A 72089-nucleotide genomic window follows, 5' to 3' on the forward strand; every position below is an offset into this window, starting at 1 on the left:
CACAGTGTTCAAATATGTTTTACAGTAAGTGGTCACACACATTTTACTGTTTGCTTACACACAGTCACTGTAGCTACAATAACATTAACAGGCCTACTCTGCTTATGTATAATACTAGCCAAATGTGGACATATGTGCAATTAGCTACTAAGATCACTTTAACATTTGATAACTTACCTTAAATTATGGAAGCTACCTTTGTAGCATCAACTTTGCACATCCTAGCCAGGAGCCTGGAGCAGTCAGGTTGGGTGTGCAAAGTCCACGGGTTCACTTCTCTGTACACTTCTTCAAAAAACCACGATGGTGACGACTAAAATGCAAGACTCAAGGTTTCAAAATGGTAGTCCTCAAACCAATGGTGACTGGATTGATCAGCACTCACAGTTCTGATTTACCTGCTGCAACCAGAAAACTGAATCATCTCATCCTCACTTTTCAATTAGAAATACCAGGAGAGTGTTTTAGGACTTACAGGGCTGATCAGAGTCTGTGTGGTATGAGCATTGGTGCAGCAACTCAGATGCCTCCTACATCTTTACTGTCTCCATGATGACCATGAACTAAGACCCTCCTCTGTAGGAGTCAGTAGCATTTTCTACAAGGATCAATCGGGGGGAAGTCTGTGCAGACATGGTGAGAGCATTTGACAAAACTGTAAGAAAAGAAATAGTCCTGAAGCCTCTCAGTGTGCTAAATCAATACTTGATGCCTTATTTCAACAAGTCTTTACAGACCAAGCAGGCCTTTCTTGAGCTTACTACCTACTGTGAAATAGAAATGCCAGTTTTCCTCATGTGATCACATGAAGTGAAACTCATTGCCCTGTACTGCCCTGAGCTGAGGGCAAAATTTGGAGGCCTGGTCCAAGACATATAAGGCAAGAGGAGCCTGCTCGACTGAACACACAGAATCCGATGGGGGTGGGGGCGTAGATAAACCACACATTTGGAAATAGTGGCAAGTTGGATGCTAAAGATGTGAACAGTTCAACAGTCATTAACAGTGTGATGAAGAGGTTCTTCATACTTGCACATCACTGCTACTGCTGAAAATGCTTCATTTTTATATCAGTGTAACCTGACAATTTCACAGTTTCACACATAACATTAAAAAGTTACACAGCACCAACATGCAACTTGTGTCTCTGATAGTAATAATCTTACCATATTGGTCTTTTAAAAATAAGAGAGGAACATAGATATTCCGTGCTAACTTACAGAATGCGATTCAACAAATTGTTACACTTCTTTTTTCAGCTGCTTCACAGTTCATATACACAGCACTGTAGGAACAGGCGCATGCAACAGACTGTAAACTTTACAACTTTACTACTTGGCCGCTCTGATACTCTCAGCTCCAGAGTCAGGTGAGTTCTGCCTACTGAAAGCTACATGCTGTTGCAGAAACACAAACAGCTAAAGCTGAAACTACTGGTGTTATGGTGAGTTCAAACACACTGCCAGCAGCCCGAAAGGAGAGACACAAAGTTGAGTAAAGCTGTAGTACTCCGTTATCATGTTACTGACAGATTATTTTTCCTAGATGATACCTCCATGTTTAAAAAAGAACTAGTTGGGATGCCCCCATAGCCGAATGGTCCACAGGGGCCTTTGTGCCTTGAGCGAGCTGGTCCCCGGTTTGACTCCTGATCTGGCTGGACCTTTACTGCATGTCTCTTCTGTACTCTTTCTCCCCCTTTCCTTTCTCTCTTTCACTGTCCTGTCAGAAAAGGCTAGGCCCAAAAAAAATATTTTTAAAAAAAGTACTGGTCAGCATTTCATGACTGTTCCTAGATCCTACTTTTACTATAACTGTCCTTTAGCACCAATATACCAAGACAAATTCCTTGTATGTGCAAACTTACTTGGCAATAAACTCTGATTCTGATGAATCCAGTTTGGGGCTTCCAAACCCTAACCCCTCCAAGTACCATTCATTCATTCATTCATTGTTATCTGTAAGGGTTCCGGAGGGGCTGGAGCCAATCCCAGCTGACAGTGGGCATGAAGCAGGGTCCACCCTGGACAGATCATCAGTCCATCACAGTAGTACCATTCAAATGAGAGAAAAAATGAATTGATCTGTCCAGTGTTACAAGCAAATAGTGTCTAAGATCCTGTCATAAAATCACTCTAACCTACTGCATGTCCTATTACCCCGTCAGTAAGCTGTTATAACATGGAGGAAATCAGCAAGCGGTGATGAACAGATAGTCATGACCCTAAATCACCAGAGGCCATAGATGGAAGAATTATCAAATTATATAAAGATGTTTGTCAGCCTTGTGAAATAGAAACTGATTTGTAACAACAATAAATCTGATGTCACCCACCTGATTTTAACTGGATGAAGTGAGGCTGGTAGAGTCACAGCAAATGAGTGGAGCTATGTCAGTTCTACAACTTAAGGCCAATTCATGGTTTCCCCATTCACACAGCCATGTGTGTCCATGTGATGTGATTTTAACTAGCTATTTCCTCCTGCCACCACTCTGAATGCTAAGCTAGGCTAACCTTGTATATTGTATAAAAACAATGTAAATAAGTATATTTCTCAAAATGTTGAACTATTCTTTGAAATATATCTAAAGAGATGTACAGTAAACACCCTCGCTGTCACATCAAATGCTGCCTGGAAATAAGTGAAAATAAGTTTCTTAAAGGAATTAGAGTTGACATTTTAGGTGAAGTCTAAGACATTTCTTCTGTAAAGGCCTGTATGAAAATATCACAGATCATGAGTTGGGTGTGAAACTCCATCACTGATGGCAGTCATCAGTGATGTCTGAGTCACGATCCTGATGCTAGCTGGGCCATGACACAAGCCCACGGAATAAGCTGAGATGACATGAGAGCCACACAGTGATCTGAAGATATAACTCCTATACTCTGAACAAAGAACAGTGATGTGAGGGGTCAAAGTGATGAGAGATGACAAGAAAGAAACAAAATTAGTAACAGCCCTCATTAATATGCACTGTTAAATTCTACTTCCCTGCTGGTCCTGATTGTTCAGAGGAGAAGGACATGTCTGAAATACTGTCAGTTTAGAATTTTTCTGCCCTGAGAGAAGACTAACAGTGACAATGTGCCCTCTGTCCCTGACACACATGTGGGCCGCCATATGGAAATACATGCATTCCAGCCCAGCTTCTTATTGTCTTTCTGCTCACCCACCCATATCTCATCTGTGCAATTCATGGAGAAAATCGTGGAGACATTATTCAGTTATTTGCAGAATGCAGCATGTGATCTGCTGCTGAAAAAGGCCTGTGTTGAAGCCATGACTGACTGGTTATTAAATAACGGTCATCTGGTCATCATTTATCCATGGATTAACATTATGTGGTTGAACTTTTGTTTCAAGCTGGAATTTGACAAACTGCATAAGACACAGACAGGTCGTACTGCAGGTGCTGCTGGAGTTTTGTTCTCTCTGTGCACCTGCTTCTTCTCCACAAGGACAGGCCCAGAACATGTGGAGAGCCTTTCTCAAGGACACAACCCACGGTGGGCTGTGTGAAACTGGAATGTGGTTTGAAAAGTTACATGTGACTGTGACGGAAATACAATAAAATAAATATCCTGGGGGTGGGGGTGAGGGGCTGACTGTCATCACCTAAAACTCACTCGTTTATCACAGGAGGAATCTCACAGCTCTGGACTACAGGACTGGTGGAAGAAGAGTAGCAGAATAAAAAAAAACACAACACACTTTGAGTCATGACAGAGAAGACAAAAACATAATGTTCACTCTGACTTACTTCAGCGTCTGAATGAGGAGGAATCCCAACAAGGCAAAAAGCAACTCCATTCATTGGTTTGTGAGCGTGTGTTCGAGTCAGCAGACAGAGGAAAGGTTTAGCGCCGCTCTACTCTCAGCATCGTGGACACTTTTCTCTGTCGGTGGTGGCGGATTCAGAGCAGAGCGGAGACCGGACGACCCTCTCCCCTCCCTCTCTCTACAGTCCCGCTACGAGCTGCGCCCATATTTACACGACACTACCGGAAATATGGCTGGACAGACTTCAAAATAAAGGCGTCCGTCAGTCTGCCTTTAGATTAGAAGAATTTAAGCTCGTAGCATATCTAAACGGACATTTTCTGACCACTTGAATCAATACAGTAGTTGTTGTCAATTAATATATCACTATCATACCTTTACATATCTATACAAGTTATTATCTGTAATTACAGACATTTCTGACCTACAAAGCGTATTCGATTGTGATTAAAGCTTTTATTTCGAAACTTAGGAGCGGCACGGATGTTTCTGTTCTCGCGTGCTTGACTCGCGAGCGACGCGAAAGTACGCGCATAAACACAACAGATGGAGACGGTAAGTGTTCACGAGGAGAGAAGGACAGAGTTCAGTAGGTGTATGACAGGACTCATTTCCACTGTCTGTCACACACGCCTCGACAACAAACACACAACATTTCTCAGAGGTAAATCACGTGTGTCTGTACCTCTGATTGTTTAACATCGATGGATCAGCTTTGCTTTCGTGGATATTTACAGGTTTATTCTGTGGGCTGCTGTGACCTCTGCAGGTGCAGATGACAGGTCAGGCCGCTGAGTAAGATGTAGGTCTACAGTACAGCTCAACAACACCTCACTTGTCTCTGCAGTGCTGAAGTTGAAGGCAACTGAACTTCTTCTAGGTTCCTTGGAGACATTTCACCTCTTGTCTGACAGGCTTCTTCAGTTCTGAAATGAAGCACTTAAAGACTATCTGACCTGGATGACACAAGACACACAGACACCAGCTGCACACAGACACCTGCATATTTACAAAACCTGTCAACGTGGACGGATTAATCCTTCAGGGGAGCAAAAATAAACTGCTACCTACCGTTTCCTTCCTCTCCAAGTGTTGTTCACTGTTCTGCTGACCACAGTGTACTGTGTGGCAGTGGATGTAACACACATTCATGAAGGAACATGCAACGTTTTGCACAAGACTGTGATGAATGCAAGTGTCAGCACTGGAATTTGACTCTAGGACACTTTTCATGATAAGGCCTCGACATCAGGTATTAGGTCACCTCAGATGGCACTGTGCTTTAGTGGTGCATGTTACTAGATACATTTATTGTTATATAAACACAATGCAGTCAGCACACATTAAGACTGGAGCATGCAGGACCCCTGAACTCTGCATTGCCTGGTTACTGAAGTTCTCGTGCCTCAGAGGCATCAGAGGACAGGCAGGGAACTCTTCTATCAATCTAATGTACCTCATGCTAATTTATTATTGGCCAAAAAATGGAAAAATGGAGGATGTCCTCCCTAACCAATCAACAAGCACAATACAGTACTGACATGACTTAGTCCGGTGATCACTTCCAAATGTCATTTTTTTAGTTCTCTGCCACTGTATTTGGCCTAACATAATCCTGCAAGGTTGGATGGTGGGTCCAGGTGGGTCCATATAGATCGAGGGGGATCATACTGGTCTCTAGGGGCATGGCTGAGGACAGTGACATCACAAAATGACAGAAGTCATGATGGCATGTTTTAAAGTTTCTGAATACAGGCTGTGCATTTCTGCCTTCTGCCTTTTGATATTGTCAGCACTCAGACCTACTTTATAATCAGACAAGACATGGAAATCTCATTCTCTACAACAGGGAACATGTGACTGTATGACAACTGAGCAAATTCCTCCTTCTCATGAAGGCCAAGACTTGAAAACCTCTAGAAGAAACCAAGTGAGTGGATCCTGAGTAACTTTTTTGTCACAATACAACCAGACCATACTAGTGATTTTACATGTTTTCAACCACCTACCAGAAATCAAACACTGATACAGACCATCTCTGAAAATGAACCATATGTGTTGATATGTTGCACTATTTAGAGCATGTGGTGAAACAGGTGGATTACTACCTGTTAGGACCGAACTGGACCTTTCACTAAACTAAAGCTACACTACGCTATTGACAAGGTTATGATGAACTGTAACACTCTTGACCTGCTGGTGTCACTTCATTCACTCACTCATTCCTTGCCGCTCTGTGCCAGATATCACAAACACTCTGGTCTTTTCAGACACCTGCTGCTCCCACCTGCAGGAAGAGCCAAGGCTCACTGGACAGGAACCAGGATGGTGCTGGTGCGCTGAACCCTCAAGAGACTGGCTCTTCAATTGGCCACTGACTCACAGTCACCACTCATTTTGGGTTATTCCTGGTAGTGCAGACATAACCCACATGTTGACAGGACCACAGGGGTCATTCAAGGCTGGAGGCCACACTGCCATGCTGTCACCTCCTCCAGACTTCAGAGTCATTAGAATTCAACGACCTGTTGAATACCTGGACATTAAGGAGGTGTTGAACAGAGCCTGAGGCGCCTCTTTTTCACCTCGCTGCCCTTACCACTGCACCACTTATCACCTCCATGGCACCTTCTGCCTGAGGAGTGCTGTACACACCTTCCGGCCCATGGAGGCCAACCTTTGCCACCATCTGATGGTCATAAAGTCATCCCCACAGAGTGCTTCTCCAGGCCAGCTAGTCTCTGACTGGTCTCTGACCAGGATCCCCAGTTCACTTCTTCCTTCAGTCAGTCTCTTCTCCAGGTCCACCCCCAGACCAAAGTCCAGACAGAATGACTATCCAGGAGCTGGAAATGGTCTCTCATCCCAGAACCTGTGCTTGTGGTCCGATCATCTTGTGTGGGTAGAGTACACACAGGGCACTCTTCTATGTTCCTCCACACCTCTGTTTCCATTCCTGTCTGCCCATGGCCACCAACCTATGCTCTCTCCTGACCAGCAGAGAGAGGTCAACATGCCCTCCATCCAAGTGAGATAAGCTCTGCACACAGGAGCCAATATTCTGTTAGAATTATGTAATATATTAGAGACATTTTCTGTAGGCTACAAACACTGTAATAGACTGCCCAGACAGAAAGGAAACTCTGAATGAAGAGACACAAACTGTTTGTCTCTAATTTGATAAATGAGGAGACATTCTTCCACAGATGGATGGATAAAGTATTTAATTTAATCAACAGCTGTATCTTACCCCCTTTCTCTTTTCACACACAAACTGTGGGAGTAGAGGTCCTCAATAGCTCTGACAGTTTGTCAATAATCCATATGGTCAGTCTACACTGACTGGTATGTATCTGTTTACTGTTGTGTCAGTCTCAGTTCTGAACTGAACTGAATACTGTTACACACCTACACTCCACTGAACCTGTCTGATCGGACATCTGTTCAGGTGAGTGTAGATGTGAACAACCGCTGCATGACTGCTAGTCTAATGGAGTTAATATATAGCATGTGTGATTCCACTTGCCACACCTCACACTGGTTATTTTATTAATTACAGTTTTATTTTATCATCATTAAACGCAGCACCCCTGCTGACTAGGGTCGTGCACCCTGGGGAGATAGCAACAGTTTTGCTGCGGTGTCTCCCTGGTGAGTGCACACATTGTTAGCTCTGTAATAATTTTGTTTTCATTTTTAATTTCATATCTAAGTGGTTGTTTTATGTTATTATATTTTTGTAATGCTTTATCGGTCAAGCATATTCTTTTGTGAGTGACAATGTTTTAACTTAATTGTTCGTAGCGTGATTAGCATGTTTTTTATTTTAGCTTCACAGTGTGAGAGCATGTTTGGTGCTTCTGATGAGACTGACTGTGAACTTTCCTGCCAGGAATAAATGGCCAGTGGCAACAGTGGTTTGGTCTCTGTTTGGTCATAATTAACACAACGCATGAACACTACCACTACACTAGCTCCCTCACTTCTGCTGCACACATCACACAGGACAGCTTACACTACTATCATTCTCACAGTTCATAGAAAAGGATGATATCATTACTAGCAGAGCTCCAGTAGCTGATCAGCCACAGTCACTGAAGACATTTTGTGGGACTGTGGGCCACAGCCATCTCCTAGAAATCATATTCATCTGTTACAACTAATTTGTACCAGAAAACTGCTTGCAAGGATTCTGTTTGGTAATAACATAGTTCTAAATCTTGGTTCAAGACAGGACATGTTTGCATAATTAACATTTCGCTGACACCACTATTTTCCATTGTCTTTCCTTAATTTAAGTCCTATGCTCTGTATGGCCTCCATCCACCACTACAACATTTGTGTGGCACAACAACACAGCACATTTCCTGCCACAGCCTGATAGTATTTAATATTTTAGACATATTTAATATCAGATATTTAATATTTGACAATACTCAGTACTCACTAGTATTCACTACTTCTCTGCTCTATGCTGTGTGTAACAGTGCAGTGTGTAACACAGATCCTGATGTTGATCACATGAAGTAACACAGAACACTGACTCATGATATTACTCAAACCTGTTGCATGGGCCATACTCAGTCCTTTATGATCGCACCTCCTACATGTACATACCATACTATATGTAGATAATACACTGATCAACCACAACATTAAAACCACTGACGGGTGAAGTGAATAACATTAATCATCTCCTTATAATACAATGTTCTGCTGGAAAACTTTGGGGCTTGACATTCATCTGGATGTTACTTTGGTACATGCTACCCAATTTAAGACACAACCCCCAATGGGGCCTCTCCCAGCAGGGCAGTGCTCCCACCACACCACAAAAACTGCTTAGAAATGGCTCAAAGAACACGACAGAGCCCAAGGTGTTGACCTGGCCTCATAAATCCTCCATAATCCAAATCTGATTTAACATCTGTGGGACACACTGGAACAAGCTAGATGTTGGAGGCCCCACCTGCAACCCACAGCACCAAAAGGATCCACTGCCAATATCCCAGTGCAGGACATCACAGGACACCCTTAGGGGTCCTGTTTCCACACCCTGATGGGTCAGAGCTGTTTTATTGGCACAAGGGGGACCTATGCAGTATTATGCAAGTGGTTTTAATGTTGTGGTTGATCGGTGTATATCCAGTAATACTAAAGTAGTAAAGTAAAGATCATTTTCTTACTCTAATCTAGCCATTTCCCATGTGAAAACAACATGAAACGTGTCTGTGGTAATTATGAATCTACAGAGAATAATGAGCTGAATCTGCAGCTCTCCTCAGCTTTACACCTCTGTCCTCCACCTGCTGAGCAGCAAACAGCAGACACACCCACAGCCAGAGAGCAGCTGGTGAACACAGTAGAGACTTTAGCTGCTGAAGAGACAGAGACTTCCCTCAGGAGGAGAAGACCAAACACAGAGCTGAGAGAGAGGGAGTACTGCACTTCCTCGGGAATGAGGAATGATCAGGTTGTTCTGTAACTGATGGATATGGAAATGATCAACTTGTTTCAATTTAATTTCATGAGATGGGATACCTCTCCTTCATCAACATGGGGCAGGTCCTGTTCTGGTTTACACACCTACATTTGAACGATTCAGAGCATTTCGGCCAAAAATAAATTGGCTCTGAGCCTGAAAAGTCGGCTCTCACCTGGAAGCAAAAAATATCAGGTTTCCAGGTGTGAACTGTGACATCATGAGTGGGCATGTCCTGCTCTCCAGGTTGGACAGAGAGGATGGAGAAGTCATGGTCTGCTGACAGATATCTGTAATAACAGGTGATCAATGATCCACCATTGGTGACACATCACTGATCATACTAGGTTCTGATCTGAACTGGAGGAGACCTGGACTGGGACTCTGAATAGAACCAAGGATCCAAGAACTGAGTGGAACCAGCTCAAGAAACAGAGCTCATTTGTGGATCAATGTTGTCACTGCATGTTTCAGCTCCTCCCGAGTGGCAAGTTATTAATTAAGATTATGTTACCTACACATATCAGAAATAAACTGATCATATTTTAGATGACAAACAAAGATATATTGTTTGTGGATATTTTGCAGATTTAATTTGAGTGACATAATATTACTTTTGAAATCCATTTGCTGTTGTAGATTTGTAGTATATAAGGGTTATTGTTAGAGTACATACAGGTATTCCTGCAGAGTCCAGTTTTGTGACATGTATCAGATAAGACCCAATCATATTGATGACATTTTCATTCTTATTTAGGTGGGTGTTTCAACAGTTTTACAACTGAATGTATGTTGAGTCTGTCTCTGTCTGTCTATATGCTGTTATGCTGTTATATGGAATTTAGTGGGAGAATTGTCATGCCTGAAGGTGTGTGTGTGTGTGTGTGTGTGTGTGTGTGTGTGTGTGTGTGTGTGCACGTGCTGATGGTCAGTGGAGCGAGACGCAGCCCACTGCTAATGTTGCCTGACAGTGCCCTCAGGACAAAAGCAAGAGCATGCACAAACATGTATATGTATATGTACACACACACACACACACATACACACACAGAGTGAGTCATTATGTAACAGCAGGGCATGAAATCATGGCGGATAAAGAAGAGAGAGAGTTGTACACAGTCACACACCCTCTGCTGGCCTTCCTCTGCTCTCACACTCTCAGTCTTAATGAAATCGCTGTCCTCAGAGGTTCCCATCATAAAAATGACCACACTTACACAATCTTTCCAGGGGATTTGAAAGAGATCAAGAAATCAGTTACAGTCCACACTGACATTAACTACAGGAGGAAAGTGCTGTTACACAATCAGTTATAAAGATCACAGGGGTTTTTTTTTTTTCAGATTTCAGCTTCCTGCAGTCATTGTGTTGGGCCATTAATCTAACTAATCTAACAGTGTCCAGTGAACTAGTGAAATGGTTTCAGGCAGAAAATTCTTGAGTGACCTACAATCTGCACAGGAATTATGACACACCTTTGATCCAAGTCCTTCACTTCACCACTGAAGAAGTCTTCAAGTGTCTACAACCAAATCCAGCTGGTCTCCCCTCCACCCATCTTTGATAACCACATCCATGACCATCTTTCTTCTTTTCTGCATCAGTTTGTTCTTCCTGTTGTTGGACCCATATTTGTCTTTGTTTGAATTTAAATGTAACCCCAAGTGTGGATGCAAGGAAGGGGATTTATTGGAATTACTTTATCTGAGAATTATCAGAAGAGATTAGCAGCTTGGTTGAGCCCAAACCGTCCTGAAACAAAGGATTTCCAGCATTTTCTTACAGCAGAAATCAGCAATGAGGACAATGACACAGTCCTGTGGTCTTTATCTTAACACCCCTGTGCTCCAATAAAAACAAGGCTGTGAGGATTTAATCCAGACATTGTGTTGGAAAGTGGTGAGAGTAGAGAGAGGAGGGTATCCTCTGTGTGTGTGCGTGTGCACATGTGGACCCACTAATCTGGCCTTGTTCTGAAAAGAGTTTGATCCCCACTGCAGGGGGCAGGTGGAGATGCAGTCTCCACGTCCTCCCATCTTCCCCTAGTCATTGTCCTCATGTACACTGTGACCTCCCCCATACCCCACCCCCCACTCCCCAGTTACCCCTCTGACCTCAGCCCTCATCTTTCCTGCACCTCCTGGTGCACAGACTTTGCAGTCATGAATCTCCTCACAGCCATGTTTGGTGCCATCATGGACTTTTTTTTTGTAAAAGTGGGAACAGTTCTACAAATGTATTATTAAAGTCAAGTGGTGTGTGATAGGGTTGGTTATGGAACTACAGCCTATATCAGCCGTGGTAGACAGGTAAATAAACTCTGCAAGGTGGATCCTCTTTGTAATGCACAGCAGTGACTGATTTTTATTGACATTAAACTACATTAACCATAGATAAGGACACACCACACTGAAAAATGTTGACTGAGTTTTCCTGTCAGGTAAAAAAATCACAGTCTGACTGCAGAGCAGTAACAACAAAGAGACTGAGTGATGATTACAGCAGACAGGACGACAGGTTATATGTCTGAAAACTGTGAAGCTGCTGGCAGTGAGCTTTGGACTTCAAAATGGCCTCATCCTTATGACCACAGTTACAGCTGGTCTGTGATCTGACTGCTTTCACCCACACAGAAAAATACCACTTCATAACAACATGATTTAAAATCTTCCTCTTTTAAATACAGATACTGAATTTAATCATCTAAAAACTGTGGTTCATAATTATTTGAAACAACAACAACAACATAACATAATAATTATACAATTACGGTCATTTATTTACCAAACACTACACTAGAACCAGTGAGCTGTGTATACCTGATGTTGTCCTTTACCTAAACCCACAAACACACAGTCAGTCTCTGACTGACAAGACTAAACTTTCTTTAAAGCAGTCATCTCATTTAGTATAAATTGGTCCCCCTGTGTTATCAGTATATGACTGCTTTTACACAGAGAAATGTATTAACCTGAGAAACTGATGGAATGTTGAGACTTTAAAATCCAGAGGATTCACACTGTCAAATCTGTTAGCATCATGTCAACAAATAAAAACTATCTTCAATGAATAAAAGGAAAACACTGTAAGTGACAAGACATAAAAATAGGATAATCTGTCAATCTGTGGATATTTTCATTTTGGAATTAAAGTCTCAGATAGAGAGAACATCTGTTTGTATTCTGTACGGCTCTGTTATACTGTGGCCTGGCAACAGAGATGCTGGTGTCTGTGTGTGTGTGGGGGGGTGGGACACACCCATCTGTCTATTTACAGCAGCACTGGGAGATTTCGCTAAATATCTAATCCATCTAATCCTCAGTGAAGCCATGGACAGGACATGAAGTGAACACAGTGGCCAGCAGGGGGCGAGCTGACCGTTGGCTGCTGATGAATGGGAGAGTTGATGGTTTGAAGAGTTTGAACACACGTGATGGAGGAACAGACAGGGCTAGACTGACATATATATACTGAGAGAGAGATCGCAGAGATCCCCTGTGTGTGTGTGTGTGTGTGTGTGTGTGTGTGTGTCGGTGTGACTTGTGCAGCGTCAGTGGTCCAGTTGTGTGTGAACTCTGGGCCGTCCTGACCAGATCACATGCAAATTGCTGATTGAATTAGAGCTCTGTGGCTTCACAGAGAGCTTCAATGATCACCTCACATCAGTGTCACTTGCCTGCAGCCACAGCACAGCTACACACTTCCATCTCTGGACTTCATGTTCTCTGTGGAGTTGGAAACAAATGACAAGTTTCGCCAAAGTTCAGCCAAGTTACACTGGGTACCTGGGTACCCTGGGTCATCATACTCTAAATCGTAAAGAGGTGAATCTGAGAAGTATCGCATCTCCTGCCTCATTGGTAGAGACACAGTACATGTGAAGAGGGAAATCCTAAACTGTTTACTCTAAACAGCAGAGAGGGAGCTTTCTGCTCACTGAGCAGTAATGTGAACAGAGGTTGCTCATAGTAACAAACCCATAGAGAATCATCATCAGATCAGCAGCTCCTCTCAGCTCTACTGAGCTTCTCAGCCTCTTTCAGCACTTTGGTTTGGTTTTCTGACCTATAATATTGCTAAATCATCACTCTCAATGTCCTTGACCTGCTCAGCATTAAACAGCAGACAGACACGGTCAGAAAGCAGCTGGTGAACATAGTGGAGACTTCAGCAGCTAAACAGACAGAGACTTCCCTCAGGAGGTGGTGGAGACCAGAGAGAGAGGGAACACTGGACTGAGATTCATCAGGTGGAGACAAACACCACTCCACATGAATCATCGTGTTGCTCTATAACTGCAGCTCTCTTTGATAACTAATGAACTGAAGCTGATTATACGTCAGGGCTGTGTTTTCAGAAAAATCTGTTAGAACTGTTTGAGGTTCAAATTAGTCAAAAAGTGACATGTCTCTTCAGTTTAGACTGGTTTAATGTGAACTTAACTGGAGCATCATATATAGCTGAAACAGGATGACAGGAGAAATATTTCCTCAGACCGAAGATTTTGTCTCTTACTTGGAAAATACAGTGTTTATATGAAAACATTCTGCATTTCTGGAAATACACATTAGTTGCTTTCCTTCTGACAGTAAGATGAATATGTCAGTGTTGTGTCTGTGTGTTAGGTACAGAAGCAGAGTCCAGTATCCAGATGCTGAACAGATGTTTAACAGCAGGTAACTCACCATAAAACTACAACAGATGAGGTACAACATGTTCATCACTGAGCATTAGCACTGTTGGTAGACCAGGATAGCTGTTTGCTCCTGTTTGCAGTCTTTGTGCTAACAAGGCTAACAATACCCTGACTCCAGCTCTGTAGTTAACACACAGACATGAGGTCAATAGGAATTGGACAGAACATATTTTCCCCAAAACATTCTTGTTTTTACCATCTTTTTCTTCTTCTTCCTGTTTGTTTGTCTTTAGTTTTATATGTCATACTTGTAGGAAAATCCTTTGTTTGGTGCATTTTCTTTTTACCTCACCTGAGGAGAAGTTTGTTTCCTCTGACAAAATTTAACTACAATTCACCAAAATGATTTTCCAGTGCAAAAAGAAAAGAGCACTAAAAATATCCTGAAAGAAGAGTGACCTTTGTGTTGTGCACATTGTGTCATTATGCAAATTCACAGCATCAAACTTTGCTCTGGAACACAGAGAATGAAATGCTCTTGGCAAATTGTCTGTTTTGATAATTCCAATGTGTTTAATGGACAAAGTAGTGAAGAGTATAGATGAATGAAGTTGTCCTATCAGTCCTGATCCTGGCACAGAGATGAGCAGTGTGTTCACCCATGGGAGGAATATGTTTAATCCCCACACACAGAGAACATGTCAGGCCCACATACCATTACACAACAGCTTTTGCTGGATTTAAAACCCCCAACCACCAGCACCACTCACCATGCACATATGCACCCCCTCACTTCTCTCTCTCTCTCTCTCTCTCTCTCTCTCTCTCTCCTCTCACTCTCTCACACACACACACACCACACACACACACACACACACACACAAATAAGTCTTATCTAGCCTGTGCTGCATCCTGTCACACACACTCACTCTATGGGAGGGTTTACAGGACTTTCCTGTACTGCACAGAAAAAACAACACTCTGACTGACCACATCTTCTACATTCTACTTTGCCTACCACTTTACATAGTGACGACATTTGACCATATATTGATAAAGGTGCATGTGCATCACTTGTACACACACTGAGTGGTTTTCAAATTCATTTGGTTTCTAAGCTCCTGCCTTTGCTGCCAGCTCAGCTCAGTCACCTGAAGTAAACCTGCTGCAGTCTCCATGTTTTACCCTGTCCTGCTTGGAGCACTGCTTGTTCTACAGCCCCAGTCAAAATAATCTGTACCCCTGACTTTTGACTATTAACCAATAACTAACTCTATTTCTGTACTTTGTTATTCACCAATTTTTCATTCCACCTTTGTCGGCAGTCCACCTGATCATTAATGGACACTATGGTTCTCACAGCAGTCCATCACTATTTCACACCCAATGGCAGTGTCTGATACTGTTGGCTGCTTGTCTCATTCAGCCCAGTACATGACAAGTTTTATACTTTTACAAGCTTGAACTGCTGTAGAAGAGTCATTAGCAAATATGAGCAAAGATAAAACCACAAACACATAATACTCACAACACACACACACACACACACACACACACACACACACACACACACACACACACAAAACTAAAGATCATAATCAGAAAATCTGACATATCAACTGAGGTGGAGAAATAACATGGAATCACCTTTAACAGTCAGATTCAGGATTGTAGTCACTATACATCAAAGTTCAGCAGTGCACACAAGAAGCCATCTAGGTTATTGTTTGTCATGTCAGGAACAGACCACTGTGCACATTGGCTGCTAAACATGGACTGCTGCCAGTGTATGCACACAGAGCAGAAAGAAAACAGAAAGTTTCAGCCCACAGAACTCCATGAAAAAGGAGCTGTCTGTAAAAGTGTAGTCACAACACATCCAGATACTAATCATCAGTCATTTCTCTCTATATTATGACTCTTTAAAGCAGAAACAAACTAGGACATGTCCAGTTACAAACTGCTTTGAAACATCCTGTGTCTGACCAGCTGTGTTGGGTTTAATGTGTTACAAAGTTACACATTAAGAGTACTCTGATTACTTTTCTGTTGAAATGATTAGTGTAACACACTAGTTTTGCAATTCAAGTAATCACCAATTAGTTATGTTTTCAAATAAGCAATCTGTTATTTTTACAACAAAACCAAACATTCACATAGTTTCTTTCCTACCACCAACATACCAGTAGAAAGTGTCCTATTCTACAGTGTGTCAGTGTGCAAGTGTAGCTCAGCTAGTGAGATGGCAGAGAGGACGACCTTTATGTCGTGGAAATCACATTATTCACATTATTTTGAATTTGTGAGTGAAATGCAAACTGTGCTTGGGTGATAAATGTCAGTCAGCTGCGAAGAACTCTACTTCAGATTTAAAGAAGCAGCTGTGAGCTAAGCTAACAGCTCCACAATAGTGGCATTGAGGCCTGGTGAGGAGGAGGAGAATGATGCTACAGCTCCAAAACAGCAACAGCTAAAGCTATCACTCTGCTGGTAACACAAAAGTATTCTAACCAGTTACTCTCAGTATGTAGCTAGTGTTACGAATAACCTTATCCACCACTGCTGAGTGCAGAGGCAAGATGTAGGTGAGATGAATGATAAATATCAGTGTTGAGTGCAGTGATGTGAGTCAGTGAGTGAACTCTGCTGGGAGGATGCAGCTATAGGAGGAACATGGACAGAGTCGAATCAAATATCAACACTGACACACTCACAAACACACACACACAGCTGTCATATGTCCTCTGTGTAGGAGCCCTGGGCTGATACACTCTGGAGGAAACCTATTATCAGGTCAGGAGCAAACACACACACTCACACACACACACAGGAATAAGGCTTTCAGCTTTCTATTTAAAGCTCTGATGTAGCTGAGTGAAGTAGAGCAGAAACTCTCTCACACACACACACACACACACAAATGGGTGTTTAAAGATGTTACACAAAGATGTTACACACATGTACATACACACTGACATTTACACACAAACACACTTACAGACTCTGCACCTGCATCATATCACAAGCTTACACACAGCCCATCACAGTGCAGGTGTGTGTGTGTGTGTGTGTGTGTGTGTGTGTGTGTGTGTGTGTGTGTGGATATCAGCAGCAAACCTCTGTGATGACAGGGAGACTGTTTTATTTCAAAATAGATAGAGAGTTTTGTTTTAAGAATACATAAATCTTTTTGTTTTTCAATGAAACGGTTAGAAAAGAGACACATCTATTATATGTGGTTTCTGAGATGTTCATTCTGAGATGTTCATTCACTCTGCTCCGAAGGAACAGACAGTGAGGAGAGGCACGATGAAAATAAAGTCTAACAGCATAGTGGACATACAGTTAACATACAGTTTTCCCATTTCATTGTGACAGGAGGTGACATTTGTCTGGACTTGTATCTTTGTGAGGACGCTCATGAGACAGACATGTGAAAAACGCCTTGAAAAAAATTGTGTTTTAAAAAAATGAAGTTCAAATATTTTTTTCATGCCTAAAGAAGAATACTGACTGAGGATTTCATAATTCGTGCATGAAAGGGTCAAGGGTCATGGGGAGCTGGAGCCAAACCCAGTTGACACTGGGTGAGATAAATCATGCTGAAGTAATTGAAAATCCAACTTATTATGATGTAATGATTTCAGACATGTTTCCATTTCATTCAGTGGAACAATCCACACATCTCCATGTTCTTTGCCCTTCAGTGTGGTTTCTCTGATGCACTCAGTGCAGTGTGATCTCCTGTCCTCCTGTTGTGATGTTATTAAGAACAGGATTCCAGGTTCAGTTTTAGGATTGAACACAGAGGATAGATCAGTCAGTAAATAAACACAATGCCATTTTCCCTTTCTCATGGAGTCTACATGAAATCTATTTCATCTAATACATTCCTGTCACTCAGGCTGGTGAAGTGTCCTTTACTGACATCACTATAAATATAGAAATGATATAGATTCCTCCCAGTGGAGTTTAATGGCAGTTCTCCACATACATGTTGTGTCCTGTCAGACAGTCAGACAGCTGCTCAACACATCCAAGCAGATAATGGAGAATTGTAATTAGAATTACTCACTCCCCCCTGTGCTTGTCTCTCTTTTGTGCTCTCCTCCCCCCTCTGCACCCCATTCCTCCTCCCCTCTCCTCTGCTGAGTGCTGATAAGGCTGCTGGGACGTCCATCACAGGCTGGCCTGTACAAACAGCCCGCCATGCTTCTGTGTCTCACTTCTGTGCTTTGGACTCAGTAACAAACTTTAAAAACAAATATCATATCTTCAAAATGTAGGATATCACACAACAAACACACACACACACACACACACACACACACACACACACAATGCTGCACTGCCACTTAGCCATTTATGTTGTTTTAATTGTTTTATTTATGTCTTTTTTTAATCTATTTTACACTGTGAAGCACAACTTTTGTGACTCTTGTTCTTCTTTTCTTGGTGCTATAGAAATAAATGTTACTTACTTATTTACACTAAACATCTCAGTTCACATATACAGACTTAAAGGCTGAGGAGTGATAGGACTCCAGTCTGTCACTTCAACAGATTTGTAACTCAAAGTTCTTTTTGATGAAACAGAGTTCTGTTCTGCTTCATGTACAGACATGAGAACAAAATGTTGAGCAGCCTCCTAACTCCACCAGGATCTGAACACACTAATAACCTTTACAGAGATAACAGCCCAGGTACGGAACAACACAATCAACACCTGAAATGCCTTTTTTTACACTAGTAAGACACAGCAGTACCTGCTAATGGATTCACTGTGAGTCCCGTGTAGACCAGTGTGATGAGATTACTTTACATCACAGTTACTGGTCCCAGTCAGGCTGTGTTACCTGTAACTTCAGGAGTCACCTGGTTTTGTTTTGAGTTTTGGGTGAGTCCCTGCACAGCCGAGGACTTGAGGAGAGCTGTGTCACTGATGCTAAGCTAATGTTGAAGCACAGCTCTGCTGCTGTTTAAAGTCACCTCTGATAGAGCTGCTGAGTAACAGAAGAAAAGTTGCGAGTAATGCCATGCTTTACTTTTGCTGCCATGTATTTTCTAAAAGGTAATGACTTTTTTCACAAGTAATGTGACGTCAGTGATTTATACAGAATACAGATACACAAACTCTGAATATTTAAATCTTGACATATTCACTGAATCTGAGGAGCATCATTTGACACTGAATTCCAATAAACATGAGACTGAAAATTCAACCTGTGACTGGAGCCTTCAGTCGGACTTCAGCTCAGAGCATCACATCCACAGAAGGAGTTCTACAACCAGATGTGTGTCTGATTTAGGACAAGTGAATGTGAATAGTGAGAACTGAATATGGGAGTTTATAGAGAGTTGAATTTTCAGTCAGGAATTCACATTCAGTCTATTGTTAGAAGTTTATTGGAGAAAGTTTCAAATGATACTGTTCAGGTTCAGTTTGTCAATGTAATCATTCAGGTTCAACAATCTCCATGTGAGCACAGAGACTCAGAGGAACTGAGAGGAGAGCCAGGAGAGACCCCCAGGCCTCGGACAGTGCAGCTCCTGAACTGGACTCAGTGCAGAGGACATGTCAGCTCAGTGTGAGTCACTTCACTGACTCACATACTAAAGCTCATGTATGGTGACCACAGCTCACACAGCTCTTTCCGCTGTTTCACAGTGAATACAGGATATGTATTTTTAAACCTGTATCTGCCTGTATGCCACAGTTCACAGTCTGACACTTTTCATACTATATTTCTATGTAAAATACTCAGTGTTGTAGTGTTAACTTCATTCAGAGTAAAGTGAAAGAGTGAATGAGATGTGCCATCTCAGTAACTGACTACAGATTTATGTAATAACTGGTCAGAGTCCAGCAGTGAGGCTAATATCTATATTTGAGAGTTAACTCATTTATTTAATACAAACACTTTTCTGATAATAGTCCACTAAATGTTCTTATTACAGAACTGACTAACCTGAATGATAAATACTGAGAAGACATTTGACAGTAGACAGTTATATATACAACTAAAACACAGAGCTGTTGACATCATAAAGCTAAAAGTCAATATATTGACTATATGACACCTTTTTGGCGACACTGGATGTATAACAATTTATTTTTCCACTGTGTTTTGCTTTGTTTTAATAAGGGTTTTTTTAAAAATTAAAAAATCAGGACTAAATTATAGTGAAAATGAGACTGGATGAAATACAGTGCTACATTTAGTTGGTAAGACTGTATTATGAACATGAATGTTGAATATATCTGTAAATGGCCTGAAACATCTGTGGTATCTGTTCTACAGTTTGTTCATATCACAGACACTAAGATCAGTGATGAGTTCATCATCAGAGAAATCCTCAGAACCAAAGCAGATAAACATATTTCTCTGAGTAATGTTCCTTTATAACTCTTTTATTTTCATTGTGTATAAAACACTAAGTTTTCTTTAGCACAGGTTATCTGACTTCTTCAGTAGGATAAACTGCAGTTCCAGCTCAGACAGACGTCAGACTCACATCCATCTGAACCATCTGAGTAATAACCATCATATTCCTCTGAGTATATTCAGATGGAATCAGATCAATGTGGTGTTAAAGCTGAGTTCAGGTTAAAGTCTCCTTGCAGATAAATCAGTCATTAAAGTGCATTAAATGACTGTGGTCTGTTCAGTCTCCTCTGATCTGTAATCACGGTCTAATAAAGTCTAATATTTGTACAGTGTATGAGTCCACAGCTGTGGTTCAGGAGTGTTTCTGGAGTTGCTGGAAAGTTCATCAGTCCTCCTCCTCCTCAGTTTCTCTTTGTTCCAGTGAATGTGTTTGTCTGTCCACAGCAGCAGGAGCAGGATATCCTGATGTTTCCACACACACAAATACACAAGCTCCTACAACACAATGCACCTCTCACACTCAGGCTGACTAAAGATTTTCTCCATTATGTTACCAGGCAGAGTGACTTGTTCCACCCAAAGAATACTCTGTCTACACACCATACAGACTCACAGAGCCCCTGTGTTCCCTCTGTTACACACTATGAAAAGACCACACACACACACACACACACACACACACACACACACATACACACACACACACGTACACACAGACAGTCACATACACTCATATGTATAACATGAGGGGAAAAAACTGATGATTGGCTAAAAATACACAACCTTCCTTTCTCTTAGAGAGATGCCCTCTCCCTCATAGAGACAAGCCCAAAATACCCCCCTCTTCACTTCATTGGGTTTTGTGGTACTTGGCATGCTGCAGTTCATCAGTAACACAAAGCTGGGGTATAACAGAGTCCCAGTCTGACCAACACACGGTGAGCAGCAGAGAGGAGAACTGCCTTCTACTGAGAGCTCAACAAACTCACATTTATTCAGCAACTTCAATTTCCTGCTGTATCACTGTAATGTGATTGGTGGAGTGGATCTGTGGACTGGTCCTGACAGGCAGTGATCAGGCTGCTTCACCCTGTCACTGAGTGCAACACTCTCTACATTAGTCTGTGACTCAGTGTGTATCCTTGGGCAAGATACTGAACCCCATGGTAACGTGTGGATGCTGACGTTAGAGCGCTTCATGTATAGAGCAAGTGCTGTATGAATGTGTGTGAGAATGGGTGAATGTGACCTGTAGTGTGAAGCACTTTGAGTGGTGGATATAACTAGAAAAGCACTATATAAGTACAAGTCCATTTACCATTCGGCTGTCATGGTAGATCTTACCAAACAAATGAGTAACTAATGAGTAACTAAGTGACCACAGTCTACCATACAGACAAACTGGGAGCCCTGGAAGTCTCTCAATCTCAGAGACTTGTCCTGTGTTGTAGATTACCAGAGTTTCAAACAGGTCATCCTTAAATGATCATGTGTGATCGAGTGAAACAACCCTCTACTGTTCACGTGTATGACACCATAGCTTTCTTCTCCTGTTGCCCTCACTGAGTTGTTCCTCAGAGATGCCTGAAATGTCAAAGTCAACAAACTTCTCTTGAGTGCTTCCACCTCTGTCAAACACAGGCAGGATAACACCTGCGCTAAAAGGTATGCTCCTTGATAACGTGAGACAGCGGACAGAGACACAGAGAGGAAGAGGTTGGATGTTGCGGTTGAGGAAAAAGTTCAGCATGTGTATATGTGTGTGTGTCTCCATGCATTTCCAAAACTCCTGTTACAGCAATATTAACACATGTGCAGCCTCATGCAAGGTTTGTGTGTGTGTGTGTGTGTGTGTGTCTTCTCACCTGGGCCATGGTGTTCAGCAGGACTCAGACTGGCTCCTGGTCTTCAGCATGGCTTGTGAAACCTGGGTCTTTGTAGATGATGGTGGAATTTTGTTGGTGAGGGTTCACTTCACACACACACACACATGCTCATACTCTTTAGTGTCGTATGGCTTGCTTTGCTGTGTTATAAACCCATGCGCTCACACAAATCACCTCCTCCTCCTGTGTGACAGCGCCGACCTCTGAATCGCCTGCTCGTGGAAACACAGTGTTTTCCTTCTTCCGTCTTCTCTGACCACAGCCTGAGTGTAATCCTCTGTCTGTCTTTTTTTTTCTACTGACACAGAAGGAGAGGATATGTTAGATGAGCGTGTCTTCCCTGCTTCAGTATGTGGTTGGCTGTAATCTGGGCTCATTCTGCTCCTGCCTCTCCTTTTCCTCCTCTCCTCGCTCTGCTCTCTCTCTCTCTCTCTCTCTCTCAGCTGCTCCCCTCCCCCCTCCTCCTCCTTCCTCCCATCCTCTAAACCCCCCCTGCTTTTTCCCTCCCTCACTGTATACAGCATTAGTGAGAGACAGGGTGAAGGGGAGGGGTGAGGGATCAGAGGGATAGAGTGTGTGTGTGTGTGTGTGTGTGTGTGTGTGTGTGTGTGTGTACCATGTGACCTGGTGGTGTAGTAGGATTCCCCCAGCAGCTGTCGCAGTCATTCCTTCATAGTGCTTCACTGTGAGCTTCACTCCTGCACTGTGAAACGGTATTGGTGAACTGTCAGTGGGGCAGGGACACTGACAACCAGCTGCTGCACAGACAAACACTGAGCATCACGCAGCTCTTTGTGTTGCTTTGACAGTCCACAACTTCATTACTTTGGCTCAGTCTCACAGCTCTCATCAACCTGCTCTGCATGGTGAAAACCTCTGTCCTCTACCTGCCCAGCAGACAGACACAGTCAGCAGCTAAAGAGACAGAGGTTAACCTGAGGAGGTGGGGGAGACCAAACACAGAGCTGAGAGAAGGGTGAATATTGTTTTTGAAAGAATGCTAATGTTGCTTCGTGTCTGCTGGAACTGTATGCAAACTCTTGCCATGACACTTTTATAAGGTGATGATATGTAATCTTATGTTAATATATGTCTTGTTGCCCCCAAGCGGCCAAAAACAAAATGTCTGTAAAACTATAATCACACCTTGGATGTTAGCTAATTCTAGTGGCTAATTCTGCACTCTGAGCTAACGGAAAGGTTTCCTTCTTTAGATGATGAACATTTTGTGCAGTTTACAGCACAAACACAACTCCATGTGTTGAACTTCTCATAAACTCTCAGGTATACCCATTTGTTTTCTTCCCTCTGTGTGTGGCTGCATCTCACAGATGAAAAGTATTTCCACATCATGTCTGAATTAACTTGTTAGATATTAACACCAAACCAAGCAGGTGGATACATTTCTGAATTTTGCAGACCTGTAAAACGCACCGACTCTACATTGAAACAGTAAAAGTGACCGGATCTGCCATTTTGAACAGTGTGTGTGTGTGAGGCGGCTGTGGCTCAGGAGGGAGAGCGATCGCTCTCCCCGGCTCCTCCAGTCCACATGCTGAAATATCCTTGGGCAAGATACTGAACTCCAAACTGCCTCCGATGTGTCATCTGTGTATGAATGTGTGTGTATGTGTTAGAGAGCTCTTAAATGTATAGAATGCGTGTGTGAATGGGTGAATGTGACCTGTAGTGTGAAGAGCTTTGAGCTTTGGTCGTCATGACTAGAATGACTTTAGGTTTGGGTCATGTTTCATGTTGTGGAGGTCTGTCGGACACATACTGCAACAAAAGAGAAGCAGAAGACAGAAATCACACAACGCTGACACAGTGGAAACATGTTACACATTCTGTTATTTCATAGAAACACACACATGGGGAACACAGTAACACACACAGCATCATTCTATCCTTGAGGAATGAGGAAGAGGACATCCTGTGGTGCTTCCCCTGAGCTGTGCAGCTGGAAACTCCCAACCCACAACAACACCCTCATTACTCCTGTTCTAACAGCAGCATGGCACACAGCCTGGCAAACAAACACTTATTTCATTAATGACTTTTATACTGATTTTTCTTTCTCTGAATGATTGCTCCTGAACAGTAGCTCCTGAGCACATCCCTATACCTTTGACATGGAACACTTCATTATTCAGCTTATCAGGGTCTATTAAAATCACCTGTCCGTTTATCAGTGCACTTTACTTTATGGATCACAGTGTAATCTCAGATGTTTCAGATAAGATGTAAAAAAAAAAGACTGAGGACAGACTATGGAAGGTGGACGGTGCCATCTGGTGTACAGTCCATGTACATGAACCTGTATGTGCAGAGTCCATGAACCTACAGACCACAAACTGACTGGACCTCAGACCTCAGAGACCAGAGCATGACTATGTTTGACTTGTTTTTTCTTAAATATTTTTTAAAAATCACGGTTTTCCAGAAGTGGCTCAACAAACGTGATGTTTCCATTATACTGATGTATTCAACCAGTGTGTAGGAAAAGCTCTGCTCACTTTATAATCAGACAGCCCGTGTGTGTCTCTGTCAGTAAATCAGTGTTAGGCTGCGGTCCAATATTCTTTTTTGCTTAGGAAGGTTCCTAACTGAGTGTGATGACCCGGAAGTACCTCAGTGCCATGATAAGAGCTGGTCCTATTCTCTAAATGTTAAGGAAAGGAGCTTCATAGCTTCCTATCTTATCTCCTTTAGCATAGGATACACTGGACCTTCCTTTACGAAAGAAAAGGAGAGAATGCCACCCCATAATTCCTTGTAGCTGCAGCGTTTAAAGCGCTCCGTCGTAGTTTAACTGTGACAGACCCACGAACATATCGAGGCTACAGAGCACCTGCTTAATGATTGTGACACGATCCAAAACTTGAAAATCCTTCCACCGTCTAAAAAAAACATTTTCTATTTAACAAACGTATAAAAAAGGTCAAAACGCCTGTAACAGGAAACCATACATTTCTGTCTGAATTTAAGTTACTCTGGACCCATCGCACAATTCCTTTTTTATCGTTAATGGCTCATTTGTTTCAATGTTATTATATTAGTAGTGTTGGACAGGAGACCTTATTGAGTTGTAGCCTACGGCACTGAGTTTGTTCTGTACGTCTTCCACGTTATAAATAAAGTTGGTTGAAAAGCCTGGTGTAAGTGCAGCCGAATTCTCTAAACACTCTTTTCCTAATTCCTTATCAGTTGTCCTTTGCATCTTTCCTTGACTTCATGACGCTGTCCATCGAGGTCAAGGAAAAGTGGTTAGAAAAGGAGATTATTTTGACTAGTTGACCGCAGCCTTAGATTCATGCTGCTGCTGCTGCTGAGAGAAGAGGCTGGTGTTGAACAGTAGGGGGCGGTGATGCTGCTGGTGGTGGTGAACATCAGGAGGAGAAGAACAAGGAGCTATGTTTTTAGCATTACGACATGTCAACTTGACCTGTGTGTGCTGTACAACGTAAAGCTGCAGTTAGCTGTGTAGCTGTTAATAGTGTCAGACCAGCAGTTAGCTGAGAAGTCAAGGTGTTTACAGCCTGTACCCTGAACGCAGCAGCTCCTGTCTGTATGAAGAGGCAGCTCAGACTGTTAGCCTGTCTGAGCTAAAGCTAACTCTGCTAAATGAGAGGGAGGAGAGCAGTGACTGAACAGGGTAAGGATGGAAATGTTGTTTTAACAGAGGATGGAATCAGTTCAGATGCAAATAGTTCAGTGTTTGATCGGTTCGCTCCAGCGTCAGAGTTACTGCGTCAGTACACCTGAGAGCAGCAACACCTGCTCAACATCCGATCTCAAAGACTAGTTGATATATTTGTGGAACAGCGGATAGAAAAGGGATAGTTCCTTTACACAATCAGAAAACACAACTCCTCAACAGTAAATTCTAATCTACCACAGTGTACAGTGTACAGTCTAATGTCTTTGTGTATGTATATAGGAATTGCTATGAAGCCATTCACTGGCTGTTATCATTGATATTTTAACCCAATTTGACTCAGACTTAGATTCCAAGTAAAACCATATCTGTAACAAATATTCATCAGCATGTTTTATTAGATAATGAACATGAGCTGACAGGATTTTACATCATATTAGACCTTTAGATAATTGCATCTTATTTTAGACTCTCCACATTAAAGGCTTTTAACCAATCATCTAATAAAACCCACACATATCACTTTCTGTTCAGGCAATGACAGCTGATCACTGTGGACTTTGTGCCACTGCCCTACTTGTTCTTTTGACTGCATTGCCAACTGGCAAACAAAGACACACAGAGTAATTCTTATGTACTGGTGTCGTTTTGTTATTTTTTTGTGTACATTTCGTGTTCTACACTAGCGCTGCAACATGATTACTTCCTCACCAGTTAATCTGCCAGGGCTCCAGACTAAACTGTTTCTACCAGTGGCACAGCTGCTCCTCACTGAAAATGTCAGGAGCACCACAATGTTCAATGAACCATATTCACATTTTTCCATCTTAACTGTCTTATTGATTCATGCTTTAGTAATAAATCGACAGTTTACAGAAACAACAATGTGCTATATCATTTAAAGGAAAATTTTTATTATCTACATGAAAGATTTGGTTTGCACATAAAAATAACTGGTTAAACAAGGCTTATAGTGAAGGGACTTGAACTGTGATTTGCTCTTTCTCTCAAAATCAAGGTGAAGCCATCAACCACCTCTATGCATTTTTAAGGGATTCACAACAGGAAAAGAACTAATTTATATTTTAAATACAACTCAACACTGTTTCTGGAGCAACAGCTGTAATGATGACAACAGCAGTGTCACTATAAGCTCAACATACTACTATAAGAAATCCAAAATGTCAGTAAAATATTGTTCCTGACAGTAACATACAGAATGAAGTTTAGAAAGACTGAAGAGCACAGACATCAGTCAGTATCTGTCCTCTGTCCTCCTCCCTCTGCTGCTGCTCTGATTCACTGTCTGTAGGTACCACTGGTTTATTTCAGCCAGTACAATTTACAAGAATCAGCCACATTTAATATCAAACTAAGGTAAACAGTCAGTCTACACGCAGGCAGCTTTCCCTTCAGCTTGTTCATAACAATTACCTTTCTGTGCTTGTCACACCGTACTGTAACCATCATCTGTTTCAGTTGTGTAAGAGGTCATCTTCCTAATATGTTTGTAAAAGTGACATACTGAACATTTTAAAGTGCTGCAGTGAGTAGAGAGGTATATTGTTCCCTCATTTTGTTACCTATAAATCAACAAGTAACACCATTGCTTTCAGGTGAATTAAAAAAGATGTTGCAGCCTTTTTGTATGATGAGTTTAAATGTACTTATGCTGAGAGCTTTATTTACATATTGATGTCACCATAATATAATATTCCTATGAATGTTTTTCAAATCTCCAGTTCATTGTCCTGAGTCTTGGTGGTGAATCAGATGTGGTTTCCTCACATGTCCAGAGCGACGTAGGATCTCAGGACGCAGAAAGTACCGGTGGAGCTGTGGAGCTCTCAGGACTGACGAGTGGGCTTCAGGGCTCACGTCTGCTTCACATCCATGTACTCTCAGTGTAGAGAACACCTGAGCATGGTGAAGTCAGGAAAGCTGGAGCTGCTGAGAGCGCTCATCAGGGAGTGTTTGTCTGCAGCTGCTGAGGAGATCTTCAGGATAGCAGAGAGAACCATCATAGAGTATGAAGAAGAAATGTCCTGTTCACAGTGGGTGGTGGACAGCCACCACAGACTGCTGGATGCTGCCGGCTCATGCAATGAAGGTCAGTTTTAAAGGAGATCATGACTTTGATCAACAACAGACACTGAGATGTCTGGGGTCTGAAAGAGTCCATGACAGGGACAGTGTGGTCAGCAGAACACTGGTATCTGTGAAACAATATTGTACACCGATCCATAACATTAAAACCACTGACAGCTGAAGTGAATAACATTCATCATCTTGTTAGAATACAATGTTCTGCTGAGGATCTGGATGTTACTTTGACACGTACCACCCACCTAAGTAAAAGTTGAGCCGACATAAGCCTGTACAGTTGTACTAAATTCCTAATTGAGGATGATGCCGTTGTTGTTGAATGGTGGTGGTGGTTTTTGTCTGGAGTCTCTTTGTCTGAAGTCTGTAGCAGATTTTCTTTGATGTTTCGGCTCATTGTGCTGCTGGTCTTCAGCTGGTGGACACACACTGTGGCATTATCCTGGAAGATATCTCAAGATTAATTTTCCCCTTGATGACGGTGAGCCGTCCAGTCCCCGAGGCAGCAAAGCCCCAGATCACGATGCTCCCTCCACCCCGCTTTACCTTTGTGATGAGGCTTTAATGTTGGTATACAGAACCCTTTTCTTCCTAAGCAATTCAACCATGGCTTCATTGGACCACAGAACATTTCTCTGGTAGTATTGTGGAGATTCAGGCTGCTGCATGGCAAACTTCAGGCCGCAGTGATGTGTTTTTGGAGGGCAGTGGCAGGACAGCATGCTCATGCTACATGCCTATGGTAGAGATGTTAGGCAGCTCCAATGATTTCCTGTTACTCTCACTTCTGGGGAGCGTAGCCACAGACATAAGTTGTCTCTGTTGAGAGACTCTGAGTTTTATGCTAATCAGCTCTTGATAGTAAGTCCTCTGAGCTCTTTTGAGGTCTGGTTCAACTTAAGGATCTTCTCTTTCATTAAAGCAGCTATAATCTATATTGTTATGATAGAACTATATGAAATGAGAATGTGAAAACATGACTGCAGCATGACTGTGTGAATGGAGTGTCTGAGAATTATCAGCTGAATCTGCAACTCCACTCCACTTTAACATACTTTTAGAGCTGAGTATTTTGTGTCCATATATTTGGTCTAGTACATTATGAGAAAACAGGAGGGAGCAGTAGAGTAGTATGGTAGTGGTAACAGAAGCTGAGGGGCAACCGAGAAGGTTTGAGTTTGTAAATGGCAAAGAGTCAATGTTGAGCTCTGTGGGTCAAAAGTGAGTTTAATGTCCAGCGTGTGAGCCTTTTGTGTTTGTCAGTTGTTTTGTACCGATCGTTTGTCTCTCTCTACAGAGGAGAAAGCCCTGTTTTACATGAAGACACTGGGCACCATGTAGACGTTACTAGTTTTTCAGGTTGAAGTTGGCTGGACCTGTGCTGGAGTTACATAATACGAGAGAGCCAACCAATAAGAGGGAGTAACCTCTCCCACACAAACAACTGTAGCAAAACTAAAAGGAAGGTCAGATGTCAATCAAATCTAGTCTTTACACTTGACTGATGGCAGTGCTGCCTCTACCAGTCACACAAAGACGTACAGGTTTATTTACAAGTAAATGAAGCTAGAATGTTCATGCACAGGGCTCAGTGTCATTTCATGTTTCTTGTAAGATTTCTGTTTAGCTACAGACTGGTACTAATGGTTCTAATTGACATGTAACTCTCAGAATCCAGTCCATCAAATATTGTCAAGTAGAATCAGTCAAATACCACGCAGTTTGTCACAATGTTTTCAAAATGTTACTCAAGTCTAAAATTGTGTTTTAAGGTAGCGATACAGGAAACTAACCAGTGTAAAAACTCTATGATGTCAGGTTGACTTAAACTACATGAATCATCCCTTCAGAATGTCCAGCTCCTACTGTAACTCACAGGAACATCTGTAAAATTAATGAAGTCTTTCATTTTGCTTCAGACGTTCTCCAGATGTCTACCTCTGACGTGAAGCTGCAGTGTGGCCAGCAGCAGCCTCCTGCCAGTATCAGTGTGAGCTGGGAGGAACCAGACAACACCATGTCAGAGCCAACACAGGACCGTCACAACCTGAACACCACTCATCCACAGGCTTCTTCTGCCAGTGAAAATGATCAAAGTGATCAGGAGATACTGATTGATATTGATGAAGATGAGAATGTGAAGCAGGACTGTGACCTGAATGTGAAAATCCTCAAAGTGAAGAAACTGTTTAAATGTCCTGTTTGTTTCAGTGGTTTTTCCTCCAAAAAGACGATGGTACGACATGTCAGGAAGCATCCAGAGGACAAGTCCTCTTCTTACCAGTGCCAGTTCTGTGATCGCTACTTCTGCCACAAGTCTGAATTCATAATTCACACCAGGATACATAAAGGCTCCAAACCATACAAGTGCCAAGACTGTGACAAGAGCTTTGATCAGAGAGACAGTCTGTTCATTCACAGACAGAAACACACTGAGAAGAAACCGTATCTGTGTTGTAGTGAAAAGGTGGATGCAGAAGCTCACCTCAGATCGATGACACCTGTCAGTAAGATGGAAGAAGAACTGGACTTGAGACAGGATGAATCTGGCATCAAGACATTCCCACTAACTATCACTCCCTATGACAGGAGTGAGTTTGATCAGGAGTCTCTGCAGCCCCTGTGTCTGTACCAAATCCAGACTGTTGCTGACATAGATAAAGACTCTTCAGTTGCTCTTACAGTGGACCACATTAATACTGAGCCAATTGCAGACGCCAACACAGATGATCAGCTCCTCCTTTCAGTGAACGCAGGTGAGCAGGGCGAAGGTGAGATAGGGCCCAACCATCTCAGCATAAAGAACATTCTGCCGAGGAGACCTTCAGGAAAATCCACCGAGCTCGTTGTGCAGTTTGAAGCAGGAACAGCACAGAAACCCTACAAGTGTCCTTGTTGCACCAAATGTTTCTCCTTGACTAAGACTTTAGTACGACATGTGAGGATCCACACAGAGGACAAACCCTATCAGTGCCAGTTTTGTGGGCGAAACTTCTGCCAGAAGTCAGATCTGGTCAATCATACGAGGATACACACGGGGGAGAGACCCTATCAATGCCAAGAATGTAACAAGTCCTTCGCACAGAAAGGCAACCTGGTGGTCCACATGAGGAAACATACAGGAGAGAAACCATATCAGTGCAAAGAGTGCAGCTGTAGCTTTGGTCAGAAGTCATCTTTAGACTGTCACATTCAGAGCCACAGATAGTTCAAAAGTTTGTCACTGTGTTGGGACAGTACACTGTACCAAACCTCAAAATGTGCAAGTAGTGCCAGGAGTTGAACTGGGATTTGTGAAGCTTTCATATCCAATGATGACCACACAGTGTTTTTTTCATCATTTTCATCATTTTCTGACACGTCCTGTGCATTCCACAGACAGGTAACACTGCTGTGATTACTGACTGTGAATTCCACTTAATATATATTGAATACATAATAAAGGGATTGAGGAGGATCATCTTCTGTGTCTCTGTGATATGTGACTTCAGATAATGTTACGATGGAGAATCTGGTTCCAGATGTGTGTTCAGGATTTATCCAGGTTCTCTGTACAAATGTGTTTGAGTTTGGAAATTTCAGAGAAAGAAAGTTTTCATTTTTGTGATGCCTGTTTTTCTTAATTACACAAATCCCAGTGATGTAATGATTTTACTGTGTTATATACATTTCTATATAAACTATTAAAGTTCCAATGTAAAACCAAGCCTGCGTTTCATAGCATCTGGTCAGTGTATCCTAGAGAAAGTTGGTTGTACGTGCAGTTAGTGCAAGTGCATTACACAAAGACATTTTAGTGTTTAGACCTACAGTTTGTGTGGTTTCACATCATATTAGAGGAAGAATCAGAACAGGGCATCCTGCACTGTGTGTGGTATTTCCTGAGGAAAAATAAAAGTGCAAAAGTACATGAGACTACATACACCACTGTCATTTTCTTCCAACCTCAGGGAACTTGTCTGTAATCTTTTCATCCACCAGAATACACACGTAATGCTCCTGTCACACTGACACTGTGCAAGATAACACAGGCTGCTGTGGGCCGCAGCCAGCACCGACAAAAATAAACCCAGAACTACCTACATTGACTCACTTTCAGCCCTTTTTTCTGTGGAAAGCCCGCCTCCATATTCGCCTCCCAGCCAATCACAGGCAGCTGGCATGACGGACAGGCTTCACCACATCTAAACTGTCAACATGTTCATTAACCCTGGACAGACCCTAACAGTACTTCACCCAAACAGTCTGAACAACATCTCTTCACTAACCCAACACTAACATACATATAACATCACAGTCTGTCACAATATAATCATTTGTAAGACCTGCCTTTATTTTGAAATTCCCCCAGCATGTCTTCCTCCACCTGAGTGCATACACCTCCAAACAAACTGAGAGGTGATTAAATGAAGAAAAATATCACCTGTATCCAAAGGTGTAGTGTGTGGCTATGATACAGAAGACTGTTATACCTTTGTTATTATTACTAAGTTCTAAAAATATTTAGTTTGACTCTGAATAGACAGGTTTACACAATATCCTGCTTTAATGTTACAAATATGAATTTAATCTTCTTTCAGTTTTCTTTTATAGAAGGTGAAAAATGTAATGCTCAGTATATCAGACTGGTTCTTTATAGTGAAAAGGAGTTATCTTTTTTATTAAAAGAGAAGGTTGTTTTTCATTTAAATGTCTGGTTGAGCTCAGGAATAAAAATGTCAGATGATATTTTAGTTGCCTTTTTGCGATTTGATATGAATTGAAGTGATTGTGTTAAATCATGGTAAATGGACTGTACTTATGTAGCGCTTTTCTAGTCTTTTCGACCACTCAAAGCACTTTACACTACAGATCACATTCACCCCATTCACACACATTCATACAGCACATATTCTATATATTTAATGTGCTTTCTAAACACATTCACACACATTCACACCGATGTGAAACACACACATCAGAGGCAATTTGGGGTTCAGTATCTTGCCCAAGGATACTTCGGGAATTGAACCACCGACCTTCTGATTGGTGGACGACTGCTCTACCTCCTAAGCCACAGCCGTCCCCTAATCAGCAGATGCTATCGTCTCATTTCGATCACCGAAACCAAGAGTGACAAGAGCTTTCTACAACTTTTTCATTCATCTCATATTTTTTGTTTGCTTCCTAAGGAGTTTCTTGTTTAAACCTTCTTTTACTGCACATTTCTAAAATCCCTAATTACATCCACCCAGTCCCATTTGTTTTTTGTCACAGAAACTACTCAATTCAAATCAGTTTTATTTATATAGCACCAAATCACAAGAGAAATGATCTCAAAGCACTTTTCATATAGAACTTTCTTCAAGGGGGTGGGAGGGGGTGGAGCAACAAAACGGCAGTCAGGGTCAGGCTAGAACTCATTCAAACATCCTGCCAAATGGAAGGCTGAGAGCACCCAGCACACGGAGTGGAGTTTATTATCTGTTGTGCAGTTTGCAATAAAAACACAGCATTTTATCATTTATTTGAGTTATATGCATTTTAGATACAGTTAAACCTTATGTCAGTGAAAAGCTGACCACATACTGTACCAACAGTAAGCTACTGAAATATCTCTACACTTTGGTAAAACTATAAGGAACGGAGACATATAGGCTTTCAATATAAGCTCATCTATTATTTACAGATGTTAAAATCCCATCTGAAATGCCTGCATTATTCATGTGCTCTGATTGTGTGGTGAGACACTCCTTACTGTTGTTCCAGATGTTTACCTCTCACTGTACAACTACAGACTGAGTGCTAATGTCAGAACATACTATCTGAAATGCTCATGTGTCTCATAAATCACTTTTAATGACTGTTTTTAATCAGAACCTTGTTTTACAACAACTCCACTTCTGTCATGGCCCACCTCCTGAGTGACTCTGGTTTTGCAGTTTCTGTTGTAAACTTGTATTTTCTCCTGTGTTTATCATAGCTTTTCAGTTTTTGATTTTAGTTTGAAATTATTATTCATCTTATTTCATGTATTTCTGGTGTTTGTTTTGTGTGTGTGTGTATGTGTGTGTGTGTTCTGGCTTCTTGGTTGTATTTTGGTATTCTTGTGTCTCTGGTGTCTTTGTGCTTCCTGTTTGAAATTACTGTCCTGTTTTTTTTTTTTACTTCCTGTCTTTGTCTTGTTTTCCCTCCTTTTTTCAGTCTCACCTGTGTCTCGTTGCCAGTTATCCCATGTGTATTTATAGCCCTGTCTCTATGTTGGAGCATTGAGCTTCTGCTCTGTGTTCTCTCCTGTGTCTATTGACCTCCCTTCTTTGGATCTTTGTGTTTGTTTGACTTCTAGCCTTCTAATGAATAGTATGTCTTTTGTTATTTTAGGTTTTCCTAATAAACCAGTGAACTTTTCAAGACAGAGGTCTGTACTATGAAGCAGGATTTGTGGTTAGCAAGGTAACTTCAGGTTCACTTCTTATCGGGGTAAATCTCCATGGTAACTGATGCTGAATGGCTGCTCCGGGGCAGGTTAACTTCAGAGGATCAGATCAAAACCTGTCAACAACCCAGCCACTGACCAATCAGATCAGTGGAAAATTAGCATTGTCATTGCAACAGGATCCTGACAGGAACAGAGTTTCCAATAAAGTGACAGATAATAAAGATCAATAGATGTTTTTATAGATCAGTGAATGGTTTTGTTCCAGTCTTTCCATATGTCCACACACAGCTTCTAACAACAGAGAGTTATCACACAAATGATCACTGACTGTTCTATCTTCATTTGATAGACTTTTATCTTCACACTGTTGAATATTTCCCACAATTCTAAATGAACATTTCAGTCAGATGGAGCTCAGACATGAACTCTCTCCTCTCCATTAAATATGGTCCATTTCTCTCGACACTGATCCTTTTGTGTTCTTATCCTATGAGTCAGATGTTCAATAACAAATATTTTTATTTAATTATATTATTATATTAACTAGAATTTTCATCTATTCCTCTTGTGTTGGTGATTCTGCCTTACCCCATTTCCTTGTGATGGCCTTTTTATAAGCTGCTAATAAGATTTTCAGTAAATATCGGTCTTCTCCTAATACAGTATCTCCTGTCATATTACAAAAATACAACATCTTACATGATACTGGTATATCATAGCCCAGAATTTTAACAATAATTAAGTGAACATTTTCCCAAAACTGTACAATTGTAGGACACAGCCAAAACACATGAGAATGGTCTGCATTCACAGCCCCACACTGTCTCCAACATGGCTGAACTATGGACAAGGATTTGTTCTTAATTTTGGATGTAACAAAAAATCTAATTATATTCCTCCAACAGTGTTATGTTCATCTGCATCACGTATTCAGAATAACACAGAAAAAATCACCATTAGACTAAAGAGCAAAAACACTCACTTAAGTAAGAAAAAAATATTTTTGCACTTATTTACAAGAGATTCCTGAGCCTGACTTTGATCAGTGGAAATTATTTCTAGTGTTTCTATTCTAGTCATGTGATCATATTGTTCACATTTCACCTTGTTAAATGTCATTTTTGGACAATGCTAGAACTGAGCCAGCATGCAGCTAGCAGTTACTTCTAATATAATATTAGGTTTCTTACTCATGGTTCTGACAACGCTGCTTTTAACTAACAACGCCGCCTCTTTCACGTGAACCATCAGGAAATCTTGGGTTGACTTAACAAACCAGCATCGTAAGACCGCTTAGTCAGACTGTGGTTGGTTAGTGAAGCCAGATAATGAAAAGATAGACATTATATTCATAGAGAGAACCGGTTTATCATTATTTTTTGTTAAAAGGTATCCCATCTACAGTGAAGGGAAAAAACACTTCATTGTGTCTAATGGTGTGTTCCAGTTGTACGTGAAAGTCGGAATTTCCGAATTCCAAGTCAGAAATTTCAACTGGAACGCCCCCTGAAGTCGAAATTCCTACCCAGAGAGCTGGAGCAACCCCACCAACCCTGACATAAACTTTCAAGATGGCTGGTACTGTCATCCAGAGTAGTGAACACTGATTTCACTGTTTATAGCAGTTCTTCTGTCTTATAGCGCCACATTAAGTCGGTCATACAGATAGTACTGTTCATCTGTGGACATGCTGCTATGCTGTTTGTATGGGCAAAACACCATGTAGAGCGTTGTTATCAACTGGTATTGCTAACAGTGGTTAGCAGTGACAATGGTTAGTCCAGGATATGTTTGAAGCGGTTCACGTTCATGGCTTAATGTTTCTTTTTCCTCCAACAATTAAATTTGGACAACTTTTTAAGAATGTTCTGAAGAAACAAAATGGAGGGACTGTTTATGTTCATATGATTCCATTTACAGACAGTGCCCTGCTGTGGACAATAAAGGAATTACATTTCACAACTCCCACTCATTGTCCATCCACCCAGTTCTCATCACTGGCTCATTGTTGTGGATATCAGGAGGGGCTGCTTACTGGAGGTAGAGATGAGTGGAAATGCCTTCCTCCAGTGGGGTGAGAGCATCCTGACACCTGAACACCTCAGTGGTCCTCTGGAAAACAACATGTTTCAAATATTGTTTGAAGGAATCCAGACACAGACACAGGAGTCACCACCTTACCTCCGTCCCTGTCAGCAGCTCCTCTCTGGGCATGGTGAGGAGGAGCTCGTAGAGTCTGTACCTCTGAAACAAACTGCAACCAACACACACAGTCAGCTGCCACACCTTCATTATTCAAACACAATACTTACACAAATTACACAATAACATCACCAAAGACTGACTATAATTCTAAGAATGTGTTTTTCCTCAGCACACTGTGATGAATAAATTTTGCTGAATTAGTGTTACTCAGTGAGGAGAGTAACCAAGTACATTTACTGTACTCAAGTACTTTACATAAGCACATTTTGAGGTACTTCCCTTTTTCTGATAATTGAGAATTGAGAGTAGTTAAATGAGCTCTACCAAACCAGTTATAAAATTAAAACGCTCTTCAATGAAAATTATCCAGTATAATATTGTAAGATTCTGATGGGGTGCATTCTGGGTAATGAGAACCTTTTGAACCTTTTGAAACATTTTGCTGATAACGTTGTCCTGTTTTTTTTATATGTAGCTTAGAATGCAGGACTTATATTTGTAATGGAGTACTTTTATATGATGGAACTTTTACTTTAACAACATGGTACTTCTTTCACCACTGTAATTGTCACCCACTACATCCTGGCCACAATAATCACACATGACATACTGAAACGTTTCTGAAAGAACAGAATAAAATAGTCAGGACGTAGTCAGGTCTCAGACAGGTGGTGTTGTCATTTCAGGTGATTCTGTGAGGGACTGAGAAGCCAAGCCAAGTCCCTTGTTTTATAAACTTGCTGTGACAGCTCTCAGCATGTGTTACCAGTTTGTCCAGAAGGAACCCAGTCAACATGTCCACCACCCACACTGCCAGTGACAGTCTGACATAAAGACAGAAAGACATAGAGACTCAAAATCTGTTGACTCCATACACTGTAGGCCACCTGTGTGCTATTAGTAAGGCCAATGAGGGCAATGCATAGAGCCAGTTAACCTCAAGACTTGTTTAAGGATCCCCTTACAGTATGTAGATTTATGACTGGACCAAACAGGTTGATGTGTAGAACAGGCTGCCATGTTTGATCTGTGTTAACTATGCAGGTTAAACATTGGTTAGCCATTGTGATCCACATGGGGCCAACATGGGACAAATGGATGGACACATTTTCATGCCAGTGTATCACTAACCCATGCTGGGCCCACATGGACATGTTGACAGGGAGTTAGACTAGGTATGCATTTGTAACCTTTCAGACACCTTTGAATCAAAGCTTGGAAAACTCTCTGCATACAGTCATTTTCAGATTTTCTTTTTACCTGTTTCTGATGTAACTTATGAACTCACTGGCTTCTTCTCTGTCCAGAAGTGATGTGGTTTCTTCCTCTGAGGTTGAGCACTGGCAACCAGCAGCTAAGGCCTTAGCAAACTCCATCACGTTCTCTACTAAACTCATCTGTTTCTCTGGAGTAGGATGAGAAAACACTGATTAGTGCTGTGATTCTGATATGTCAGAGAGTAAACAGTGTAATGCATTTATCAGTCGTTTCAGCACCATAGCAACACACTGTACAGATCAAGTGCTCATATAGTAAGTTCTGTTTTAATTCACATTCACTCGTATCTCAGGAAGAAGGGACAGTGGCACAATCTGCTGCAGTCTAATGTATTATCTCTACAGTCATGAGTCCTGACAGAGCTCATTCCTCTGAGATGTTGTATTGGATTGTTTTAGATTATACAGATATAAACTGGTAAGTGCAGAGCTGTGTCTGAGGCAAGCAGAGATGCAGAGACAATGGCAAAGTCTGGTTGATGATGAAGGTGGCTGATGTGTGAATGGTTGAAGGTGGTGTAGAGAACAGGTGGAAACAACTGGGAGGTGGAGCTGGCACTGGAGTCCAGTGAGTAAACTTAATAATCTGGTGTCAAGTGGAAGGTGAGTCGGGGTTCTTGCCCTGAGGCTTGATGAGATGATCGAGAACAACCCCCACCCTCACCTCTAATGTTGTCCAGCAGCATGTGTAGTACAGTCATGGTGAAGGAGGTCTGTGTGGGGGTGAGGTTGACATCTTTAGCCCAGCAGAAACCACAGACATAGTAATCTAGCAGGGCAGCTTCCTTCATACAGGTCTGATGGTCCCTGAAGCCCAGGATCCCCCTCAGCTCCCTACAGACAGCACACAGCTCAGAATCTACATCTCAGTGACAGTCACTTCAATGCAGTCACTCCTCAGTAACAATTACCTCTTTCACATGAACTCATTGTTAGCCAGGGTATGAAACTCAGAGCCAGCTGAGAACCAGCTTTATCACACAGCTTCATCACACAGCTTACTGCCAGATAACCCAGAGGCAGATGGACTGGCTTGAACTGGTGTCCTGTTACAGGAACCCATTTAACTTTACAGAGGAAGTTAGCACAGCAACTGGTTCATAAAAATCCTCGGGGCAGAGTCCTTTAACCCTGTCCACTCCTTTAGACCAGCAGATGATCAGAAGCACACAGGGTGCCTTCAGCTTCAAACATTTGGCTTCAGTACAGGTTAAAAACAACACAGACAGAGAGCTAATGTGCACAAACATAGACTGAAAACACAGACAGTGATTCGACAATCAGACGGAGCTGTTAGCTAGCTGCTGTTAGCAGGGCTACTCACGACTGAAGCTGGTGTCCGCTCAGCTGCTCATCTGCGGCCAAAGCCTCCCACTGCTCTGACACACCGGCTCTCTACAATAATAAAACCAGAGCTCAACAATGTCGCAGTCTGATAAACCGACCACACACGCACAGAAAGCTCAGTTATTACCTGTAGTCCCGTCTTTTCACGACGTGTTGCTGCTCCGGACATGTCGACGCTCTGGTCGTTGCCATAGAAACACTCAGAAGATCTGTGTTTCCCTCAAACGTGTAGTAAGAGTGATAACTCCTAATAGAAGCTATAGTGTACTCACACATTCTGTATGTTAGTGCATGGATTGCGGGGGGCTGTGCCCAGTACAGCTTTATGCCAAGCAATGCCCCACTGAGGACTCAGATGTTACCACTATCTGAGATAAATAGGAGAATTTAAAATATGAAGAGAGACAGATCTTTACTCAGGAGTCAGCAAATTATTTTTTTAAAAAGAAAAGAAAAGAAAAAAGAAATAGAGATGAAACTGTATTTGTAACAAACCTTCATCAAAAACACCCGCAGTCCTTACCTGACAACCTCTGCACGAATAAAGCCAAAGGAGCACACACTGTGTAAGGATGAAGAGGACAGAGGACAGGGAAAGAGCTGGCACCGTTAATGCACCATCAGGATTTCTACAGCAAACTAGCCTACTCCTCCTCCCCGTACACAGATGCTGATGCTATCTCTTAGCACATAAAGCAATGGATTCCTAAAGTGGATGACAGTTTCCAAAGTGGACGTCACTGTGGATGAAACAGAAAAAGCCTGAAATGCTTATCCAGGTTCAGATGGTCACCTCGAGCACACACGTCTCCCATCAGGTGGGAAGGCCCAACAGAGTCTCTGTTAGGCCTGCTGACCTCCTGTGGTTCACCAGCTGCACAGAGCAGGAGGGAGCTGCAGTGGGTGGTGAGGGCAGCAGAGCGTACCATCAGTATGACACTACCCTCCCTCACAGACACCCACAGTGACCAGCTCTTAAAGAAGGCCAGCTGTATTTTAAAGGACTCCACCCACCCTGGACATCACCTCCTCTCCCCGCTCCCCTCTGGGAAGAGATACAGGATGATCAGATCCAAGACCAACAGACTGAAAAACTGCTTCTTCCTGCAGGCAGTCAAAGGCATATTTGTTTGGTGAGGGAGGGGGGCGTGAAGATATTGGCTCATCACTCCCCACTATCTCTGCATCTGTGTACTGTAAAAATGAAAAAGTTCCAAAAACTCACAATTTCAAGGCAACTTACTGCAGTGGATTTTCACATTTTAGGCCAATTCAGACTTCTGTGAATTTGTAGTTCAAGTGAAATATTAACTGACATGATCACTACTCAATTTTTCCTTTTAATTTACTCTAAATTGTAGATTTTGTGCTGTTCATCACTTGAATACCTCAATAGAAAAGAAGCTCAGATCTGTCTTCATCATGGTTTCTATCATCTTACTTTTGACCACAGAGTAAAGACTGTCAGACACCTCAGACACACATGTAGAAAAAGACCAGTTCTAATTATTCTAAAAGAAATGAAACTTAGGACAGGCAACTGTTGGACTGTAGATATCTGAAATGGACTGTTCATTGGGGACAGGAGGAACGACGTGGTGAAACACAGCTCGGGATGAACCGGTGAGAACGCAGCTCTGACTTGTGTTCTGATGAAATGTTAAAACAAATTGGAGTGTGTGTGTGTGTGTGTGTGTGAGAAAGAGAGAGCGTGAGTGGCCAATCACAGGTCCGTATTCAAAGTGACCAATCACAGGAGCAAACACGTCAGCCTCAGGCTCCACCTCCACAGAAGCCGGAGAGGGAGGGGTGAGCTCGAGCTGACGTCACAGCTCCGTGGTCCTGTTCTCCAGGACTCTGATTCCCCCACTCCACCCCCAGAGTCTGAGAGCGGGTCAAGAAGGAACCAAACCTAGAGTGGGCTAACCCGCTCTACTCAGGGTCTAAGGTTTGAGAGGGCCCACAGCTGAGTATCACTCCTCTGTTTGGTGTTGGTTGTAGGAATTAGTGGACTCTCCGTCACCGCCGGGGTGGAGAGCTGATGACAGAGTTACAGTAGCAGGAGCTCATCCTTCATCCACCCCTGAGACCAGCTGCCAGTTCACCTGCTTCAGTACCGGCTCATCCTCAGGTAAGACTGCCTCACACCCTCCTCCGCCCACCGCCTCCACTCCACTCAACCGGCTCTCCCCGCCCTCACTGGCCACGTACCTTGCGGCACATCGATAGCGGCAAATGGAGCGCAGCCACTGGGCTGTCTCCACTGACCTGGATTGAGCAGGGTCCGCTCCGCGCTCTGCGCTCCGCTGAGGAGGAGACAGCACCGCAGGTAATCCAGCCTCCTCCTCCTCTTTACACACCGTCCACACATCTGCGTGTTCCATCTGTGTCTGCTCTCTGAACCATTAGCATATTCAGTTCAGTCTGACAGTCAGTCTCATCCTCTTCATATCCGTGTCATTCTATGAAAGGAATGATAACCGCTTCCTAACAGCTCAGTCCTCCTTATTCTGCAGACGGATCAAACATCGTTCCCACCGCCTACATCCATGTCATGTCAGAGCTGGAGGCAGATTTAAGGTGGAGGTCTGATGCTTGGGATTCTCTCACCGTTCACATGGAGTCGGGAGGCCGAGGCTGCCCGTCACCGCTGCTCCTGCAGCTGCTGAGCGTCAGGCAGAGTACCGGCCTGCTAGACGCACTGTTGTGATCACACCGTCCTCTGCTGTACCTGGCCTGTCGGAGAACCAGCCACAACCCGCTTCAAAACCTCTGCTGAACATCATCACCGTCGTCTTCATCATGGAGCCGGAGGGAGCAGGGTAGGGGGCAGCGGGGCCTCCGGGACAGACCAGAGCTTCACAGCTGAACTGTAACTCCATCAAGGCTCATGGTAGGTTATTATTATGATTATTACTTCATGTCTGTGTCTGTGTGCAGATGGTCTGTGACTACATGGTATTTTTGTATTAATATAATGATGACATCATAACTTTCTATGAGCCTTAGTGGAGTGATGTATAGTGTTACAGTCAATACAGTGTATATGTAATGGGGACATTTGGAGGATAGTATTTCTCAGCTGATTCTCAGACAGGAAGTGACATCGTTAAGAAATCACAGTGCAGATTTTCAGTCTACAAACAGATCCCCTGTCCTCACCACAGGACACTCTGCTAGCACTGCATCAGCTGGTTGTACTGAGCTTTAACACGGAGGTTGGTTATTAGTTGAAACTGGTGGTTCAGTTTCGACCTAGATCAATGCACAGGGGGGCCCCCTGTGCCTCCAACTGACCCGATCTTCCATGCTAGTTGATTGAATAGCCGTAGCTAGTTCTCTGTGTCTTGGCATATATTAAAGACTAAGAATCAGGACATCTCAGCCTCTGCCGCACAAGGGGTTGATATCTGAGAACTGTGAGAGTTTAAAACACCAGCTCTGAGTGAAGACTGTTCACCAGATCATTCAGTGCTTGACCGGAGCTGTGACTGTGTATCAACAATATCCATGGCCTCTGGAGGCTAAATCTAATTGTTCCTAATTGTTGATCTTTTCAAAGTTTCCTGGCTGGATATGGGAGATGAACACTGGTTTTTAATGACTTCTAAGTCATGATCTACAGTTCAGCATTACTCTTGAATTTGCTGGGCCTGATTCCAGCAGTTTGAGCTGAGGACTATCACTCAGCGCTCATCTTCACTGTGTAATGCATTCAGTGAACAAATTACTCAACATGCACTATTGAGTCACTCAGTGAGTCTTTGTAACTGCAGCAGCACCGGTCAGTGTCCGTACTCTCCTCTCAGCCTGACATTCTGAGTTTGTGTTTACTGTTGAAGTTTGTTGAAACAGGAGGGAACTGAAGTCGTGCCCTTGGAACCCAGTGAGGAATTAAAGTTGGGTTTATACTTCTGTTTAGGATGGACACAGAGCTTATGACATCCTCTGCATTTCTTCATGTTGATGTGTGTGTGTGTGTGTCTCTGCAGTTACACTGGCAAATCATCAGCAGGCAGTGGTGTTTCTGTGCCACTGTTTTGACTTTGTTCATGTGCTACATATCAGAGTTGAACAACAGTTAGTGTTACTGGTCTGAGATTGTGATTTTGCCATCAGTGGTTAATTTGACTGCAGTTCTCATCCCATGTAAAATAACTCATGGTCCTCTTCATAAATTCAAAAGCTACAGTTAAATAATGAATAGATAATACCATACAAGGCCATTGAAATCTCAACTTCATCTGGATGTTGATCAGATGACTTATGCTAGATAACATAATAAACATGAGTCAAACTGTGTGTTCACTCTCATTATGCTACCACACCTTATGAAGAATGTGAAGTTTTGGTGGCGTGTCTTTATTTACTCCTTAATCAAACTAATCCTCCAAAATACGAGTGGCTCTGTGCACCGCAAGGGATCTGCGTTTGCAGACATGGAGGACGGCAGAGCAGAAGAGCTCTGGTTTCACTCTCACATTTTGCAACATATTTACCTTCACACAAAACCAAGGGATAGACAGACATGTATTCACTCTCTGTGGATTAGAGGCACTGAATGTTTCTGCATCTGACAAATCAAATGTCTTTAAAGGCAGAGACTGTGGAGTCCATGAGCCGGACAAAAGCTCTGATGCCCTTAAAAAATTGTTTACACACGAGCACAGGCTTCAAATTCACAACAAAGAAGCCTAATAATAAAATCTTACACTGTGCCACAGAGCATGGTTGCTCATGTGAGATAAGTGGAGTGTAGTGCACACAGATCTCTGCTGCTGTGTGTGCATGCCTTTATTTTTTCATTTTATGGGATCTGCAAAGGATTTAATCAGTCATGCTCAGTCCAATAGATGGGTTGTTCAGTGGAGCATGATGAGAGCGCATGCTGTCCTGGAGAGAGAGCGATGAGAAGAGAAAGACATGACAGTGTCTCTAAAATCCAAGGCCTTGGAACAAAGGAAAAGCGAGTTGACGCTGTCGTAAAGATGGAGCCAAGTTAGCTCTTGATTTCTTCCTCCACAGGAATCTTCAGCTTGAATTATGCACAGGCAGGAGCGTGTTCCAGTGAAAGAGAGGAGAGGGCTGAACTGTTATCTGAAGGCACATTTTGCCTCTTAACACAGAGGGAATGCCAGACCTGTCCAGGAGATGCACATCACTTACTGTATATGAGTCACTTTCTCTGAGCATCCTCCACATCCCTGCCTCCACAGCTAAGTCATCTGAGCTTAGCTGAATAATATTAATGCATGTGTATTTTACTAAAAGTGCAGTGATTCCCATCTCACAGAATGTCTTTGTTGGTAACCTCTTAGATCTGCGATCACCCGAAAAGACTTTGCTTTTTTAAAATGATAATCAAACATGTCAATTCAGGAATTGTTGAACAACTTGGAAAATAAGGCTTATTCACAACACTGATATCAATCTCATGTTTGTGTGTTTAGCAACATTATGATTCATTATCATATCATATGTCATGTCCATATCATTATTATATGCCAGGTTTTACCTTTGTAGCCTCAGCTGTCAGTTCTGTTGTTGATGTAGTCATGTCAACCAAAGTAACTGCACAGATCTAAAAACAGTCCTACATGGGCAGAAACCATCAGCAGGCAGACAGTCAGACCGGCTGTAAACAAAGAGAAGCAAGGTCAGAGTCTTTTTGGTAATATTTTTTATCACATCACATGACACACATTTACACTTCTAAAACCACAATTGTGAATTTCAGTGATGGGTAAATTAAAGGAGATTTTCTTTCTACATCACACAGCCATCAGCCACAGCATTAAGACCAGTTAAGAGAGAGTGTGGTTCACACCACAGAGCACTGTAAAGTGCTGATACATTCATTGGACCTGGTCATATCAGTAAATGAAAACAGAGATGTAGACAGGTAGATCTTTTATGAAGATATACCATCCTTTACTCCCAAAGCCATTAAATCTGATTCAGACACATTTGTACTAGCGTCAGCTTTTAGCTGAGAACGTGTGTTCGCCTCAGCCTGAAAGGCTGTGAGGACAGAGCTGTTAATGAAGCAGTAAAGAAAGCAAGACTGTACTGCTCCCTTTGTATCAGAATACAATAACAGAGAGTGGAGAGATCATAACAGAAGGTTCTGAAGCTTGCAGCATCTCATGTGTTCTTCATCACACTTCTACTCTAAAACCGGTGATTTGTTGGTTCAGTCAAAATAAACAGAAGCCACCGAAAAGCAGCCGACTTTCTCAGGAAATCAGCGGTGACTGTAAATGTAGCCACTGCACACATCCTTCCAACACTAAAATATTTTAGCATCCACACACCAACATCAAGTCAGAGCTCAAAGAATCTGTGAACTGCATGACCACACACAATATCCACATGTTCAACGACCATGTGGCCAAACCAGACGTCACCTTCAACTTCATAATAAAAGCCTTGGATGTAATAAGTGGTTGAACCTCCTAACCTCAGTCCAGCTCTTCCAGTCTCTGTGGATCAGATCTGTACAACTTTCAGGAGGAAGTTTGGACTGTTCTTCCTACAGAGCTGATTCAGGTTCAGGTCTGGACTCTGACTGACTTTTTGCTAATACATTAATTCATTTCAATTTTTGCAGGACAAAAATAATGCAATAAATATAATATTGTAAAAACAACATTTACATGACACTAAAACGCACAAGGGGTTGATTTTTCCAGTGAGTCAGTGTGTGCTTCTAGACCCTGGTGCCATGTCAGGACATTTCACTGAGAGAGGCTTGAGTAATTGTGCAGGGTTTTGGAAACATGCAGTGCATCCAACCTCCAGCAGCAAGTCTCCAGGCTTCATGTCGTCATTCTGACCAGCATGAGTGAGGCTGGATGCTATGAATCCTGATGGTGCATGGCAGCATTGTTGCAGCTGCACTGTCTGTATGCACAGAGGAAACAGGATTATTTTCTTTTACAATCTCTCTTAAAGCTATTAAAGCTGCGTTAACCTTCGGGATGAACCGGTGAGAATGCAGCTCTGACTTGTAGCCACAGAGCTACAGGTTCAGTCACTGAGGTTATTAAAGGAACAGGTCAACATGATGTTGGCAGATGAATGTGAGTCTTATGCTGAGCTCAGTGTGAGACTGGAAGGTGCAGTGACTGTGTACAGCTTCCTGGACATTTGGGCCACTTTCATGCCATATGGGAAGGATGGCAGAGGCAGTAAAGATTTGAATGTTTTTTTACAGACACATATCATCAGACAACTTGGCAGCTGTGTAAATTTGCAGATTTTGATGTGGTGTCTGTGCAGGAGGTGTAGCAGAAACTACTGTGCTCCACCAGTGTCACACAGGATGTGCTCAGGCTCAGCATTCAGTGGTAGGTCACCTGTGAGCACAACCACTGTAAGTAAAACACAAGGAGATACACTTGGATAAGGATGGATATGGATTGGAGCTGTGCTGTACGCCTGTAAACATGAGCTGTAACTGTCTGTGGACAGATTGGATGTGTGTGAGACGGGCAACTGAAAAACGTAGCTGAAACACTTTCTGTATGCTGCGAGTGCATTGTGCATTGGCAACATGATACTGTATCCTATAGATCTGGACTCACTTACGTGGTGTCCATGTGGCAGAGCAGGTTTTCTGGTCGTTGTGGTAACTTGGGTGTTAACATTAATGTTATTTACAAGTTGAAAATTGGGAAAGCTAGAAACAGAAACTTCCATTTTTTTTCAGTGAATGTGGCATTGTCACACTGAGCAGGTATATTTTGCCTCTGGAGTTACAGAGTCTGATCTGTGATGACAAGCCTCCTGCTGCTCCTACAACCCTGCTCAACACCTGCTGCTATACTTAGAAATTATTAGTTATTTTAACTGTCATTACTATCTTTACTACTATTGTATTACTGATACCAATTTATATTTGCATTATGCTATGTTCTCCTGTCCCTATTGCGCCTTGAGATGACTTTTATTGTGATTCGGCGATATATAATTAAAATTGAATTGAATTGCTACATACCACACATGAGCTTTGCTACTGTATATAGTAATCTGCATTACAACCAGACACACTGCAGCTGCAAGGATGTAACAGATGATTGGATAAAATGATGATTGTAAAGAAACAGCTCCAGCATGAATAGAAAAAACAAACGAGATGAAAACGTGTTCAAACTTCAGTGAGCTTCAGACGTGTTGCTAGGTGTTTTCATTTCAGTCAGAATGCAGAGATCTCACTCTTGAAGAATGTTGGAACTTTTCTTTTAACTGACTTAGACAAATGCACCAACACACTTCTGACCAAGTCCTGATTGTTTCAGATCAGTACAGGACCTTTAGAAAGAAACTTTTGGCAAATCATCCTCCACAAAGTGAACAAAGAGTATCACTCTGTGTATGCTGTGTATTTCCTATAATGTGGTCTAACAGATCATTTTAAGCAGTGACTTTGTAAAGGTAAATATTCTCTAAACTTCACGTCACTGTGCAGGATTTGAAGAGAGTGTTGTCCTTCCCACCATACCCTGGGGATTACCTGCATCCAGTGGTGTATGCCTGCACAGCAGTCATGCTGCTCTGTCTGCTCGTCTCCATCACGACCTACATCGTCCACCACAGGTGAGAAGAACATCTGTTAAACTTTCACATTTTCAAGTCTGTCTTAACCTAATCGTCACATGCCTGAACATGACAAGTTGAAAAGGTTATAAATGTAAAAGTCTCAGTGTATGGATTGTCTAACAGTGTGTGCAGACAGCGACAGACAGGTTGGCCTGAACACAGCCACAGTTTGAGCTTCTCTCTCAGGCCTTGTTCTTCACTTTGCACTCAACATCTTCCATTCAGAGTGCAACACCATGAACACTGTCTCAAAGTTACATGCTCTTATACCCATTTGTATTGGTTTGATGTGGCAGACCCTGGCTTTGTGCGTGGCTTGTTTAACAGGTAGAAACACTTAAGCTGAAGTGTGTTTGAAGAATACTGAGACCTTAACATGACAAAATCCTGATCCTTTCTCCAAAGTTACAGTCTGTTTAGTATGAATGTCCTTCTTTGTGTTTGATTGTTTCTGTACTGATCTTGCTTGTGCTGCAGTGCAGCATCATCCCAAAACTACAGAGGACATGCACGTTCACATTCTTGGAACATTCATTTAAAACAGTTTAGTAAAAAAGTTGCTAATTCATGTCTCATGGTATGTGAAACATCTGTGCAGTATTTAATCTAATAGTCAGACTTGCCCCCCAGGATTGTTTCATCACCTCACCAGTACCTAAAATAACACCATGGCCCCCACACCTGTTATCAGTCTGCTATCTTAGGCTGCTCAAACTTCAAATTAGCTTCCCCACAACCCGAGAATTTAGTGTAGCATGGAGAAAGGACTGTGCATGTATTCTCCATCTGTTACAGTCTAGTCACATTAGGGAGGGGTCACCTCAGGGCCGGTGGGGCAGAAAGAATAATTACAGCAAAAGACAACTAGTATGGGTCTATTATTAAGGTGAAATGGAAGCAATCAGAGCACGTGTAAGGGAAGTATTTATTATGTGTTTTGTGAATGAACGTTTATTTGTTTTGAGTGTTCAGTTGTGCTGTGAAGAGAAAAAATCTTAACAACAACAATAACTCCATTTGATAGGATTTGTTTTTATTCATATGGGATTATTAACATTTGACTGAACATTTCTGGTCAAAATGCAAAACACTAAATAATATGTGTTCATTTATGGCTGACTGCCACATCAATAACAGGAGCTTGTATCATGTGATTCAACATTACTCTGACATTAATGCTGTTGTTGTGATTTCATTATATCTGTCTTTTTCCAGATACAGCTATACAGTTTATTTGTGTCGCTTTTACACACCTCTTAGTGTGACACTTCAGTGAACTACATTCGCTGCATTCATTCGTTTACCTGACATCTTTGTGACTGTGAACTCTTTTTCATTGTTGGCAGTGTGATCCGCATCAGCAGGAATGGCTGGCACACACTCCTCAACTTCCTCTTCCACACAGGACTAACATTTGGAGTTTTTGCCGGGGGCATTAATCAGATCAACATCCCTTTTGTGTGTCAGATTGTAAGTGTTTTTTTCCCCTGTTTTATTAGTATGTTGATATTTTGATGCTGTCTGTGAGGTATGATCGTCCTGACGGAGCAGGAGTCCCTCTTAGCTGTTGGTCAGGTCTGTGAAGTATTAGGCTGCCAGGAGACAGGTAGCTTAGCTTAGCATAAAGATTGGAGGAGGGAGGAAACAGTGTAAGTGCAACCAGGATATTCAAATCATATTGAGAGATTTTCATGTCAGTTATATGTGCTGTCATGGTTATTAAACATAACCTGTTAATTAACTATAACCTGTGATAGTGGTGGTAAAAATCAGCCCACTGCCATCAGATTCACATAGTTCTGCTTTACCAATATTAAAAAGGATGCTGTGCTATCACAAGACACAGGTTGAACAACAGGCCTGAGGGATGGTCACTGCCTTTAGCTGCTGCTACTAACCACTTCAGCAACACACCATTTAGCTGTGGTCTACATCTCCCTGACGCTCAGAGCACTGTGTGTACACACCATAGACTGTATATACTATACCACACCACCGTATGTGCTGTAATACCATTAGGATAGGCACTGTGGGACTTTCTGAGATGTGATCTATGACATAATTAATTTTACACAAATTGCATATTCCAAAATAAGCTAACCATCTCCTAGCTCAACCTCCATACCTACGGAACAGATATGAACCACATCTGTAAAAAGTTATCAGTGAACTAGCACTTTAATAGATGTCTTAATGTCAATGTAAGTAACACTTTTCCTACAAATCATACTGAGGGGAACATTAATGGCTTTACCAAATTTTATGATTGCTAATTCATCCAACTTTGTCAAGATATTTCACCCTGGACTAAAGTGATGGGCTGTCATCCTTAGAGCCCCACTGTGAGTAGGCTCAAAATTCCAATAACAGTCACTATGATTCAGTGTTGTTCAGAGGAAGTGAATACTTGGTATGAGCAGTGTACAATATACGACTGTGCAGAGCCACCATGCCTCACAAAAAATAAAAGTTGTTTTTAGATCAAGATCAAGTGTCTTCAAGGATTCTGGATCTGCACAGTTTAGCTGCACTCCATCCAAAGTGTGTTGAATATAATTACAGTATGCACATAGTTCAGTGCACCAGTGCTAAAAACTTTATTAAAGCAAAGCTGGTTCTCTGGATATACTGTGATGCTTTGCTCTAGACTTGTTCATTTAATGACTATGGCTCATTCAGTCTTCAGCCTTTTTCTTTACATTTCAGTTTTGATGCAAAAATAAAAGTTTATGGTAGTGATGACTCATATCTAAAACAAATCTTCAGAGCTCAAATTTACACACATGCTAATTTGAACTCATACTGCCTTTAGTAATGTCTGTTTCCATCTTTATCTGTGTTAGGTTGGCATCGTGCTTCACTACGCTTCTTTGTCTACCATGCTGTGGCTGACGTTTACTGCCAGGAACATCTGTAAAGATGTGTCCAAAGACCCTCTTCGGGCCCACGACAGGAATGGGCCGGTCCAGACTCGCACCAAACCAACCATCCTCAGGTAAACTGTAAGATAGGGAGCAGAGGTTTGACATGAGAGTTAGATGTAAATAGCTTAGAGCAGGGGTGTCAAAATCAATTTCATCCCGGGCCACACTGGCATTATGGATGACCTCAAAGGGCCAGCTGCAACTGTAAGACTATATAAATATATCTACACTCTCATATTACATAACTGCTTCTGTATTCAATTATTATTAGTTTGAATGATAATCTAATTAATAACTAGCTTTGAAAGGTAAGTTATCAGGGGTGTGTGGCCGTTGCTTTTTGGCTTTTTTCTCTTTCAGCAGTCCAACCAGTCCAGTTCTCTCACCGCATACGGCAGGCTCAGCATCGATAATAATCTCCTGGGATTTCATTTTACTTACAAACTACACTAACAGCGCGCCTCTTCAACTGGCTGTGTTGTCAGATTTTCCACTAGTTCCCAGACTCTGTCCACGGTAGTGTTTCTTCACAAGCTAACATTGTTAAAAACCTTTCTCAGGTCACATACCTTCATACACTGCTTTAAAAATACACCTGAAAAACACTTTGAAGCTCGGGCGATTTCTTCAGCCACAATAAAGCGGACTTTCACCGCTGCATCATTTTGTGCTGTAACTTTTGCTAACATATTCTGCTGAGAATGCAGGCTGCTTTTTAATTCTTGGACCTTCTGCTGCTTTTCTCTGTGGCTAAGGTTAGCATACTTAGCTCCGTGCTTGGTGTCGAAGTGCTGACGTAAATACTATTCCACTGCCTCGAAGACATGTGTTGTCTTCAAGCACAAACATGAATTCACTTCCCCATCTTATTAAACTACCTTTCGTCTGCATTACCTTTTTTCCTTGGACAACAACCCAACTCCATCACTGACTAAAAAAACAATATAACGCTGATATTGAGACACAGCCATCCAGTGGCTAGAAGCTTTATAGGTAACAAAATCGACATGTATTTCTGAAATTCTTTGAAAGATCTTGCAGGCCACATAAAATGAAGGGGCGGGCCTGATTTGACCTGCGGGCATTGAGTTTGACACGTCTGATTGAGGATGTTAAACTGTGTTGAACAGAAAGGATGAAGACAGTGACGCTGGTGTCCTTGGATATCTCTCTGTCTTTTGCAAGATTCTCAACTGATTTTCAGAAAGCAAACTTTGGGCTGTTAATCCAACAGCTTGGTTACTGAGTCAGCACCATCTGATTAGTCTGAGTGAACTATGACAGTGTGAAGAGCTGTGAAGGCAATCAGTCACTGTCAAATGGGAAGAATTGGAAATTTAAGAAATCTTACAACTGAGTAACTTAATAACACCCAGGAAAATTTTGTATTATTAAATGGTTGTAGCTGTCCCAGTGAATTGAGCCCCACTTCATTTTTTATTCACTTTGTTATGGGGTAAATGTAATTTAATTGCCATTTTTCTCATCAGTGTACACTCAATAACCCATAATGAGAAATTGAAAACATATTTTTAGAATTTTTTGCTAATATATTCAAAATCCCCAAAAATATCTCATTTACAAAAGTATTCAGAGCCTTTGTGGAACTCGTCAGGGGGTCAGGTGCTTCTTGTTTTGTTCATTTACACTTGGAGAACTTGGAGTCCACCGGTGAGAAACTGAATTGATTGGACATAGTTTAGAGAGGCTCATACCTGTGAGGTTCACACCTCAGCAGCAGGGGCAGGGAACTGGTCAGAATTGAGGGAGGGATTTCCCCTTTCAATACAACAGTGACCTGAAGCATACAAGCCAACACTGGAGTTTCTTCAGGACAAGTCTCTGACTGTCCCTGAGTGGCCCAGCCAAAGCCCAGACTAACCCTCACAGAACATCTCTGGAGAGACCTGAGGATGGCAGTTCACTTCCATTCAATTTGGCAGAATTTGAGAGAAATTGAAGGTAGAATAGGATAAACTTCCCAAATCCACATGTGCAAAGCTGGTAGAGACTTAAGACTGGAGGCTGCAACTGCTCACAAAGGACCTCCTGCAAAGTCCTGAATTATGGGTCTGAAACCTGCAAAAATGAGAAATCCATTAAATCCATTTTTAAAAATCGAAAAACATGTTTTCACTGTCATTGTGGATTATTTAGTGTCGACTGAAAAAATGGCATTATTAAAATTATATACAAAGTATTAAAAATTAAATCTACACAATAAATTGTACAAAAAGTGAAGGGATCTGAATACTTTCTAAAGCTGCTGCATATCAGTTTATTACTGGCCAATGTTTTAGGAAAGCTAACAGTTTTTTTCCCTCTTGATTTAAAATTTGACAGGACTGTGTTTACTGGGAAAAGTCAGATCTGTGTAACAAACTGCTTAAATAAATAAAAAAAAGAATCCGTATTGACCCTTGTCTGTGAAAGAGGTGAGAAAGACTGATATGACTCTCATGTATTAAACAGAGCTGGAGTCAGGGCATGTTTAGCCTTGCTTAGAGAAGAAGACAGGAAACAGGAAGAAACAGCTAACAGCTATGTTGTCCACTATGTTGACCACTATAGTTTTGAATGTGAGCTAATATTTATCAATTAGCAATGAACACAGCATACAGTAGTTGTATAGGAATTTAGTTATAAACCAGATTGGTTGATTGATTTATTGGACAAAATAAAGTGTTGTCAAAGGATCACAGGAGGATCAGGTTATTACAGTTCCTCCTGAGGGGAACATGAATGTCTGAACCAGCAGTCTATCCAATAGTTGTCAATGTATTTCACTTAAAATGAGAAATGTCAGTGACACTAAGGGGAAAGTCAGAGGATCAGCAAAGTCAGTAGGATTCATGGTCAGGGCACCATGGTTACCTGTACCAGAGATCTTGGTAAAGTGTCCAATAGTTATCAGAAAATAGCAAATAGCTTAGAAATTTCAGTCCAGATCAGTGGGATGGGACCAACCCACCTACACTGGCCACATTCTAATATGCTAAATGTAACTAAACCACACTCTACAGATGTAGAAATCTATTTAATTTGATGAGATGGATTTTCTTCTCTCTCTATCTCTCTGTTACCACCCTTTAAAACCCCCACCCAGCAATTTTTTTTTGTTGTTTCTTTTTGCAGATTTTATCTTGTCAGTGATGGAATCCCTCTCATAATTGTTGGAGTCACAGCAGCATTTGGTATGGATAACTATGGCAGCAGGGATGATGCTTTGTAGTAAGTACTCACTATTTCTGAGCAATCACATTTTCATTTGTTAGTGAATGTAATAAATGTTTATGTGTCCGTGTGTCTTTTTCAGTTGCTGGATGGCCTGGGAGCCAAGCCTGGGAGGTTTCTATGCCCCCATGGCTCTTCTGGTCTTAGTGATTTCTGTGTACCTCTTATGCACCTACATCCAGCTCAAACACCACCCAGAGAGGAAGTATGAGCAGCGAGTTCTGAGTGAGGAGCAGCAGCAGTTATCATCCACTGAGTCAAACCGTCACTGTCACACAGACACTGGCGGAGCTTCTGGACCTGCTGGGGACTGTCCACCATTTTCTACAGGTGTATCAGTGCTGGCCAATGAGCACTCATTTAAGTCTCAGCTCCGGGCCACAGCCTTCACCCTTTTCCTGTTCCTGGCCACCTGGGCTTTAGGGGGATTGGCAGTATCACTGGGACATTTCTTGGATATGATATTCAGCTGCCTGTATGGGGCTTTTTGTGTCACTCTTGGACTCTTTCTTCTGATCCAACACTGTGCCAAACGTGATGACGTGTGGCACCGCTGGTGGGCCTGTTGCCCATCCAAGTCCAAGACAGAAGATGGAAATGGGGGCGGACAGAGCCAGAGGCAGAGCCACCATCAGCCACACTGCCACTTGAACTCCCTGTGCTCAGGCAAGCAGCCACTGCTCTCTCCTCACCTTGTGCAAAGTTCTTACCACAAAATGACACCACCTCCCCAGAGCCCCACACCTGACCACACAGGTCCGTGCTGTGTGGCCGTGATGAGTCCTGTTACCACAACCCCCATCTCACCTCTTACTGAGCCAATGCCATCGCCACGTCCACAGTCACTTCCTGACAAACTCCCTCGTCCTATTCTGCCCCTACAGAGCTGCCTTACTGACAGAACAAAGTCACGCTCCTTCAGCCGCCCACGCCCATGCCTCCAGGACTACCGTTCTCACTTGACTTCCACCAGTATGGATGGGAGCGTGCACAGCTCCCACCTGGACAGCCCTCATGCTGCACACCACCTTGAAGGCTCACCACTGGTTTCCAACAGCCCACACCCAGACCTCCAGCTTCCCTGCTCCAGCCCTCACTTGGAGAAGCAGTTGGCTTCCAGCCACAGCTTGCAACGCCAGACCTCCTGCCACAGTGTCCAAGACTCAATGACTTCCTGCCACAGCCATACACACAACATGCATGACAGCATCAGTTCCTGTCACAGCCTCCTCCTGCCTTCTCATGGGGTTCACACCTGCCAGTGGCACATGTACAGCTCAGCTCATCATTCCTCCACCACAAGCTGCTGTGAGAAGCCTGATCCCATCACTCTGCAGTACCAGCAAGATCCCGATGCTTACAGCTACATGTCAAAGACAGCAGACAAAGAAAAGGACAGTCTGTGTGTAGAGGTGGAGCAGAAAGGTTTACCAAGAAATACTCTGCCTCGGCAGCATGGCACTATTAACCTACGAGGCACCATCGGCCAAAACAGGAGCCTGCAGGAAGACAGCCTGTTTGGTTCAGATGCACCAAGAAACATACGGACTGGCCCTTGGAAGAATGAAACCACCGTATAGTTTCCTCATGCTTGTATGTGCCAGACCTTACAGCAGCCCTATAATCAATTTATTCCTTAAGTGTTTAAGTGACACTGCCTTCAGCCTTGCCCTTAAACTACAGGTTGAGCTTTCAGTGGGGCCTCGTTTCCTGAAGATATTTCAGACGTTATCTTGGTGTGTTACAAGTCAGCTTTTATAAGGAATAGTCAAATGCAAGAGAGGTTCAGTTAATGTTGAGGTGATCTTCTGCTCCATGCAGTTTAAAGTTGCAGTCAGTATTGTACGACTCTCTACGGGCACAGTGACTCAGTGACTAGCAGTGTCTCATGAAAAAATGTCCTGAGCTCAAACCCTATCAGTTCCACAGGGGTTCAAACTCCTTACCTTTTAGAGCAATTGACAATTTATAGGTCATTTATGTGATTCTTGAGCATTCAGTGATCCACCTTTTTTCAGGTGGGGGTGGTGGGATAAGTTGAGTCACAGTGCTAACTTAGCGTTAGCTCCTGATGGTCCCACTTTTCTTCATAAAAAAATATTAGCAAGGCTAATGCCACTCTAAGCATGATGTAATGAAATGATTAATGATTTATTAGATTACATGAGCCCACTGAAAACAGGAGCTGAACTGGAAAATATCCTGTGTTTTTCTTTTAGCTGTAATGGTTGTGAAATTAACGGATAAATGTCATATCTATGCCCTAACTTTGAACAGCACCTCTTTCACCCCTGATGAGTTTGCACCCCTGGTTCCAGCTGGGCCTTTTGTGTTCTCCTGTGTTTGCATCAGTTGCTCCCTATTTCCCTTTTAGTCCAAAGACAAGCAGATCAGGTTCAGGAATCCTCCTGTGTAGAGGTCTTCACAGGTTCAAAACTCTGGACGGGTCAGTTCATTTCAGTTACTAGGAACCCCATGGATCTGTTAAGACCTCTACTCCCTCCATTAGCCTTGACTGAGGAACTGGAGATTTTAAACAATATTTCTGTTTGGATGTGACTTCGAAGTTTCAAGCTTACCTGTTGGCAGTGTTTTCTAATCACAGGCAATACTTTCACATTTTACTCGTCATTATGAACATGCGTTAAAGTTCTCAAACATCTGTATACCCCTTAGCAAACAAGTGGGAAAATCTGAAGCTCCAGTCATCTGCTGCCTGTATACTCACTTGAGTATTAGAGCAGGTCTTTGTGGGTTTGGATTCAATCCAGAACTGACCTGTGGGGAAAAGAGATTCCGTCCAAAAGTGATCCAAGGACAGTTAGACCTGATGCGTATAGGCCTCATAACTAGACCTGACCCAAAATGTGGTCAACATTATGCAAAAAGGGAAGTGTCACTGATTGCACCTTTAAATACTTGGATTGATCTGTTTGAAACATATTTGTTAATGTTAGGTTTCTTTTGCCATTGTTGGACACATTATAATGTTAAACATGAGTTACACACATGAAAACAGATTTGAATCAGTGTGAGCATGTGTGTGTTTTTTATGTCTGCAACAGTGCATGAGTAGGCACATGTGTTTGGTGTGTTTGTGCTACATGTATTTATTATTATGGATCCACCCTTTCAGAATTTTACATACATGAATATCTTGATAAAGATTAATTTCTGAAGTCTATGAAGATTTTCTATGGTGACACTTTATGTATGCTGCCAAACAGAGTCAAAGACTCTTGTCTGACAAATATTGCACTAGTATGTACTATAGTAACCCTCACTCTGTGAGGTAATAATTCAAAAGAACAGTGCAATGTGCTACAAAGCACAAACTTTGTACAGTGCCAAAATGATGTGCCAGTTTTCACTGTGACAAGAAACTACACAAAACTCAACATTGTTTGTAGCATCATACAAACGTGAACTCAGGTTTTAGAAGATCATCAGCAACCCTTTCAAGTTGTTCCAGAAACTTCCATTTCTTTTCTCCAGAGAGGTGTTTACAAGTTAATCTGAGCTTACATCAATAAATCAGGCTCAATCAGCTAATCAGGCTGCCCCCTCCTAAAGCCATGAAAACATACAGTACATGACTGAGACTGATTACATTAGCTCTGAGTTAGCTTTATAAAACAGATTCATCCTGTGAAGTTCATTCTCGATCTCAGAAATATAGCCTTACAAAATAATGTTTACTCAAAGTCCATCTACTGTCTTTTCCTGGAGCTTTCATCTGTATTTAATGGACTTCACCAATGACCTGGAGTTGGCTCAGCTGTCATAGGGGTAGCTCACAAAATGACCACTGACTCAACTCCACCGCACCAACTTCACCTGCTGATTAAGACCATGATATGAATAGAATTCTATTTATTTAATATGAGCACATAATGGGATATTTTAACATGAATTATAAATTAGATTTTATAGGGAACACACAGTGTTATCACGCAAACAGCTATTTAATCTGAGCAAATAAAAATCTATTCTGTCAACTCTGTGATAGACTGGTGATCTGTACAGACCCCGCCTCTCACCCAGTGTCAGCTGGGATTGACTTCAGCCTCTTATGACCCTTAAGGATAAGCAGTATAGGTAATTAATGGGAAAAAATAGATTATCCAGAGCTTTATTGTATAATTTTGCTCACAAAAAAGACAGATTTAATGCCAGAGAGACTGATTTATTGAACATAATTCTGGTTTACATTGTTAAGCTTACTTCATTTAGACTGATCACATTAAATCATACTTCTTATCAAACACCTCTCTGGTCATAGTGTTTGGTGGCATATTTAGAATTTCACTCAGTTAAACTCATCCTCACATTTTCTTCTTCTTTTAGGCCATAATTAGGCCTTCACACAGAAACTACATTTAAAGAGGGTTGACTCATATCACTCTGTTATATACTGTAGGTTAAACACAGGTTTTCACTTCTCCCAGGTTGACGTACCAAAGGTGTGATCATTAACAGCACTAACCCTCAGCCTGATGTTAATGACTGTGTACATGTGATGTGTTGTTGTGTCCCAGTGTTGCAACAGCTTTAAGCGTCTTCCCAGACCATGAACATTGATCATCTGTTAGTGCTGAACTGACACTGGGGGTTGCTGTCCAAACGTTAAATCATTTTAATGTTTGATTTCACATGTCTATTGTGAATTTTCAGCAGTGTAAAGAAACAACACACCTTGTTAGACAAAGGGAGTACCAGTATGAGCACTGTGTTGTCTGCACTAGAAATAAAGATTTACTGTGATACACTGCACAAGTCATTGTTGTGTGTTTGTACAGGACTGGAGATACCACTGAGGCTGAAAGTGTACAGTGACTACTTTACAGCCTGTTTCCAGTGAGTTGGACTGCATATGGACCCAAAGTCTTTTGTTTTATGTCATAATCATAGACACTTAAATATTACACAGCATATAGAAAGTGATAAACTAAATTCACCTTTATATGACAAACTTAACATATATACATAAATCTGTCAATAATCATTCTGTCCATAAATATAATACATACATACAATTGATGTCATTTAGTGTATTTTGTTTGTGTGTTTGTGCGGATCTATGTATTAACTGACAAATGCACAGACTCTTTGTGACTGGAGCAGACTGGCTGATCCGGAGGTTTGTTTAACATCCAGGCTCTGGAACCCCCCCCCCCCCCCCCCTCACAGCAATAACCTCAACCTGGCGCTTCCTGTAGCTGTGGATCAGACCTGCACATCGTTCAGGAGATTTAGCCCATTCTTCTGGCAGAACTGCTTTAGCTCTGTCATATTCTTTGGATGAGTCATGTGTACAGCTCTCTTCAAGTCATTCCATAGCATCTCTATTGGATTGAGGTCTGGGCTCTGACTTGGCCACTCCAAAAGGTGGATTTTGTTGTTCTGAAGCCATCCTGTTGTGGACTTTGGCTCCGGTGTTTTGCCTCATGGTCCTGTTGTATCACCAAACTTCTACAGAGTTTCAGCTGACGCACATACATTCTCACATTATCCTGAAGAATTTTTGATACACTTGGGAATTCATCTTCCCCTCAATGATTGCAAGCTGGCCAGGCCCTGATGCAGCAAAGCAGGCCCAGGTCCTGCTTGTTCAATGTTTTACGTACTGTAGACTCATGAACACAGATGTTAGCCAGCTCCAATGATGCCTTCAAATCTTTGGCTGTCACTCAGGGTTGTTTCTTTACCTCACTGATGAGTCTTTGTTGTGTTCTTGGGGTCATTTTGACTGGGTGCCCACTTCTCGATAGAGTAGCCACAGTCCCAAAGTGTCTCCATTTGTAGATTGTTTTCCTAACTGTAGACTGGTGAATTTCGAAAGTCTTTGAAATGACTTTATAACCCTTTCCAGCTTTATGTAAATCAACAATTCTTGATCATAGATCCTCTGAAAACTTTTTGGCGAGACATGGCTCACATAAGCGTATTCTTCTTGTGCAGGGCAAACTCAAAAAGTCTGAGTGGTTTTTATCAGTCAAGGTAGATCCAGTCCACACCTCCAAACTCATTTTCTTAACAAGACTCCAGGTATGCTAACACCTGACTCCAATTAGCTTTTTTGAGGTCATTAATTCAAGGGTTCACATACTTTTTCCACTTGCACTATGAGGTTTTTATGGTTGCCTCAATAAAAACATGAAAGGTCAAAATTTTTTTGTGTTATTATTTTAGGCACATTATATTTGTCAATACCTTAACTTAGATGAAGATCAGATCACGTTTTATGACAAATTAATGCAGAAAACCATGGAATTCCAAAGTGTTCACATACTTTTTCTTGCCACTGTATATGGCAGTGGTGGGCCATCAGAGCCAGCAAGGCCTTCTCTGCTGGCCCAAATGCTGTCACTGAATTATATATATTTTTTCCACAATTAATAGTGTGTTGTATGTATGCGTTACATTGTTCCCAATAGTCTATGCTCCCATCTCATAGCTTTTCTCTTGGTTGCAGAGCTTCCAAGGCCACTGGCCTCAACTGGTGTCTCTATCTCCATTTTCCACTTCCACCACTGATCACAAAGATGGCTGTGAGCAGGAGAAAGGTTGATCACCTGGAGCAGAGGAGAGAGAGAGCAGCACCACACAGAAATACACAAGCCCCAGCACTGAAGATTCATGTTAAGGCAGGTTAAGAGCTAATTCCACTCTAGCTATCAAGCACCATAAAACAAGAGTAAGGAAATGCTGGACATACTGAAACCACAGCAAATGGACTGTTAATGGTTTTCTGCAAGACAACTAACCAACAAACTAAAGCAGGTGGTTAGAGTGTAGAGGATTTTATATCTGGAGCCTGCGGTGTTAGATGAGTCTTCAGAAACCTTGGAGGCAGAATTAAAGGTCAGTTTTTTGGAAAGTGCTTGAATTTATCCACACTGGGCAGAATTGTTTTGGAGAAAGACAAGAAAATCCAGCTGTGTTACTGACATTATAGGGTGATGAGCTCCTGGACAAAGTTATGCTAGGCAATTTCTGTCTCCAAGTAAATAAGTATGACAGGCCAGCCTGACTGAGTTATAAATGTTAGAGATCTGGCCACAGAGCAGCAGCATGTATAATGCTGCAGGTGTGAGGATGCTCCTATCATCAACACTCCTGGGTGTCACTCCATGGGTGAAATAGTGAATTACATAGCCAAGGCAACAGGTACAAACTGAACAAAATAGGACTAAGGACTGAGCCCTGGGGGCCCCACATAACAAGAGAGCAGCTGAAGACTGAAGATAATTGTATGATCAACTGGCTCTGCACTCCGGTTCAGCTAAATGAGAACAGTGAGGGCTCAGGTGAGGGTAGAAGTGAGCCAGCAGGAGTAATTGATGCTTTGATATTCTCTGTCTTTTTGACAAAATACTCCAGGAATTTCTCACCATCCTACACAGAGATGACACAAACAGTAGATGGGGCAGAGTTTACTAGATTGCTGATGATGTTGAAGGAAAAGTCTTGAAAGTTGAGAGGCAAAGGGGCTATAACCCCCATTTTGATTGGCTCTGTAGTTAGTGTTTTTTCTCATTGCCTTCAATCTGCTATAGTTGCTACCAAGTTGATTGTATCACCTCTCTCACCCTGAAATTCATGGCATAATTTGTCCCTCCTCTTCCCTTGTTAGTGCTGGTTCCCTTACTGTTGTGGAGAAGAATCACTCTCTCTGCCCCCACACTGACTGCCATGGCCTAAATGATATCACAGTGAAGAACAAATACCCACTTCCTCTGATTGATTCTGCAGTTGTGGGGAAGATCATGTGATGTCACAGCCCTGCAAGAATGGAGACACAACAATATCCAGGTGATCTTAGTGATCTGTTGGCTGAAATCCACATCTCACATGTTTCTGTAACAATAACATACATTGTACGGTATGGAACCTAAAAACCATCTACGTGTACAGTGATTAGAGTCGTAAATCCATGAACTTGTTGTGCATGACAGCTGTGTTTGTTTTTCATACTGACTCATTCACAGTCATAGTCACACAATGAATCAACAGTTTGTGATAATTAGATAGAGGGACTGAACACTTCAGTTTTACAATCCAGGGCCAACAATCAGTGATTGTAGAGGATTTTGACCATAATTTAGCTGAGATGAAAAGTCTTTAGCCAGCTCCAGTGTTTGTGTCTCAGTATCTCTGACAATGATAATGCTTCATGTAGTGGTCTCCTCCATTCATCCCATCCCCCACACAGTGCTCCCCTCTACTGCCACAGGCCATTGGCCTGAACCACTTCAGCAGCAGAGAAGTCAGAAAAATTATGCAGATGTCCCTGATGTGAACATGACCTATTTTGAAGCCCTACAGAGGCCTGCAGACCTGGCTGTCTTCCTGCTGTGCTGGCCTATTGCTTGCACCTGCCTACATGACATGCTGTATACATACAGTGGTGGAAAAAAGTTTTCGAACACCCCATGCATTTATGAAACATTGCATTAAGAATCACTCTTAGGTCTTAAAGAGTAATTTCTTTTAGTACAGTCACAGCCAAAATACTAAACAAATCCTAAAAAGCCATTAAAAACTTAAAATTGATTGGTTCCATAAAAATACATAAGAAATTTTGAGTATTGGGTCATTTTGGTACCAGTGATCCACTAATGAAGGTCGTGCTTTTTATTAAAAGACACAATTTTTGTTGCCGTGCTTCGTGTCTATATAAAGCCAGCACATTTGAAAGTTCTTCAGAGACAAACATGGCTAAAACAAGGAACCTAACACAGGAAACACACCTGAAGATACAGATTCTCAGTGAGGAAGGGTACAGCTGCCGCCAGATAGCCAGGAAGTGCAGATGCAGTCCTTTAGCAGTTGGATACACTCTGCAGAAATACAGACGAACCAACAGCTTGGAAGACAAACCAAGATCTGGGCGTCCAAGGGTTTTCTTCAGCAAGAAATGATCGCATCCTGATCCGCATGTGCAGGGAAAACCGCCGAATGACATCACAGGAGCTTCAGCAGCAGTGGTCAAACCAAACTGGTGTCCAGTGTTCCACCCGCACTGTACGTGGCTGACTTTTAGATTGTGGCTTAAGGTCCTACAAGACTGTCAAGAAGCCCCTGATCAATGAGAGACAGAGGTTAGCCCGGCGTCGTTGGGCCCAAGCACACAAGAACTGGACAGCCAGGAATTGGAAGAAGATTCTGTGGTCAGATGAGTCCAGCTTCCAGCTTTAGAAGCTTTATCTCCAACATGTACAGTACCTACTGTCAAGCATGGTGGAGGCAGTATCATGGTTTGGGGATGCATGAGTGCTGCTGGTGTTAGTTATCTCACTGTCTGTGATGGCACATTGAACTCTGTATTGTGCCATTCTCGAAACCCACATGCTCCCTTCTGCACGTGCACTGTTCCATTGAGGTCAAAACTGGATGTTTCAACAAGATAATGCCCCTTGCCACACAACCAGGGCCAGGAGAACTTGGCTGCAGGAGCACTGGATCCAGGTCTTAGAGTGACCAGCTCAATCCCTGAACATGAGCCCCATTGAAAATCTGTGGTGGATTATCAAAAGGTATTTGTTGACTTTGATACCGACAATGTTGAGAACTGACATATTGAAAAAGAATTTAGTTTTGTTAGTTTTTCTTGTAAACAATAAACCAAAAAATATCAGTTGTATTTGTTTGTGTCTGTCTAATGCAGCCACACCTTTTGAAACACAAAAAAGATTTTTCCACAAATATTTCATGATAATATTTGAGATTGTATAAAATTTTAAGGGTGTCCGAAAACTTTTTTCCACCACTGTATAGTTAAAGATTCAAGCTCTTAAAACAAATTCTGAGTTACAAATATATTGTTCAGTGTAATTACTGCAAATTTGCTTCACAAATGTCTGGTCTCTCTGCTGCAGTGACAGTGCAGTGGACATGTCTCTGCCATTTCTCTAAACAGGGGACCAGCATAAAACCTAGCATTAAGCAGATTCCATTGAGAGAAAAAGAGAATAGAAGTAAAGACCAGGGTTGTAGGGGCAGCAGGAGGTTTGCCCTCAACTACAGAAAAGGGAAGATGTTGAGTTAGTAACATGCATTTATTGGATATGAATATGTACAGACAGACAGAGAAACAGGGAGGGGCTCAGTGCATCATGGGAAATCCCCCAGCAGCAGGACTGATCCAGCTCTTACTATAATCTTTATCAAAGAGAAACATTTTAAGCCAACCCGTAAAAGTGCAGAGGGTGTTTCTTCCTCCTGGACCTAAACTGGGAGAAGGTTCCACAGTAGAGGAGCCTGATATCTGAAAGCTCTGCCTCCCATTCTAAATCTGGAAACTCTAGGAACCACCAGGAAACCAGCATTCTGGGAGAACAGGGTTCTAGAGGGATAAAAAGGAAGCATAAGCTCTGTAAGATAGGGCTTTGTTGGTGAGGAGGATGATTTTTGATTTTGAACTAGGTTTAACAGGGAGCTAATGTAGAGAAGCTAACGCAGGAAAAATAAGGTCTCTTTTCCTGGATCCTGTCAGTATTCTTGCTTTTGGGACTTGTTGGAGCAGTCAAACAATAATGAATCAGACTAGTTTTTCCACATCCTTTTGAGACAGGAAGTGCCTCATTTTGTCAATATTACACAGGTAGAAAAAGGCAGTCCTAGAAGTTTGTTATATATGGGAGCTAAATGACATATCCTAATCAAAGATTACTCAGAGATTCCTTACAGTGGAGCTGGAGGCCAGGGCAATGTCATCTAGAGTAACTGTATCATTAGAATCCAAAGACCACAAGCTCACAGGCCCAAGGGGAGGAACACAGGCATCTGAGGGATGCCCTCAAAACTTGTGGTTACCCCACCTGGACCTTTTTGAAAACGGCAGCTGGTTCCAAAAAGAAAACCATTGATGTGGTGGGAAAAGAAAAACAAAACAAAAGAAACAACATAGTTATTCCATATGTGTCCGGGTTATCGGAAAAACTCAGGAGGATTTTCAACAAACACAGTATCCCTGTGTATTTCAAACCCAGCAACACACTCAAACAGAGACTGGTACATCCAAAGGACAGAACACCACACACTCACAAGAGCAATCTGGTGTATGCAGTCCAATGTAATGAAGAATGCAATGACCTCTACATTGGCGAAACAAAGCAACCATTACACAAACGCATGGCCCAACACAGGAGAGCGAACTCTTCAGGTTTGGACTCTGCTGTCTATCTACATTTAAAGGAGAAAACCCATTCCTGTGAGGACAACAAGGTCCACATCCTGGACAGAGAGGACAGATGGTTTGAAAGAGGAGTAAAAGAAGCCATCTATGTTAAAGTAGAGAAACCATCTCTAAACCGAGGAGGAGGTCTAAGACACCACCTATCTCCAATATACAATGCCGCCCTTTCATCCCTTCCCAGGAGACTTAACAATTTGGCCTCTAGGAAAAACAACCTTTCACATGTGACTCGCCTCATGTGACTCCAACGACTGTCGTTACAACACAATGGGACACTAACGAAGCTGAAACTATTGGTTTCTACCAACGACTGTCAACCTAACGACTGTCGTTGACACACGTAACACAAAAGAGCCATGACATCATCGGTCTGGTGAAAGCCCCCCACAGAGGTTAAATACTTGGGTCTCCACACCAAAAAATCAGTTGGACCAGTCCCAGCCTGGTCAGATGCGAACACGAACTGATGAAGCCTCTTGGATGAGAGGTGAAACGTCTTCCAGACTATAACTAAGTCCAGTTGCTTTCGATTAAACCTTTCTTTGGATAACTATGACCTGGATGAATGAGAATATTCACAGAATTATATCATTAGAAAATTTGTTTCTGAGGTGTTTGGGGCTAAGTACAATAACTTCAGTTTTGCTCACCAGTGGCTGTGGCTAGTGGTTTTCCAAAGTTACTAGCGACTCAGCATTTTCACTAGTGCTCCAGTTTAATAAATGTATGGTAGTTTTTATTGTAAATAACCACTGTAAAGACCCAAATCAAGACTACATAAATTGTATATGACTAAAGTACTGGTGATTAAATATTTTGTTCTGATAAGGTTAAAGAGGGAGGGATTCTGCCTCATCAACAATGGAGATGATGTTTCTCTGGACAGGAGCCATGTTTACTACCCCCACGTCCAGGTACAGCTTCATGTTGTGGATGCTGAGTGTTGCAATTTTGTGGTCGGACTATAATGAGTTTTGGTGTAAGGTGGAAGATGTTGAAACAGAGTCTATGGCTGAAAATGAATACACTAAACATGTCACTTGTACCTGAATTCAATTATGTGTCCTTGTATGTGTTTCAGTAGTACCTTGAGAGAATCCTTAAGGGTTTAATGTAGGAGAGGAAGAGACCACATGTTAACTTGGAAAAAAATACACAACATTAAAACCAATAACTGGTTCTAATGTAGTGGCTGAATGGTGCATAAACAGAATACACATTGATATATACATTTTATATAGAGAGGGCATTCAGAAAATATTCAGTCCCCTTCACTTTTCTAACATTTTGTTATGTTGCAGCAGACGATTCAGACTCATTGCTATGACAATTGAAGTTTAGCTCAGGTTCCTCCCATTTCTCTGGATCATGTTTCTACAGCTGGATTAAAGTCAGCTGTTAATGGTTTTAATGTTGTGGCTGATGTATGTACTCCAGTAGAAAATGAGGCACTAGGTATAAATGTATTTAGGTTGGACTGAACTGGAGCATGAAATGGCCGCTCCGCTCAGATGTTTACATGTCCATCCATCCATCCATCCATCCATCCATCTCGCTTATCTGTTAAGGGTCGTTGGGGGGCTGGAGCCTATCCCAGCTGACATTGGGTGAGAGGTGGGGCACACAATGTACAGATCACCAGTCCATTGCAGGGCCAACATCTAGAGACAAACAACCATTCACACTCACATTCACACCTATATTTGTAATTTAGTGTGTAATTTAGAGTCACCAGTTAACCTGCATTGTGCTGGTGCTGCATGGACTGTGGGAGGAAGCTGGAGAACCTGGAGAGAACCCATGCAGATACAGGGAGAACATGTAGGATCCACTAACAGCAACACTGGACCTCCACAGCGCTGCTGCCTTTACTTCTTTACTCCCTGCACACAGATGACTGTACCACTCACACTGACTCAGTTCAAATATTTAAATCTGATGATACAGTGGTAGCACTGGTCAAAATCAGATGATTCAGTATATAGAAGGGAGGTGTCCAGTCTTGTGAGGCAGTGCAGTGCTCAGAACTTTCAGTTTAAAATTGGGAAAACTATTGAGATGATCAGAGATTTCAGGAGAGGTGAGGATGAGAAACTGCTTCTTGAAATTGTTGGGAAACAACAAGAGTTTACTTTTCTCTGCACTATAATCTTTACATGGGAAAGTAAAGTTCACAAAATCATGAAGCTGGCTCATTAGAGATGATATGTTTTGTGTAAGCCTGGGAAATTTTGCACTTAAAAGAAAACAGTGGTCCAGTTTGAGTGTGCCACTGTTGTCTGTCGCAGTTTGGTTTAATAGTCTGACCGCTGCTGAAACTGATGCATTAGAGAGATAACTGCATTTCAAATTACTGCCTACTCCTATCACTCTCTTCAGTTTACCTCACTAAGCCTTCAACACTGTTAGAAATGATTCTGACCCAGTAGCTGCTCTCTGAGGTTTAGACAAATCTGAGCACTTTCAACAAGTCCACTCCCTGAGGCTGCTCAGACCTGGACTGGCGAACCTCTGGCACTTTAAATTAGTTGTCTTTGTGATTATTTATGGTTTGCAGACCTTCCACACGTGTGGTAAATTATTATCTTTTACATCTGTGGTACTAATTTTTCTTCACCTTTTTTGTGTGTAGAGTTTGTGTTACTTGTTTGGTGACTGTTTGCTGTAGCCTTTTGTGTAAGTGTCATCTATCTGCTGCAGCGTGCCCACTCTTACCTGGATGGTAGTGGAGGCACAGTGAGTCAAGTTTTTTGATTTCTCCATGCCATCCACTTCACTGTAGTCTGCTGGGGGAGCAGCATCAGTGTCAGGGACACTAAGAGAATAAACAGACTCATACGCAAAGCTGGGGCTGTTATTGGACACAAGATGGAGACTTTGAGTCAGTGAGGGACAAGAGATCACTGAACAACGCATCCCACCCCCTTCATGATACATTACAGACACAGCAGACACTGCAACAGACTCATTCAGCTCCGCTGTAAGGAATGCTACAGCAAATCATTTCTGCCTATTCTCCATAGCTCTGTACAACAACTCACCTGTGTGTGACAGGTGAACACTGCCACCTGTACATACGTTCTGAAAATATTTATTCATTAATACTAGCACATATTGTTGTAATGTATACATTTTATATTTTTTTCTTTCTTTCTTCTTTTCTTTCTTTCTTTCTACATATTTCCTACCTATTTTTTCATCATACCTCACTGCCAGTTTTGCACATCCATTCTCAGATGAAAATATGCACATAACTATATTTATTCATCATTGAGATGGTTACTGTGAATTGTAAATTTGCAATTATTTTCCTGTATATATTTTGAAGATCTTTCTTAGTATATTCCATTTTGCTGTTGTTACCTGTTGTTGCTGTCTCTGCTGCTGTAATGCAAGAATTTCCCTCACGGGATCAATAAAGTACATTTATCTTATCTTTTATATAGGATTATTCCATCCTGTGAGACAGTGTATAACTGAAACTGAAACATTGCATTATCAATAAGGTGAGAGCTGGCAGTGTGAGGGAAACCATTATGTTCTCATACAGCTTACACTGTGGCCAAATTCCATACTACATGCTGAGTTTTCAGTATTGTGTTCACAGTGGGAAATTGGCTGAATAAAGTTTACTGTCATAGTAGACAGTATACTGTGCTCCCACAATGCCATGCACAAAAGAAATGAACAGTTATGCATACATATAACTGCTAAAGCAGACCATTAGCATGTAGTACGTAATGTACACAATCAGCAGGTGGTCTGGGTTTAGGACACAGCATTGGACAGTCAGAAGTCACTTAGTTCTGACAGTTTTTAAACACACAACATAGGAAATACATTTCAGACAGGATCAAAGTCAGAAATCCAAAACTGTCATTTAATGTATCCGAGCCAAATGATGACATACTTCTTAAATCAGAGAGCAGTTTTCTTTTACCAAAATGATGACACGTACAGTTGTCATTATCAACTGTTTGATCAACAACATGTGGAGCATGGATAAATAACATTTGTGTTCCTTGAGCACAATTCTTTTTAGAAAATTCTCCCGTAAATTGTGAGAATACAAAAAATCTTTGTCATTTTTGTAAAGTTGTATTACATGACACTTGTATAAGACTTCCTGACATGACGTGATCTGACAAATCTTCCCAGTTTTTCTTCTTTTAGGAAACCCTGCTCTCTCTCATGACTCCAAAGAGTTTAGATCATCTACAGAATGTCAGCAACACTTTACTTAAATTTGGGCCCAAATAAAACAGGAGTTACAGTACTGAGAGAATGTGTATTCAACTGAATAGGATACAGGTAGGACATCTAGTGCCATTTTGTCTTGTGCTGCCCTCATGTGGATCTATTCAGCACCATCATGGTCCACACAGTGGATAGACCTCACGACTTCACTGAAGTCTTGTGTAAAGTACAGAAATATTGACAAGCTAGATCATCACTAATGGATGTCTCATCATTTAGAGGAAATTCTAACAACATTTATTAGTATGAACAAAACACACAATATTCTTTCCACAGAGTATGTACATTTATTAGAGAAGTTAAACAAAAGAATACAGTACACACTGTCAACCTGCCAAAGGACATTTGAGGCACTTAGGATGAGGAAAGATTTGAACAGCGTTCTGGACAGGAACATTTTACTATACATGAGTTCAGCATTGAAGCTGAACCTGTATTAAAGTATGTGGTAGAGCATCATCATCCTAATAGTTTCAGGTTACTGGATTTCGATTATTGTTCACTTTTAATCTTAGGTCCCTACAACTGACAAAATAAGATGATGTAGTAGTGTATCCCCATACAGTGAGTGGTTTGTAGTTATCACAGTGCAGGACATCTCATCGACAACACTTCTTTTTGAATTTTTATGATAGAACCAAATAGGTCTTTGGCCTAAGAGCAGTGAAGAAGATGCAGAAGAGACCGGTGCGTTAAAGTGAGACCACGTGAAACCATCAGAAACAAAGCTGGATTTTCATTCATTTTCATTCAATTCAATTTTCATTCAATTTGTGATCTGTGATTGATTCAAATACTCTGTATGAGGGGGCTTAATTACAACCTTAAAGAGCAGGTAGGCTGACTGCAGCAGGCAATGTTAAAGAACTGCATTACATATTACTTAATGCTCACTTTTGTGATTAGCTTCACAGATCAAAAACATGAAAAAAAAAATATTGTCATATTCTCATCTTAATGCTGAAATTAGTATGGTTTCATTTTAAAAAAAATTAAATCAGTAATAACTGAATAACATAAAAGTTGCAATGATGAAAGTACAACTTCTGAATCTTCAGTTACTTCATATGCTTTTATTTCAAGTAGTAGTAGCAGTATTTTCGATTTAGCCCTTGATTTGAAAAACCACTGTTGAATGAGAGAAATATTAACCACATGAATATTTTTGGATAGAAGATAACTTGGGTCCTTAAACCAAGGCGGTAACACTGTATGAATCCTTGCGATTTTAGAGATTTTGCTGCTGAACATCAGGTCATGATTATTGTTCCCCATAAAAACAGAAACCAGACTGCAATTTGACAGGTATTTATAACATCTACCCTTGTTTACAGTTCAAAGGTTCTGATTGTGCCGGGGTGCTGTTACATTTAAAATGAACAAAACATGAACATTTGTCTTTGTGTGTGTGTATATATGTATAGATAGATTAGCATATTAGATGGATATCAATTTCATGTTTGTTTGAATTCAGTCAGACTCCAACAGTCAGTACTGGGCCTGAGAATGAATGTCAGGAGAGAAAAACAGGCCACAGAGATGTGGTACCTGGGATACCCCACGACACCCTGATGAAAAGTCTAGCATATTATAACTTTTTGTATTTTCCTCCCCATTGTGACATCTCTTAGCGTTCCTTCATGTTGGCCAGTAGGATGACAGAGCGCTCTCTGGTGCAAACACAGTGTTAGGATTATATCAGTACCTGTTACTTTGGCAGCTCTTGACAGTGGGTTTTCAGTTTCTTCACCCTCATCCTCAGAGACATAAATGATGATTAGTTGCAGTAAAACTGACCAAGATGCGACACGACCTGATGGCATTATGACAGTCTAATTTGACATGGTGACCTTCACGAAAGACAAAAAATCATGTAGGCTGATCCTGGCATTTAATACAGGGCTGGTGTCAGGATGTGGTTAGATTTTCTTTGCAAGCATGGGGAAACAGCTAAGTCCAACGTTCAAAAATACACTCAGACATTTCAAGTTAACACATTTCTGTCATGGGTTTGTTTAATCTGTACACACTGAATGTAGAGATGAATGTAGAGGGAGTTATGTGCTGGAACTATTTCTGGCAAAATACTAAAATAATTTCAGTGTGTGTGTGATTAAATGAAGCAGATATAATATGTTCAATGAGGTCTAGAGGTATTGGTAGGTGTGTTTTTGGACTTTGGACTGAAGCCAGTTACCCTGCTTCCAGTCTTAACTCTAAGCTAGGCTAACCATGTCCTGACTCCAGCTCTGTACTCAACACACAGACATGATATCAATATCCATCTGAACATCTAAAAAATGAGTATTTAGTAAAATGTGGAACAGCTGAATGTATGTTTGGTTTTACTGGTAACTCAAAGATATCAGCGAAGGAGATCTACTATTGATGCACCATTTATTGAACTTTTATATGAAATCATTTCAAAGAATTAATTTAACTTTGAATTAAAAAAAAAAACGTGTTGCTGACTGGAGTGGTTAGTTTATATGCACATTTGGAAAACAGTGGAAAGTAGACCTTCATGAAGTCAGAACTTCACTAGTCTGTTTGGAACCATTTTGAAGTATAAAAACATTACCATGGCTTGCAATATTCAGTCATTTTTGCATATTGAATGGAATAAAACATTCATTTCCATGGTTCGATCATCATGTAATACAATCACTAAATCCCATGAAGAAAA

The 72089-nt window shown here is 41.8% G+C and overlaps 4 protein-coding genes across 5 annotated transcripts in view; 2 read left to right on the plus strand and 2 right to left on the minus strand.

The window, feature by feature from the left end:
• Nucleotides 1-25442: 25442 nt before the first annotated feature.
• LOC108876783 (zinc finger protein 70) lies at nt 25443-32904 on the plus strand. Its single transcript, XM_018666515.2, has 3 exons — nt 25443-25834; nt 27580-27947; nt 29860-32904. Exons 2-3 carry the CDS (start codon nt 27731-27733, stop codon nt 31146-31148), a joined length of 1506 nt encoding a protein of 501 aa, XP_018522031.1. The 5' UTR covers nt 25443-25834; nt 27580-27730; the 3' UTR covers nt 31149-32904.
• A 1810-nt stretch (nt 32905-34714) lies between these two features.
• cabcoco1 (ciliary associated calcium binding coiled-coil 1) lies at nt 34715-39462 on the minus strand. Its single transcript, XM_018666512.2, has 6 exons — nt 39315-39462; nt 39165-39235; nt 38505-38674; nt 37824-37968; nt 36540-36612; nt 34715-36470 (listed from the first exon to the last, which is right to left on the minus strand). The coding sequence occupies exons 1-6, from the start codon at nt 39354-39356 to the stop codon at nt 36390-36392; spliced, it is 582 nt and encodes a 193-aa protein (XP_018522028.1). The 5' UTR covers nt 39357-39462; the 3' UTR covers nt 34715-36389.
• A 42-nt stretch (nt 39463-39504) lies between these two features.
• adgra1a (adhesion G protein-coupled receptor A1a) lies at nt 39505-56976 on the plus strand. 2 transcript variants are annotated; one of them, XM_018666511.2, is made up of 7 exons: nt 39505-41516; nt 41704-42080; nt 47658-47785; nt 49135-49258; nt 50632-50783; nt 53848-53943; nt 54029-56976. In XM_018666511.2, exons 2-7 carry the CDS (start codon nt 42078-42080, stop codon nt 55524-55526), a joined length of 2001 nt encoding a protein of 666 aa, XP_018522027.1. In that variant the 5' UTR covers nt 39505-41516; nt 41704-42077; the 3' UTR covers nt 55527-56976. The 2 variants fall into 2 exon arrangements, with proteins under 2 accessions (XP_018522027.1, XP_050925030.1); XM_051069073.1 differs by having other exon boundaries at nt 39505-42080.
• Nucleotides 56977-69676: 12700 nt separating this feature from the next.
• si:ch211-214e3.5 (zinc finger protein 518A) overlaps nt 69677-72089 on the minus strand; it is a 7307-nt gene continuing 4894 nt past the window's right edge. The window contains exon 1 of the mRNA XM_018666507.2: nt 69677-72089. This exon is cut by the window's right edge and continues 4894 nt beyond it. The gene's annotated coding sequence lies outside the window, so the exon portion shown is untranslated.

This window comes from Lates calcarifer, unplaced genomic scaffold (assembly GCF_001640805.2).
Source record: "Lates calcarifer isolate ASB-BC8 unplaced genomic scaffold, TLL_Latcal_v3 _unitig_5776_quiver_344, whole genome shotgun sequence".
Taxonomy (NCBI): domain Eukaryota; kingdom Metazoa; phylum Chordata; class Actinopteri; family Centropomidae; genus Lates; species Lates calcarifer.

Coding starts and splice junctions, on each gene's coding strand:
- LOC108876783 (XM_018666515.2), top strand. CDS start 27,731: ATGTACTCTCAGTGTAGAGAACACCTGAGCATGGTGAAGTCAGGAAAG. Junction 27,948..29,859: donor TGCCGGCTCATGCAATGAAG/GTCAGTTTTAAA, acceptor ATTTTGCTTCAG/ACGTTCTCCAGATGTCTACC.
- cabcoco1 (XM_018666512.2), bottom strand. CDS start 39,356: ATGTCCGGAGCAGCAACACGTCGTGAAAAGACGGGACTACAG. Junction 39,236..39,314: donor GTGAAAAGACGGGACTACAG/GTAATAACTGAG, acceptor TTATTATTGTAG/AGAGCCGGTGTGTCAGAGCA. Junction 37,969..38,504: donor GCTGCTGGACAACATTAGAG/GTGAGGGTGGGG, acceptor ATCCTACTCCAG/AGAAACAGATGAGTTTAGTA.
- adgra1a (XM_051069073.1), top strand. Junction 49,259..50,631: donor TCCCTTTTGTGTGTCAGATT/GTAAGTGTTTTT, acceptor TATCTGTGTTAG/GTTGGCATCGTGCTTCACTA. Junction 53,944..54,028: donor AGCAGGGATGATGCTTTGTA/GTAAGTACTCAC, acceptor TGTCTTTTTCAG/TTGCTGGATGGCCTGGGAGC.